At 40.3% G+C, this 72089-nt stretch overlaps 1 protein-coding gene and 1 pseudogene across 5 annotated transcripts; both read right to left on the reverse strand.

The window, feature by feature from the left end:
- Window positions 1-2116: 2116 nt before the first annotated feature.
- Window positions 2117-3710, reverse strand: LOC117191707 (annotated as a pseudogene).
- Window positions 3711-6709: 2999 nt separating this feature from the next.
- Window positions 6710-52487, reverse strand: LOC117189492 (catenin delta-2-like). 5 transcript variants are annotated; one of them, XM_033394631.1, is made up of 4 exons: window positions 52332-52487; window positions 17640-17984; window positions 7776-7987; window positions 6710-7719 (listed from the first exon to the last, which is right to left on the reverse strand). In XM_033394631.1, exons 2-4 carry the CDS (start codon window positions 17822-17824, stop codon window positions 6782-6784), a joined length of 1335 nt encoding a protein of 444 aa, XP_033250522.1. In that variant the 5' UTR covers window positions 17825-17984; window positions 52332-52487; the 3' UTR covers window positions 6710-6781. The 5 variants fall into 5 exon arrangements, with proteins under 5 accessions (XP_033250522.1, XP_033250521.1, XP_033250519.1 ...); XM_033394630.1 differs by lacking the exon at window positions 52332-52487 and adding an exon at window positions 52266-52281; XM_033394628.1 differs by lacking the exon at window positions 52332-52487 and adding an exon at window positions 22269-23102.
- Window positions 52488-72089: the final 19602 nt, after the last annotated feature.

A 72089-nucleotide genomic window follows, 5' to 3' on the forward strand; every position in this document is an offset into this window, starting at 1 on the left:
TCCGCCTCCCACGCGGCCGTCTAGCTTTGAGCCATCAGTGTAGAAGTGAACCGCATTTGCAGGTCCTGGTTCGCCCATCTCCCAGTCCTCCCTAGGGGGGATTGATACCTGGAAGGGCGTCGAGAGGTGATCACTAGGAATACAGTTATCTGTCCTATCTGGTAATTGCGGGAGTCTCATCAGGATTCCCTAGTGCCCAACCGCGGACGCCTTCCACAGTCAGCCTTCTCTCATTCTGAGGACGGAAAGTGTTGCCTTCTTTCCCATATCTACAGGGAGGAGGTCTAGCACAGTATCCAGGGCTTCCCCTGGATAGCCCTGGATAGCCCTGGATAGTGCGTAGCCCGCCAGCTATGCATAGCTCTGCGTTGAACTCTGCTGAGTTTATTGAGGCATGTCCTTCTGTCTAAGGCTGGCCACCATACCACCACTCCATAGAGCATGATCGGTCGTATGATGGCGGTGTAGAGCCACCGGACTATATAGGGGGTCATTCCCCATTTAAGTCCGATGGCTTTCCTGCAAGTATAGAGGGCCACTGTGGATTTCTTCACTCTATCCTCTATGCTCAATTTCCAGTCGAGCTCTCTATCGAGGATTAGGCCAAGATACTTGGCGTTGTTGCTGAAAACTAGCGCTTCCCCACATAGTCTAGGGGGAATCAGTACCGGAACTTTGTACTTCCTAGTGAAAAGCACCAGTTCCGTTTTAGACGGGTTGACGCCTAACCCGCATTTGTCTGCCCATTTCCACATTTTCGTGAGAGTACTTGTCATGCACTCACACAACGTCTGCGGAAATTTTCCGGATTTCGTCCGCATACGCCACCACACGGCAGCCACCCCCTCTATCTCCCGCAGCAGTGTGTTCACTGCCACGTTCCATAGGAGGGGCGAGAGGACTCCGCCCTGCGGTGTGCCTCTGCAGACAAATCTGGTGCATGTTGACGTCCCCAGTGATGCCTCAAAGTAGTTGGGTCTGTTTTCATCGCAACCAGGTAAATGAGTATTTAGGAGAAGATTAAGCGACTCATCGCTGGATGTAGTCCACGACTGGTCGGTGTTCCTCAAGTAGCCCAGGGTGGGTGTTGTCTTCGAGAGAACTTTGCGCAAACGCGAAGCTTCTGAGTTGTTCTCGATTTCGCTGCAGAACTTACGCCGGAGAATTGGCCATCCTAAGTTCTTTGTTGTAGGTTGTCAGACTGGCCTTGTATTCGGCCCATTCTGCAAGTATGTGCACCGATTTAGCATGTGTAGTCTACGCAGCTTTGCAGGTCATTAAGCTCCACCATAATAATTTGGCTATGATACTTAATAACTAAATATAGGGCTACGAAACCCGACAGTACCCTTCAAGGATATAAACATGTAGCAATAAAAATACTTGCAGGGTACATGGATATATCTTAGTGTATTTATTAAGTAATCAGATTAGCGTACCAGATGTTTAATGAATATAATCCTTTACAATATGTATGCTGTAAAAACTTATATGTAAATGTAAAAGAAACGCTGTATTTTTTAAGAATAATTTAAGATTTAAATACTTCACGTCATAGCTCGCAAACGACGGTCAACACTTTTTCCCTTTGCTGTCTCGTCACTGACAAAACCGAAAACGACCACGAAGACACGGTCTCTCACTGAGCAGAACACTTTTTGTCTCTTCGCTTGTGTTATGTGTTTCGGGTTTTCGGGTGAGCCCGACACACGATCGTGTCTCACAATAACAACTTAGAAAGACACTTTGGTCAAGCGCTCACAGCAAAAGTGTCTTTAGATGAGCAGAACCAAAAAAGTGTTTTTAGTTTTTTTTTTTCGTTTATTTATTCTTGTTTTCCGCATCTTTTGGGCTATTGTATTGTAATATGTATATTTATTTGCAAAATTCACGATTCATTGTAAGCTCCAATAGTCAAACCTTATAGAATTCACAAAAATTGATAGTTGCCATAAGCATCACACAAGCACGCATACATACGCAAAAGACACTTTGTTCGTTCACTCGCGACAAGATGCTCAGTGAAAAACAGGAACAAAAGAGAAGTGAAAAAATCGGTCTTTGCTTGAGCGAAGAGCGAGTTGAGCAAAAACAGATTTGATCGGGTCTTTTCAGTCCATTTTCTCAATGTGTCCGTCAATGAGAGGTTTTTATCAGACACGCCGAAAGTGTCAACAGTTATTTGCGAGCTATGCTTCACGTGTATCTAATACTAATTAAATAATTAACGAACAAATTCTACATTACATTCTATAATTGTTTTCTAACCATCTCCGAAAGCAAGGCTGATTCATTATTCGACATAACAGCTCCACTAGAGTCATTATTCCTATATGAAGAACTAGGTACACGCTGAATTGTTCTGTCTTCATAGCGCGTACGTCCCTGAGATGCCATTGGTCGGTTAAGGGTGTTATTGGCATTGTTTGGTGAACTTGGTGGAGTGCTGTGCGCAGTGAAATTTGTACTAATAAAATCATGCTCTTTCCAACCGTTTTTTTTGTAGACGTCTCGCCGTTCGTGATGTTGCCACATCGTATACAAAACTTGACTGGCAAACTAGCACTAAAAGTGAACGAGAAAATTCTGGATTCTTTTTTATGACCTCATTAATTGTAGCCAATACAGCTGTTATTGTATCATCCGATGTGTTTTGGTCATGCTGTATATTTCCAGATGGAAGTTTTTGAACTAAATCGCGCATAGCATACTTTCTAATTAGTTCTTTATTTCGCTGATCAATAGCTAGATTGCGTAGGGCAGTAGCAACTGCACAGACTACGCGATCCACTTCCATCCAAAGGAGCTCTACTAGAATAGGTAGACCTTTTTCTTTACGCACTGTTACACGAATATCAATGCTGGGTTGCCAATAACATGCAGATAAATTTTGAATTGCTCCTGCCGCAGCTTCAAGTGTTTCTGGATTAGAACAACTTTGTAATAATGATAAGTAATATTGAACTACTTCCGGTTGCCATAATTGTTCGTAGCCCTTATTCATCTGGCTCTTAGTTACTGAACTTTTAGAATACTCTGTGGATATGCTATAGTCCTGAAGAGCTTCAGTAGCAGACACTTCCTTCTTTTTTTTACTTGTTCCAAAGCATCCTAAATTTTCTCCTAGAAATAAAAATATAGACTTAACAATGGACATTTCATGTTTTGTTTTATTTTACCCTTTGATGAAGATGGGATAGCCCTATCTTGCGTTATGAAGGGATGCTTATCGTAGTTGGGCTCTTCCGCTTCCTGACATCTATACGAAATATTACGAAATATACACACGCAATTTTTCTACAGTTTTGTTTCCAATATTGTTTTTCTCTATTTCAGCTCGAACTACGTAGAGAAGACATTCCACTAAATGCTCGCAATTGCGAAGACACCCTCTTCCCACAACAAACGGTATCCCATCCGGAATGACGTTTTATAACGTTGCAGACTATTGCAGCTAGTGCTTCATCAATACTTGACCGCTTGATATCTTCACAAGAAGACATATTCCATAAAACTCCAGTTACCAATTCTTTTACTTCTGTCTCTTGAGAACGACAAAGAAGATGAACCAACGCTTCTATTCCGCCAGAATTTTTAATTCCACGCTTCTTTTCATCATTTTGTCTACCGTAAGATAAATTTCGAAGGGCTCCACAAGCATTTCTAAAAATAAAAACAAAATAACCTGTTAGAACATTTTTAAGATATAATAGTTTAGTTAGGTTAGGTTAAGGCGGTAGCCTGGAGGGGGGTGGGGGGTAAAAGACCTCCGCCCCCAAGGTCACTTGGACCTATAGGAGATCCATTCTGTTGCCGCATGGGCATGTAGCCCTTCTCGTTGCCTGAACCGTGAGAGCAGACTACTGCAGGTTAAGTGCAGTCCCATCCGGTGGCTTAGATGTATTTGGACAAGGTCCCTGGTTTGATTTCGGACAGGTCCGAAATGTCCGTGAGGAAAGCGGCCCCGAGAATACGAAGACGACGATTTCCAAGGGCTGGGGAGTGGCAGAAGAAGTGGGGGACCGATTCCTCCTCCTCCTCGTCGCGACAACTCCTGCAGAAGTCGTTATGAGGGATTGACAGTCTGGAGGCATGAGTGCCGATCTGCCAGTGTCCCGTAATGGCTCGAGTAACTGCAGAGCACTGTACTCTGCTGAGTCTATACAGCTCTGATGAGCGCTTCTTCGATCGATATGGCCATATCAATCTTGAGACTTTACAGGAAACAGTTTGCTGCCATCTCCTATTGGCATTTTGCTCGAACAATTCATGCGTTAGCAGCCTGCACGTAGCCAAGGGCATCGCTACCTGCTCCCTTTCCGATAGGAGAGGGATCGTAGTACCCTGCCTGGCTAGCTCGTCGGCGGCGTCGATCCCCTCGATGTCCCTGTGGCCGGGGACCCATATAAGGACGAGATATAACTGCTCTGCAATCTCGTGCAGAGACTTGCGGCAGTCATTTACAGTCGCTGATCCAGGAGCCTGAAGCAATGACTGTTGTTCAGCTCGCTGCAGTAAACTCCGCCTCCCACGCGGCCGTCTAGCTTTGAGCCATCAGTGTAGAAGTGAACCGCATTTGCAGGTCCTGGTTCGCCCATCTCCCAGTCCTCCCTAGGGGGTATTGATACCTGGAAGGGCGTCGAGCGGTGATCACTAGGAATACAGTTATCTGTCCTATCTGGTAATTGCGGGAGTCTCATCAGGATTCCCTAGTGCCCAACCGCGGACGCCTTCCACAGTCAGCCTTCTCTCATTCTGAGGACGGAAAGTGTTACCTTCTTTCCCATATCTACAGGGAGGAGGTCCAGCACAGTATCCAGGGCTTCCCCTGGATAGCCCTGGATAGCCCTGGATAGTGCGTAGCCCGCCAGTTATGCATAGCTCTGCGTTGAACTCTGCTGAGTTTATTGAGGCATGTCCTTCTGTCTAAGGCTGGCCACCATACCACCACTCCATAGAGCATGATCGGTCGTATGATGGCGGTGTAAAGCCACCGGACTATATAGGGGGTCATTCCCCATTTAAGTCCGATGGCTTTCCTGCAAGTATAGAGGGCCACTGTGGATTTCTTCACTCTATCCTCTATGCTCAATTTCCAGTCGAGCTCTCTATCGAGGATTAGGCCAAGATACTTGGCGTTGTTGCTGAAAACTAGCGCTTCCCCACATAGTCTAGGGGGAATCAGTACCGGAACTTTGTACTTCCTAGTGAAAAGCACCAGTTCCGTTTTAGACGGGTTGACGCCTAACCCGCATTTGTCTGCCCATTTCCACATTTTCGTGAGAGTACTTGTCATGCACTCACACAACGTCTGCGGAAATTTTCCGGATTTCGTCCGCATACGCCACCACACGGCAGCCACCCCCCTCTATCTCCCGCAGCAGTGTGTTCACTGCCACGTTCCATAGGAGGGGCGAGAGGACTCCGCCCTGCGGTGTGCCTCTGCAGACAAATCTGGTGCATGTTGACGTCCCCAGTGATGCCTCAAAGTAGTTGGGTCTGTTTTCATCGCAACCAGGGAAATGAGTATTTAGGAGAAGATTAAGCGACTCATCGCTGGATGTAGTCCACGACTGGTCGGTGTTCCTCAAGTAGCCCAGGGTGGGTGTTGTCTTCGAGAGAACTTTGCGCAAGCGCGAAGCTTCTGAGTTGTTCTCGATTTCGCTGCAGAACTTACGCCAGGAGAATTGACCATCCTAAGTTCTTTGTTGTAGGTTGACAGACTGGCCTTGTATTCGGCCCATTCTGCAAGTATATGCACCGATTTAGCATGTGTAGTCTACGCAGCTTTGCAGGTCATTAAGCTCCACCATAATAATTTGGCTATGATACTTAATAACTAAATATAGAGCTACGAAACCCGACAGTACCCTTCAAGGATATAAACATGTAGCAATAAAAATACTTGCAGGGTACATGGATATATCTTAGTGTATTTATTAAGTAATCAGATTAGCGTACCAGATGTTTAATGAATATAATCCTTTACAATATGTATGCTGTAAAAACTTATATGTAAATGTAAAAGAAACGCTGTATTTTTTAAGAATAATTTAAGATTTAAATACTTCACGTCATAGCTCGCAAACGACGGTCAACACTTTTTCCCTTTGCTGTCTCGTCACTGACAAAACCGAAAACGACCACGAAGACACGGTCTCTCACTGAGCAGAACACTTTTTGTCTCTTCGCTTGTGTTATGTGTTTCGGGTTTTCGGGTGAGCCCGACACACGATCGTGTCTCACAATAACAACTTAGAAAGACACTTTGGTCAAGCGCTCACAGCAAAAGTGTCTTTAGATGAGCAGAACCAAAAAAGTGTCTGAGTAAAGTGTTTTTAGTTTTTTTTTCGTTTATTTATTCTTGTTTTCCGCATCTTTTGGGCTATTGTATTGTAATATGTATATTTATTTGCAAAATTCACGCTTCATTTTAAGCTCCAATAGTCAAACCTTATAGAATTCACAAAAATTGATAGTTGCCATCACACGTACAAGCACGCATACATACGCAAAAGACACTTTGTTCGTTCACTCGCGACAAGATGCTCAGTGAAAAACAGGAACAAAAGAGAAGTGAAAAAATCGGTCTTTGCTTGAGCGAAGAGCGAGTTGAGCAAAAACAGATTTGATCGGGGCTTTTCAGTCCATTTTCTCAATGTGTCCGTCAATGAGAGGTTTTTATCAGACACGCCGAAAGTGGCAACAGTTATTTGCGAGCTATGCTTCACGTGTATCTAATACTAATTAAATAATTAACGAACAAATTCTACATTACATTCTATAATTGTTTTCTAACCATCTCCGAAAGCAAGGCTGATTCATTATTCGACATAACAGCTCCACTAGAGTCATTATTCCTATATGAAGAACTAGGTACACGCTGAATTGTTCTGTCTTCATAGCGCGTACGTCCCTGAGATGCCATTGGTCGGTTAAGGGTGTTATTGGCATTGTTTGGTGAACTTGGTGGAGTGCTGTGCGCAGTGAAATTTGTACTAATAAAATCATGCTCTTTCCAACCGTTTTTTTTGTAGACGTCTCGCAGTTCGTGATGTTGCCACATCGTATACAAAACTTGACTAGCAAACTTTATTACACAAGAAGTATATTTTTCTTTTCGTCTCGATATATTCATAAGCCGGTCTATACCACCTGCATCTAAAAGTGAACGAGAAAATTCTGGATTCTTTTTTATGACCTCATTAATTGTAGCCAATACAGCTGTTATTGTATCATCCGATGTGTTTTGGTCATGCTGTATATTTCCAGATGGAAGTTTTTGAACTAAATCGCGCATAGCATACTTTCTAATTAGTTCTTTATTTCGCTGATCAATAGCTAGATTGCGTAGGGCAGTAGCAACTGCACAGACTAAGCGATATACTTCCATCCAAAGGAGCTCTACTAGAATAGGTAGACCTTTTTCTTTACGCACTGTTACACGAATATCAATGCTGGGTTGCCAATAACATGCAGATAAATTTTGAATTGCTCCTGCCGCAGCTTCACGTGTTTCTGGATTAGAACAACTTTGTAATAATGATAAGTAATATTGAACTACTTCCGGTTGCCATAATTGTTCGTAGCCCTTATTCATCTGGCTCTTAGTTACTGAACTTTTAGAATACTCTGTGGATATGCTATAGTCCTGAAGAGCTTCAGTAGCAGACACTTCCTTCTTTTTTTTACTTGTTCCAAAGCATCCTAAATTTTCTCCTAGAAATAAAAATATAGACTTAACAATGGACATTTCATGTTTTGTTTTATTTTACCCTTTGATGAAGATGGGATAGCCCTATCTTGCGTTATGAAGGGATGCTTATCGTAGTTGGGCTCTTCCGCTTCCTGACATCTATACGAAATATTACGAAGTATACACACGCAATTTTCTACAGTTTTGTTTCCAATATTGTTTTTCTCTATTTCAGCTCGAACTACGTAGAGAAGACATTCCACTAAATGCTCGCAATTGCGAAGACACCCTCTTCCCACAACAAACGGTATCCCATCCGGAATGACGTTTTATAACGTTGCAGACTATTGCAGCTAGTGCTTCATCAATACTTGACCGCTTGATATCTTCACAAGAAGACATATTCCATAAAACTCCAGTTACCAATTCTTTTACTTCTGTCTCTTGAGAAAGACAAAGGAGATGAACCAACGCTTCTATTCCGCCAGAATTTTTAATTCCACGCTTCTTTTCATCATTTTGTCTACCGTAAGATAAATTTCGAAGGGCTCCACAAGCATTTCTAAAAATAAAAACAAAATAACCTGTTAGAACATTTTTAAGATATAATAGTTTAGTTAGGTTAGGTTAAGGCGGTAGCCTGGAGGGGGGTGGGGGGTAAAAGCCCTCCGCCCCAAGGTCACTTGGACCTATAGGAGATCCATTCTGTTGCCGCATGGGCATGTAGCCCTTCTCGTTGCCTGAACCGTGAGAGCAGACTACTGCAGGTTAAGTGCAGTCCCATCCGGTGGCTTGGATGTATTTGGACAAGGTCCCTGGTTTGATTTCGGACAGGTCCGAAATGTCCGTGAGGAAAGCGGCCCCGAGAATACGAAGACGACGATTTCCAAGGGCTGGGCAGTGGCAGAAGAAGTGGGGGACCGATTCCTCCTCCTCCTCGTCGCGACAACTCCTGCAGAAGTCGTTATGAGGGATTGACAGTCTGGAGGCATGAGTGCCGATCTGCCAGTGTCCCGTAATGGCTCGAGTAACTGCAGAGCACTGTGCTCTGCTGAGTCTATACAGCTCTGATCAGCGCTTCTTCGATCGATATGGCCATATCAATCTTGAGACTTTACAGGAAACAGTTTGCTGCCATCTCCTATTGGCATTTTGCTCGAACAATTCGTGCGTTAGCAGCCTGCACGTAGCCAAGGGCATCGCTACCTGCTCCCTTTCCGATAGGAGAGGGATCGTAGTACCCTGCCTGGCTAGCTCGTCGGCGGCGTCGATCCCCTCGATGTCCCTGTGGCCGGGGACCCATATAAGGACGAGATATAACTGCTCTGCGATCTCGTGCAGAGACCTGCGGCAGTCATTTACAGTCGCTGAGTTCGACGATATTGAGCCTAGAGCTTTAATAGCTGCTTGGCTGTCCGAGAAGACGCACACTAAGTGCGTGTCTAGACGTATTTTGGAGACGATAGAAATGGCCTCCTTGATGGCTTCAACCTCCGTTTGGAACACACTACAGTGATCTAGGAGCCTGAAGAAATGACAGTTGTTCAGCTCGCTGCAGTAAACTCCGCCTCCCACGCGGCCGTCTAGCTTTGAGCCATCAGTGTAGAAGTGAACCGCATTTGCAGGTCCTGGTCGCCCATCTCCCAGTCCTCCCTAGGGGGGATTGATACCTGGAAGGGCGTCGAGAGGTGATCACTAGGAATACAGTTATCTGTCCTATCTGGTAATTGCGGGAGTCTCATCAGGATTCCCTAGTGCCCAACCGCGGACGCCTTCCACAGTCAGCCTTCTCTCATTCTGAGGACGGAAAGTGTTGCCTTCTTTCCCATATCTACAGGGAGGAGGTCCAGCACAGTATCCAGGGCTTCCCCTGGATAGCCCTGGATAGTGCGTAGCCCGCCAGTTATGCATAGCTCTGCGTTGAACTCTGCTGAGTTTATTGAGGCATGTCCTTCTGTCTAAGGCTGGCCACCATACCACCACTCCATAGAGCATGATCGGTCGTATGATGGCGGTGTAGAGCCACCGGACTATATAGGGGGTCATTCCCCATTTAAGTCCGATGGCTTTCCTGCAAGTATAGAGGGCCACTGTGGATTTCTTCACTCTATCCTCTATGCTCAATTTCCAGTCGAGCTCTCTATCGAGGATTAGGCCAAGATACTTGGCGTTGTTGCTGAAAACTAGCGCTTCCCCACATAGTCTAGGGGGAATCAGTACCGGAACTTTGTACTTCCTAGTGAAAAGCACCAGTTCCGTTTTAGACGGGTTGACGCCTAGCCCGCATTTGTCTGCCCATTTCCACATTTTCGTGAGAGTACTTGTCATGCACTCACACAACGTCTGCGGAAATTTTCCGGATTTCGTCCGCATACGCCACCACACGGCAGCCACCCCCCTCTATCTCCCGCAGCAGTGTGTTCACTGCCACGTTCCATAGGAGGGGCGAGAGGACTCCGCCCTGCGGTGTGCCTCTGCAGACAAATCTGGTGCATGTTGACGTCCCCAGTGATGCCTCAAAGTAGTTGGGTCTGTTTTCATCGCAACCAGGGAAATGAGTATTTAGGAGAAGATTAAGCGACTCATCGCTGGATGTAGTCCACGACTGGTCGGTGTTCCTCAAGTAGCCCAGGGTGGGTGTTGTCTTCGAGAGAACTTTGCGCAAGCGCGAAGCTTCTGAGTTGTTCTCGATTTCGCTGCAGAACTTACGCCAGGAGAATTGGCCATCCTAAGTTCTTTGTTGTAGGTTGACAGACTGGCCTTGTATTCGGCCCATTCTGCAAGTATGTGCACCGATTTAGCATGTGTAGTCTACGCAGCTTTGCAGGTCATTAAGCTCCACCATAATAATTTGGCTATGATACTTAATAACTAAATATGTTGGCTCCGCATTTTTCTATTTAACCTGCTCTTACATTCCTCCCAGGTCTGATGCTGAGCTTTACTTACACCACCTTTCAGCAATTAATAATGTTGTTTCTACATTAGGGTGCAATGATCGAATTATTGACATGGGGGACATGTTTTCGCAAAACAAACTTTATTGATTTAGATCTACATCTCTCGCGTGTTGATTGGTCGTTTCTTTATTCATTACCGAACATAGATGCAACTGTTAACTCGTTTTATAGTTCTATTTACTCCGCCCTTAATACGTTTGTTCCAGATATCACTGTACCTGTATCGTCCAAGCCTCCCTGGTTCTCCAAGTATTTGTCATACTTAAAAAATAATAAATCCCGGCTCTATAAAAAGTACCAGAGGTCGGGCTCCACGTTGGCCTTAGCTCTATACTCCTCCGCTCGCTCTCTGTTCCTTGCCGTCAATAGTCAGTGTTATAATCATTACCTTTCACAATGTAGTAGTAATTTTCGTAGTGATCCTAAAAAATTCTATTCGTTCGTTAGTTCTAAGCGCAAGTCAAACGTTTTTCCTCCGTCCCTTCATTACCAGAACAAAACAGAAGCTTCTGCTGTTGGTATTGCAAATTTATTCGCTAACTTTTTCCAAACAACGTACTCGTCTCATATTTACAACGCATCCACTCCGTATCCGTACCAGCTACCTCAAGCTAACAGTATTTTTCTGCCCTTTTTCGAGGAAAGCGTTGTTCTTGAAGGTTTGTCATCTATGGACATATCGTTTTCTGCGGGTCCAGATAAGGTACCAAGTTGCATCTTAAAACACTGTGCCCAGTCCCTTTGCAAACCCTTGACCTTTCTCTTCAACCTCTCCTTGGCACAGTCTTGTCTCCCAGTAATTTGGAATGAGTCCTACATCATTCCGCTTCACAAAAAAGGTTCAAGATCAAACATTGAAAACTATCGTGGTATCGCAAAGCTTTCCGCCATCCCGAAGCTTCTTGAGTTCCTGGTCACCCGGCAACTGCAACATCTTTGTTGCAGCTTGATATCTCCGTCGCAACACGGTTTTTTCAGACATCGTTCAACATCGACTAACCTTCTTGAGTTTTCTAACCTAATCCACCGTGGTTTTCAAATTGGTTTGCAGACGGATGTAGTTTTTACGGACTTCAGCAAGGCATTCGATTCTGTGAACCATGCTCTGCTTATTCAAAAGCTCTCTTTATTAGGGTTCCCAACGAATCTTCTAGATTGGATTTTGTCCTATCTCTCTAACCGTACTCAACGTGTTTTGTTTTCTAACGTGTTGTCAAATACTGTTAATGTTACTTCAGGTGTGCCACAGGGAAGTCATCTGGGCCCGCTTCTGTTTATTTTATTTGTGAACGACCTTCCTCAAGTTATAACATACTCTACTACACTAATGTATGCTGATGATGTCAAAATCTGTCTTTCTTACTCTGATTGGTATTTGCACACATGCCTTCAACTTGATCTAAGTGAACTACTATTGTGGTGTTCAACTAATCTTCTTTTTCTGAACCTTTCCAAATGCAAACTTATGACATTTTACCGTCGCGCTCCTCATTTTGTCTCATATGTTCTAGGAAATCATGTCCTTGAGCGAATTTCGAGTTCAAATGACCTCGGAGTCCTTTTTGATCATAAGATGTGTTTCAACACCCATATAGCTGCAACTGTAAATAAAGCTAAGGGTGTTTTAGCGTTCATCAAGCGTTGGTCCAAGGAGTTTGACGACCCGTACGTTACGAAACAATTGTACATCTCGTTAGTACGTCCTATATTGGAGTATTGTTCTTGTGTGTGGAGCCCGCAGTATAAAGAGCAGCAGGCTGTTATTGAATCCGTGCAAAAGCAATTTTTAATTTTTGCCCTTCGGAACTTTAACTGGGACTCGGGTAGAATCTTGCCACCCTACCGGTCTAGGCTAAATCTTATTGACCTGCCGTCGTTGCACCATCGCAGAATATGCAATGGCGTAATGTTCGTGCACAAGCTCCTTCTTGGGACTGTTGACTCCCAAACTCTCTTGGGTCAGATTGACTTGGCCGTTCCATCCAGACCTACCCGTACTTTTAGGCCTATCCGTCTACCCATATGTAGGTCTAATTATGCTGATCATGAACCTTTTAGGGTTTTATGCCATAATTATAACTCCCTCTGTCTAACCCTATCCCCTGAACTGTCTCTTAAACTAATTGCATGCAATATTTATAATCATTTAAATTTAGCTAACTTTTAACTTATCTTTTTCCGCCTTTAGTAACTAAGGGTATCTTAAAAGGAATGACGGCACGTGGACTAACTCCAGTGAGGAGTCCCTGCAGATTCTACTAGACACACATTTTCCAGGGTGCACAACCATCGAGACGGCACATCTTCCAGGAGAGGGACCGGTAACCTCGATGGATCACATCCTCACAAAAGGTAACATAAGCTGGGCAATAAACAGCTTCAACCCGTTCAAATCGCCAGGCCCAGACCAGGTAATCCCGGCCCAACTTCAGAAGGCCGGGGATACGGCCATCAACTGGCTACAAGGTATCTTCAGGAAGATACTGGCTGTGGGTACAATCCCGCGAACATGGCTTAAGGCAAAGATAGTCTTCATTCCCAAAGCTGGGAAAGCCTCGCACTCAGCTGCCAAAGACTTTAGACCAATCAGCCTATCGTCCTTCCTTCTCAAAACCTTTGAGAGACTCGTCGGGCTGCAACTGAGGACAACTATACACCCTCAGTTGCTGTCAGGCGCACAGCATGCCTACCGGAAAGGAAAATCCACGGAAACGGCTCTTCATGAAGTGATCTCAGCGGTAGAGAAATCTCTGCATCACAAAGAGTACTCACTCATAGCCTTTCTCGATATTGAGGGAGCTTTCAACAACGTTGTACCGGGCGCCATTACAGAAGCCCTGACTGACCTGGGGGTGGACCGTCACTTGGTGATGCTCATTGATCAATTGCTCACATGCAGGACGGTGACATCATCGATGGGATCGTCCGCCCAGTCAAGGTATGTCAACAGAGGCACCCCGCAAGGTGGTGTCCTGTCTCCTCTTCTGTGGAACATAGCAGTCAACAAGATTCTATGTGACCTAGAAGGGGGGGCTGCAATGTCGTGGCCTATGCGGACGACGTTGCGATTATCTTCTCGGGGAAATACCCCCAAACACTGTGCGACTTAATGTCCACAAAGCTAGCGCAACTGTCGGATTGGACAGAATCGCGCGGTCTGGGAGTAAATCCCTCAAAAACGGAACTCGTACTATTCACAAATAAATACAAGGTCCCGCCCCTCAACCCTCCAATACTACAAGGATGCAGGCTCTCCTTTAGCGACAGTGCCAGTTACTTAGGGTTGGTAATTGACAAGAAGCTTAGCTGGAACCTGAATGTCAAAGACAGAGTGAAGAAGGCAATGACTGCACTCTACACATGCAAAAAAGCTATTGGGCTAAGATGGGGTATGATCCCAAGCATAGTCCAATGGATATATCAAGCTATAGTTAGACCAATACTACTCTACGGAGTTACGGTGTGGTGGCCGGCCCTATCAAAAAGGGCGATCACCAAGCAACTGGGCAAAGTCCAGCGGACTGCCGCCCTATGCATCAGCGGAGCTCTTCGCACCACCCCAAATGATGCGCTAAATGCCATCCTATGCCTACAGAGCCTTGACCTCGCAGGAAAGGAACGGGCAGAAGCAGCAGCAATACGTCTAAGAGACTCAGATCAATGGGTGACACAGTGCATAGGTCACTCAGCCATATTAAATAATAGCAGTACCGTCCCCTCAAAAACAGACTACCAAGTTCCAAGAGAGTACACAGACACTCCCTTCGACACAATCATCCCTCACAGAGACGAATGGCTCGAGGGACTCCCAGGCCCAGATGGGGCCATAAACATCTTCACAGATGGATCAAAGCTGGACGACAGAGTCGGAGGGGGAATCTACTCTGAACAGCTAAGCATAAGGCATTCCTTCAGACTCCCAGATCATTGCAGTGTCTTTCAAGCGGAAGTCATAGCAATCAGGGAGGCTCTGGACTGCCTACAAGCGGCTGCCGTCACGGCAACCAAGCTAAACATTTATAGCGACAGCCAGGCTGCGATCAAATCGCTGAGCGCGATTTCCTCGAACTCGGCCACCGTGGCAGACTGCCGCAAATCTCTGCACGAGATGGCTCAGCAATTTGCTATTAGCCTGATTTGGGTCCCGGGCCACCGGGACATCGAGGGCAACTGTATAGCGGACGAGCTGGCCAGATCTGGCACTACAATCCCCCTTCTCCAAGACAAGGAGGATATCTGTATGCCAATGGCCACCTGTAAGCTCATTATAAGGGAGCAATACAAGCGACTAAACAACGATATGTGGCAAACAGTGCCACGATGTCGCACAACTCGGCAAACATGGCCGACCATGGACATGAAGCGCACCTCCGAGCTCCTCAAGTTAAGCAGGAAAAGGTGCAGCGTGGTCACACGTTCCCTCACGGGACACTGGCTAATAGGCACCCACGCTAACAGGCTGGGGGCCCCACATAACGATTTTTGTCGCAGCTGTAGAGACGAGGAAGAGGAGGAGACAGTGGAACATCTGTTCTGCTCCTGCCCAGCTCTCAGCAGAAGAAGGCTACAGCACCTGGGCTCAGCCTTTCTACACGACATCTCAGAGATGTCCAAACTATGTCCCAGGAGGATAGCGAACTTTGTGAGAGCATCTGGCTGGGATATTTGCTGACAGGAAGTCTCACAACGCAGGAAGGAAATGATCCTATGCGGTATCACAACGGGCCGAAACCGGCCTAAGTGTGACGGGTTCCGAGCGAGCCCGGCAGCCGCCTCAACCTAACCTAACCTAACTAAGTACCATTATTAACAGATAATTTGTTAATTTAATAAATAAATAAAAAAAAAACCCGACAGTACCCTTCAAGGATATAAACATGTAGCAATAAAAATACTTGCAGGGTACATGGATATATCTTAGTGTATTTATTAAGTAATCAGATTAGCGTACCAGATGTTTAATGAATATAATCCTTTACAATATGTATGCTGTAAAAACTTATATGTAAATGTAAAAGAAACGCTGTATTTTTTAAGAATAATTTAAGATTTAAATACTTCACGTCATAGCTCGCAAACTACGGTCAACTCTTTTTCCCTTTGCTGTCTCGTCACTGACAAAACCGAAAACGACCACGAAGACACGGTCTCTCACTGAGCAGAACACTTTTTGTCTCTTCGCTTGTGTTATGTGTTTCGGGTTTTCGGGTGAGCCCGACACACGATCGTGTCTCACAATAACAACTTAGAAAGACACTTTGGTCAAGCGCTCACAGCAAAAGTGTCTTTAGATGAGCAGAACCAAAAAAGTGTCTGAGTAAAGTGTTTTTAGTTTTTTTTTCGTTTATTTATTCTTGTTTTCCGCATCTTTTGGGCTATTGTATTGTAATATGTATATTTATTTGCAAAATTCACGATTCATTTTAAGCTCCAATAGTCAAACCTTATAGAATTCACAAAAATTGATAGTTGCCATAAGCATCACACGTACAAGCACGCATACATACGCAAAAGACACTTTGTTCGTTCACTCGCGACAAGATGCTCAGTGAAAAACAGGAACAAAAGAGAAGTGAAAAAATCGGTCTTTGCTTGAGCGAAGAGCGAGTTGAGCAAAAACAGATTTGATAGGGTCTTTTCAGTCCATTTTCTCAATGTGTCCGTCAATGAGAGGTTTTTATCAGACACGCCGAAAGTGTCAACAGTTATTTGCGAGCTATGCTTCACGTGTATCTAATACTAATTAAATAATTAACGAACAAATTCTACATTACATTCTATAATTGTTTTCTAACCATCTCCGAAAGCAAGGCTGATTCATTATTCGACATAACAGCTCCACTAGAGTCATTATTCCTATATGAAGAACTAGGTACACGCTGAATTGTTCTGTCTTCATAGCGCGTACGTCCCTGAGATGCCATTGGTCGGTTAAGGGTGTTATTGGCATTGTTTGGTGAACTTGGTGGAGTGCTGTGCGCAGTGAAATTTGTACTAATAAAATCATGCTCTTTCCAACCGTTTTTTTTGTAGACGTCTCGCAGTTCGTGATGTTGCCACATCGTATACAAAACTTGACTAGCAAACTTTATTACACAAGAAGTATATTTTTCTTTTCGTCTCGATATATTCATAAGCCGGTCTATACCACCTGCATCTAAAAGTGAACGAGAAAATTCTGGATTCTTTTTTATGACCTCATTAATTGTAGCCAATACAGCTGTTATTGTATCATCCGATGTGTTTTGGTCATGCTGTACATTTCCAGATGGAAGTTTTTGGACTAAATCGCGCATAGCGTACTTTGCAATTAGTTCTTTATTTCGCTGATCAATAGCTAGATTGCGTAGGGCAGTAGCAACTGCCCAGACTACGCGATCCACTTCCATCCGAAGGAGCTCTACTAGAATAGGTAGACCTTTTTCTTTACGCACTGTTGCACGAATATCAATGCTGGGTTGCCAATAACATGCAGATAAATTTTGAATTGCTCCTGCCGCAGCGTCAAGTGTTTCTGGATTAGAACAACTTTGCAATAATGATAAGTAATATTGAACTACTTCCGGTTGCCATAATTGTTCGTAGCCCTTATTCATCTGGCTCTTAGTTACTGAACTTTTAGAATACTCTGTGGATATGCTATAGTCCTGAAGAGCTTCAGTAGCAGACACTTCCTTCTTTTTTTTACTTGTTCCAAAGCATCCTAAATTTTCTCCTAGAAATAAAAATATAGACTTAACAATGGACATTTCATGTTTTGTTTTATTTTACCTTTTGACGAAGATGGAATAGCCCTATCTTGCGTTATGAAGGGATGCTTATCGTAGTTGGGATCTTCCACTTCCTGACATCTATACGAAAGATTACGAAGTATACACACGCAATTTTCTACAGTTTTGTTTCCAATATTGTTTTTCTCTATTGCAGCTCGAATTACGTAGTGAAAACATTCCACTAAATGCTCGCAATTGCGAAGACACCCCCTTGCATGTTCTCCAGCTGAACTGACATTTCGCAGCACTCCCGAAGCATTTCGAAATACTGTAGAAAAATTAATGTCACCACAACAAACGGGATCCCATCCGGAATGAGGTTTTATAACGTTGCAGACTATTGCAGCTAGTGCTTCATCAATAATTGACCGCTTGATATCTTCACAAGAAGACATATTCCATAAAACTCCAGTTACCAATTCTTTTACTTCTGTCTCTTGAGAACGACAAAGAAGATGAACCAACGCTTCTAATCCGCCAGAATTTTTAATTTCACGCTTGTTTTCATCATTTTGTCTACCGTAAGATAAATTTCGAAGGGCTCCACAAGCATTTCTAAAAACAAAAACAAAATAACCTGTTAGAACATTTTTAAGATATAATAGTTTAGGTGTTTATGGAAATTAATTATTGGGAGATGTTATTGCCTACATTACGATAGTTTTTGTATTTTCTTCCCTTAATACACATATGCATACATTTCATAAATGTTTTATACTTTTATATATGTATGTAAGAACATAGATTGTGTTGGCAAGAATTATGTTTCAATAGGTGCAGTTGGTATAAATTACAAAGGATCTTTGGTGCCCAAGGGCTCTAAGCAGTCTAAACAGCCGGTATTTTAACAAAATAAACTTTTCAAGAACTCCCGAATTACACGGAAAATATTACAAATCTTTCCTTAATCGATAGTGCATAACTTTTAATAATGCAAACGTCGATTTAAGTGTGTTTTTGTGTTATTGCTGTATTTATGAGCGCTTTCGCATTTCATTTATATTTATTTTACCCGATACTCCTAGAATACAGAGTGAATGCGCTGAATTACATATTTTTGGGATTTGATATGTCTGACATGAACAAATTTTGTGTTATTTTTTAACTTAAACATAACTTAAATAAAAACCGAACTTAAATCGTTCTAAAAGCCTAACCGCACCGAGCTGCAGAATGAGCTTTAACGTCTCTACAGATCGTATTTTAAATTGAGAAACGGAAACAGTATTAATACAACTTCATTGTCGGTGGTGCTAATTGGAAGATACTACCCGAAAAAGTATTCCAGATGTCCTCGTGCGTCGACCGTCGATTGGGTTGACGAGAGGGGTTGCAACCTCTTACTGCCGGTGAGAATAGTGATCTAACGTCTCTGGTATTTTTTTCCGATTCTCTCGGGCCTAAACCTCTAACTGGATCTCGGAAGACTTAACGTCGTTGATAAGTGCTTCTATCAGCTTCTCCTTAATTGTAACTATTCTCCTATTATGATATCGGCTACAATGAAATCATGTCGTAGGTTCGTCTTCTAAGCTTCTTTGTAACTTTGCCCTTTCTCTACGCGTCTCCACCTGTAGCTATTTTTAGTCCTATCTCATTCAGAGGCTCCACATTTATCTTAACTAAACTTCTAAATATTGAATGAGAAGCACCTGTGTCCATAGTCATTACACATTCACTTACATACATTACGCCTCTGATAGTGAGATTTCCTAATCTCAAGTCCAATGTGCCTGGTTTATTGTCAATCGTTTACCATCATTCACCTCACTTCGTAAAATATGCATGTGGCCACCTCCATATCGACGCCCCAGGGCACTTTTAACAGCCTCGGAATTCAATTTATCTAATTCGGGAATCGACTGTAGCACCTCATCTGCCAGACCATTCAAGGAAAGCACCAAAGCGGTCGCGCGGTTAGCTTCCGTCCAATTATTCTTCAATGTATCATGAAAACGCCAAATGTTGTTGTGCCATCAAAACTAGGTGTAGCGAATTTCGGTTGAGATGTTGCCATGTTGTTGACCTGCTGAACTCGCCCATGTGGCGCCCTTCTCCTGAAAACACTGTCAACTTGTGGGTCGCTGGTGCGTGTATACTCGCGCCTGAGTCGTTTCCTGTATAGAAGCAGTTCTTCAAAATCACTTAAAGTGCCGTCTCTATGACTACCAGTCTGCGACGTTCGAATACCTCGAGGGCCGCAAGTGGCAGCAGCTGCAGAAGCGTCATAGGCTTTGGCCATAAGAGTGTCGATCGCAAAATCTACATCATGAGCGGTCCTTAAATATGTGTGTAAGTCTAGCGAGCTGTGTAGAATTTCCTTGAACATGGGAACGTTTGAGTTAGGCTTCAGCAGCTTCGTCATGGCTGGGATCGTCTGCAGAGTTGTCGATAATGTAGAAATGAGAGGCAGGTAGTCGGAGCTGAGGTCATGATCTTCAAGGATGTTGCGCTGGTTTCGATAGATCGATAAATAACAACAGTATACAACTGTTGCGTCAAGTTCATAAAAATAGTGCGTCTTTTGACTTTGACCAACCCTTGACCTTTCTCTTCAACCTCTCTTTGGAACAGTCTTGTCTCCCAGTAATTAAGAATGAGTCCTACATCATTCCGATTCACAAAAAAGGTTCAAGATCAAATATTGAAAACTATCGTGGTACCGCAAAGCTTTCCGCCATCCCGAATCTTCTTGAGTTCCTGGTCACCCTGCAACTGCAACATCTTTGTTGCAGCTTGATATCTCCGTCGCAACACGGTTTTTTCATGCAAACTAATGACATTTTACCATACGTTCTAGGAAATCATGTCCTGGAGCGAATTTCGATTTCAAATGACCTCGGAGTCCTATTTGATTATAAGATGTGTTCTAACAGCCATTTAGCCGGAACAGTAAATAAAGCTAAGGGTGTTTTAGCGTTCATCAAGCTTTGGTTTAAGAAGTTTGACGACCCGTACGTGACGAAACAACTGTATATCTTGTTAGTACGTCCGATATTGGAGTATTGTTCCTTTGTGTGGAGCCCGCAGTATAAAGAGCAGCAGGTTGTTATTTAATCGGTGCAAAAGCAATTTTTATCTTTTGCCCTGCGTAACTTAAACTGGGACTCGGGTAGAATCTTGACACCCTACCGATGTAGACAAAATCTTATTGACCTGCCGTCGTAATGGGGTAATGTTCGTGCACAAGCTCCATCTCGGTATTGTTGACTCCCAAACTATCTTGGGTAAGATTGACTTCGCTGTTCCATCTAGACCTACCCGTACTTTTCGGCGAATCCGCTTACCCATATGTAGGTATAATTATGCCCAAATGAACCTTTTATTGTTATATGTCACAACTATAGCTCCCTCTGTCATACCTTATCCCCTGAACTATCGCTTAAGCTTATAGCATGTAATATTTATAATCACCTAAATTTAACAAATTTGTAACTTCTCTTCTTTCCTCCTTTTGTAACTACATAAGTACCATTATTAGAAGATAATTGCTAATTAAATAAATAAATAAACTGGTAGATATGGTCATTCTTTATGATTGTGCGTTTTTAGTTTTCTCGTTTCTTCAAAATTGTTGAGGACACAGATTTTTGTCCTTGTGGGGGCGGAAGGGGGTGGGTCGAAATTTTGAAATACACTTGTAACAGTAACATATCACAGAAGGCTGGATACGAAATTTCACTGCTCTAGCTCTTAAAGACTTTGAGCACTAGGCACTCATAGGGACGGACAGATGAACAGACAGATATGGCGCAATCGACTCGTCTATTGAAAGTGATTATAATAGGTCCATTTTAACTTTTTTATGTACAATTTTCTAGTCAACATTTAAAAATTCAAAAATGTCCCGTTAAAAATAATAGAAGTGCATAGAAGTGGCAACTTTGTGAGTGTCCTTCGAATTGTTATCCTCCTGGGCCCTCCAAAACAGATTTATGTCCTTCGACCCATAAGGTTCCTACATATTAGCCAATATCCCAACATATAAATGACGATCCATAATGTTTTTAACACATATACCAGCTAAATTCCCTAGTAGGAAAAACTCGTCCAAGCCAATATTGAAGACCCACCGTATATAACAGTTTTGCAAGTATATCTTGTCGAAAATTCATCTTGCTGTGGTTGTCTTATATACGGCACAGGATCTACGGATCTAAAACAATTTTGGACTCGTCCGACAAAAAAATATTTCTTTACTTTTCCAATGGTCAATTTAAGTTCCTTAAATCTTCAACCTTGTGATTTCATGTTTTTTTGCCAGTAACAATTTTGTTCTTTGTACTATTCAATTATAATCTCACAGGCTTCTTCCAATGCTTTCAACACTAGTTTCCAAATTAAAATTTTTTTAAGACTGCAACTGTCGTAGTATTTGATCTACTGATAATTTGGTAAATATCTTTGTCGTTCACGGGTTTTACTTTATGGTTTTTATTGATTAGCATTTCGGATCATAGTAGCAAGACAACCAATGATATTTTGCACCTCGACCAAAAATAAACTATACAAGCTTACGACTGTTAAATAAACCATTCAACTATTATTTAACACTATTTAGCACTATTATTATTTCGACCGCATCGAAATAGTAATGCTTTGAAAAAAAGCTTAATATAGGACGCAAACATAACTGTATTTTCAATTACATAAATTCTGCGATAGTTGCCGAGATAAAGAAATCAATTCGATTGTTGAAGCTATTTTGGAGAATATTAACAATTGTAGGCACTACAATTATTTTGACCAAAACTGTACATGCGACTGAAAAAACCTATTTTACACGATTTTAAATTTTATATTTAGGATTCATAATTCAGGCTGAAGTTCTTTACTTACTTATGTATTTCTGGAGAATCATACGACAACAATCGAATTAATGGTGGTATTCCTCCCAATGATCGTGTAAGTTGCTTGTTTGGGTCGTCCATGTAACATAAATGTTGCAAATATGCTGCTGCATTTGCTTTTATAGCATTGTTCGGGTTGCTAAGAAAACTTATCACTTCTGAAAGATTTGGATCGCGCCACCTCATGGTTGAACAAAGGTCGTTGTCAGATCCGCCGATGTAATCTTCTTTCTCCCCTACTCCTCTGGGGGGGGCAGCATTTATTGAACTCATGGCGAACTGAGGTAATTTAAAATCAGCTGCACCGTCAAAAGGTCGACATTGAGACTCGCCAACAGTTTCAGACCCATTGAGGTTATCATCAAAAGGACTTGCAGTGAATTGTTTGAGATTAGAGTTTGTGCCTTGCATTCCATAACCAGGTTCTGTTGTGCAGCCGTAAGGTACCACGGATTCATCTGTATATAGGGACTCTACACCACATGGTATACCTGAGATCCCATATTCTGGTGTCTCATCAAATTGGGCGGCTTGTATATATCTAACAGTTCGACCTAAAGAATGATTCTCCATACCTGCAAGGGCAACTTCTGGAGAACCTGTCTCGATCTTATTCTGATGACCAAGTACTGAACAATGAGGCGTAATATGTGATATGGCACCAATTCCTGGCGGCTTTGTGATGTATATTGGTGAATTTGTATATCCAGCTGCCGAAAATTGTTCAAAATTTTGAAATGATGCATACTGGTTTTGCATACTGTTTGCCTCCTGCACCAACGATGGATCCATATTCAAACTATGTGCTGGATTCATGATTTAACTATATCAATTTAAAAACGATAATATTGAATGATACCATTTAAATACATATTTCGCTAACCCATACAAATTAAAAAAAAAAAAAACACGTAAAAAATAAAAAAGCCTCTCCGACCCTGAGTCGATATATCCAAGTCTGTCTGTCCATCTGTCTTTGTCGCCTAGTTTTTAAGAGACTATAATAACTAGATTAACCGTGCAGACTTTTATCACAGTTAATTTCAAGTGTAAATAAAGTTTACTTTACATTTCTGTCACGCCTCTTAAATTTAGAAGTTGCATGGCAAACGGTCATATGAACTAGATTGCGGAAACTCGTCGCTATTGGATCTTTAATGTAGCCGAAATGAACAAAGCAAGATAAGAAGTGATCTGTCGTTTCTATCATTAAACATAGTATGTATTTACATATATATAAACTGAATACCAAGTATCCGTTACGAAGGCTTTACTGTTTGTGGCGATTTCAAACATTTCCGGTTGTGCTTTTCGTTGTTGTCAATTCATAATCATATAAGAAATTTTACATGTCTTAGGACATTTTCTTGTTTTAATATCAATAAAAACGTTAAATTTAAAAAACTAATGTGCTTTTTCTGGAAGCTTAACCATGGAACATTGAGTACAGTTTCCTGTGAAGAGTGTTTTTAGGAGAATATCGTCGTTTTGAAACTGAAATTTGTCAGCTTTAAGTTTTCTAGCACATGTGGAAAACATTGTACATTTCCAAAACTAACGCAGACCAAAACGCCGTTTCCTTTTCAAAATATCTCGATTTTTAAAGCATTTTCTGGACATACATACATATGTACATATAAAAAACATTTTATTTCTCAAAAGCATACATGTATTTAAAAGTTTGGAGCAATAGGAATATTAAAAAAATAAAACAAAAAATGTCTTTCCTTTAAGCAAAAAAAACAAACAACTTTAAAAACAATCTGTTATGCTTTTTGGTATTTTTTTCTCGATTGCATAAAAAAGTACCGAAAAAAGGATAATCTTACAAAACTAGGATAAGGAAGGAGATATTAAAAGATTCGTTTTCGATTACTTCTTTGAATCGCAATACGTATTTGTATGTAAATACATGCGGTACATACATGCAAGTTAACGTACCCAATTCTATTGAGCTCTTATACGAGTTGTAAACAATCTTTGGCTTTCCAAAACGAAAACAATTTTAATCTTGGGCCTCCGCCTAATTGATTTCTAAGATGTACAATCGCAAGGGCTCCCGCCGCAATCCCAATCTTTGACACTCGCCTAAATGGAAAACCAATGTTTGCCCACACCCGGCTTCTCATAAACAATCTCACTCCCGGCTTTCTGCAGATCCTGCACTTTAGGCATTTTACAGTTCTCTCTTTGGATGACGAAATCCAATACTCGGGATGGCGAAATCAATTGAAATGTTTATAGAAAAACTATTCCCGAAAGGGATCAACGATGCAAAGATCAGAAAGTTCAAGTCAGTCTTGATCCAGAAGCGACACCGCAAAGTCGAGCTAAAAATTAAGATCGCGCAAACCCTTTGCCCGGAATGCTTTGTGACCCTCTACTTAAATCTATATCAGTGAAGTTAGAAGTAAAATAAAAACTTTTTAAAAACACAATCCGCTACCGCAGTTATTTAATTGGCGCCCAACGTGGGGCGACGTTGTATAAAAAGCACCGAATAATAAAAGTGTTGCGTCGTGCCGAAACCCGAAGGACAATTAATTAATGGAATAAATCCTTCAGATATAAAAACGCGGAGTGACTGTGAGATATAAGATAAGAAAAAGTGAGATAAAAAGGAAACAAACCGAAGCTTAGGGTGTGCAAAAATAAATACAATATACAATACAAATACAAATACAAATACAATACAAAATACAAATAAATACAAAAGCTAATCAAGACAATTCAAAAATACAAAAAAGCCAAAAAAACCAAAGTTTTTAAACAAAACCAACCAAACCAAAACACAAAGAAAGTGAAACTATCAGCTAAACCAAAGAGGGAAGACCCCCAGAAGACCCAGTTAAACAAAGAAATTTAAGAAGGAAGACCCGTTCGAAGACCTGTCAGCCAAATCAAGAAGGAAGACCCGTTCGAAGATCTGTCAGCCAAACTAAGAAGGACGACCCCTACCGGATAGTTCGTGAGCAAAAGTTGTATTAATAAATATAGTGACATATCCATAATTCCCCACATCCCATACACATTATGTTTATGTACAATTCATCCACCCCATCCACACAAGTAACAGGACCCCACTCAAGAATCAATAACTGTTTCTTCCCATACTCCAAGCAAGGGCCCCCCATAATATAAACAATGGACCACATTGTTTCATCAACATTAGAATCACGCCACTCTCGAGAAATCGATTCTTTAGAATCACGCCACTCATGAGGACCAATCAAAGCTAGACATAAAACCAAGGAGTATCACATTCCTAGCTCCGTCATGTAATGCAACACCGATCGCCAGCAGTGGATGCCTTTCATCAAAGCCGACGCATCCCCAAATATCGATCCAGGCACGTACGCCACCGACACGAAGATGCAGCCGAGGAAAGCAACGCCCGAAGCCAGAGTCGGGAGTTCCAAGAGAAGGGCTCATGGAAACTAGCCAGCAGCAGAGAGATCAGTTCCGTTTGAGACAAGCAGACCCAAAGTCAAGTCGGGGAATTCATTTAAATCTTGTGACATAAAGATATTTAAGTTGTAAAATAAAAGTCTTTTTTAAAAAACTTAAAATCGAGTTGCGGATATTTAACTGGCGCAGTCGGTAGGATTTCGTTTAAAATTAACTCCCATATTTCGGTAATGGTCAGCTTGTGTAATTTCTAATTACTGTGATCACGTAATCCCGGAATCGTTAATAAAATTGTGAAATCCGCCAAAGAACCTATGTGTTACGAGCACATACGATTTGCAAAACTAAAATTAAGTGAACTGAAGTAAGCGGAGATAGTGATCCACCAAGAACAGTGAAACACTAATTACAAAATCAAAAAACTTACAAGTGAACCAAAATAAAGTTAAAAACTACTGAAAACAAAACAAAACCCAATCAACACCAACAACATGGCGTTACCACCACTATCATTGAGCGAAATCCACTTGAACCAGGCACTGCTGTCGATCAGACAAATACCTGCCTATGACGGTTCATCTGGACAGCTAAGCTCATTTATCAAACGAATCGAATATGTATGCGGATTATATCCAACTGAAGATCTTCGCCAACAAAGGATCCTATTTGGAGCGACCGAGATCCAACTGTCAGGAGAGGCACAACGCATATCGCAAATGATACAACCCAACACGTGGCTCGAACTGAAGACGGCGCTGATCAACGAGTTCAAAAATCACACACCATATGAATAACTCTTACGACAACTATACACCACCAGATTCAACGGCAGTCTTCGTAAGTTTATAGAAGAATTAGAGATAAAAGCATTATTAATAAACAATAAGCTAAACTTAGAAAACATACCAGAAAATAATGTCATTTATAAAAACGCTTTGAACAACACAATTAAAGATGTCATTACTCGAAAACTTCCTGACAGAATGTTCATGACCTTAGCAAGAAAAGATATTACCACATTGTCTATTCTTAAGAAGGCAGCACAAGAAGAAGGATTGTACGAAGCTAGTACAACAGATTCAGGTACAAATAAAGATCAATCGAAATCGTCTCAATCAAATCGAAAGAATGTTGGAAACTATTATCCAAATTATAATACTACTAACTATCACAATCAAACTCAGAGTTCATCTGGAACAGGTCAGACTAATCGAACAAATCAAAATCAAAATTCCCAAAATCCTGGATTATACAATGAGTTCAAAAATTCCTTGAATCAAGGTAGGGCTCAGAATCCATTCAATCAGCAAATATCTCAAAACCAAGCTAGTGGGAGTGGACCCAACCAACCTACTAAAAGAGGGAGGGAGAGCCAGAGTGGCCAAACGAAGATGGACGTAAATTTTCATCAAGCCGCCTCGGAAGAAACCGAGGAGGACCCTATATAAACATTACCATTAATAAAAGAATATTAAGGTGTATCGCTGACTCGGGATCATCGATCAACATCATGAAAGAAAATTATACAGATTCCGAGATAAAAGACGATAACCTTACTGTCCATACCATCAATGGACCTGTCCGTTTAACTAAGAGTATAATGAGGAATGCGAACAAAACATGTCCGTCCGTACAAAAGTTCTACATACATAACTTTTCCGAAAATTATGATATTTTATTAGGAAGAGAATACTTGATGGCAAGTAAAGCCGTCATCGATTACAGAAATGACACTGTAACACTAGGAGCTAGGTCGTACCCAATCATTCAGAGTGGAGAAGCTATTGAAGCCGGCAAGACCGCACAGAAGTGCACTGATCCCTCTACAAAAGAAGAGAAGATCGCACCTAAGTGCCTTGACCCATCTCCAGAGGGAGATCAATACTTCGCTTCCGCTCTAGACAGTGAATTAAGGGAATGTAATCAATTAAGATTGGAACACTTAAACGACGAAGAGAGGGAAGAGTTAAAGAAGGTCTTATATGAGTTTAAGGATGTGCAGTACAGAGAAGGTGACAATTTGACTTTCACAAGTACAATCAAGCACGAGATCAAAACTCTACATGAAGACCCGGTCTACAGACGACCATACAAATATGCCCAGATACATGATCAGGAGGTAAACCAGCAAATCAAAGATATGATCAGGCAGGGAATAATTCGAAAGTCGAATTCTCCTTACTGCTCGCCCATATCTATGATTCCGAAGAAGATAGATGCTTCAGGAAAGAAAAAATATCGAATGGTAGTAGACTATAGAAGTCTAAATGAAATAACAGTTAAGGACAAATTCCCAACTCCACGAATGGATGAAATCCTAGACAAACTAGGTAAATGTCAGTATTTTACGACAATCGATTCAGCAAAAGGTTTCCATCAAATACCCCTGGAACCTAGCTCAATCCCCAAAACTGCGTTCTCCACTAAGCATGGACATTACGAGTTCACTCGTATGCCCTTTGGGCTAACCACTGCCCCAGCTACCTTCCAAAGATGTATGAACAATCTGATAGAAGTTAATCTTCAAAGATTGCTTTGTATACTTAGATGACATCATTATATTTTCCACTTCATTGGAAGAACACTTGTTGTCACTAAGGAGAGTATTTGGAAAGTTGAGAGACGCCAACTTGAAGCTACAAATGGATAAATGTGAATTCATGAAAAAGGAAACTGAATTCCTAGGTCATGTAGTCACTACTGAAGGAATAGTACCAAGTCCAGGCAAAATCTCTGCCATTGTCAAATTTCCAATACCAGAAACGACTAAACAAATAAAGTCATTCTTAGGTCTGTGCGGGTTCTACAGGAAATTCATTCCTAATTTTGCAAACATAGCAAAACCCATGACACTCAAACTAAAGAAAGGAGCTGTCATAGACCCCAAGGAAGAAAAGTACGTCGAGGCATTTGAGAGACTAAAAGTACTCATCACCTCAGACCCTATCCTTGCGTTCCCAGACTTTGACAAAATGTTCACGGTAACAACCGACGCTAGTAACATAGCATTGGGAGCGGTTTTGTCACAAGAACACAAACCGATCTGCTACGCTAGCAGAACCCTAAATGAACATGAAATAAACTATTCAGCCATCGAAAAGTAATTATTAGCGATCGTATGGGCAACCAAGTATTTCCGTTCATACCTGTTCGGTAGAACATTCGAGATACAAAGCGATCATAATCCCTTGATTTGGTTGAACAACCTCAAGGAGCCAAATATGAAATTACAAAGGTGGAAAATAAAACTGAATGAACTACATGAAAATCATGTAGCTGATGCCTTATCAAGGGTAAAGATTAATGAAAATCTCCTTGGAGAAGCTTCCAATAGCGTTGGTGCAACTGTACATAGCGCACAGGAAGACAATCTAAATCACATTGCTATCACGGAAAGACCAATTAACTATTACAATAGGCAAATAATAAATATATAAATAATAATAAAGGAATATCTATGCACCAAAAAGAGCGCATTATATTTCCATAACGAAATAGATTTTCCTCTATTCCAAAAATCCTATTTAGAAGTCATTAATTCTAACAATATAACCAAAGCTATTAAATCAAGCACGAAACTCCTAGATATTCAGAATTACGCTGAATTTAAAGAAACCATATTAAAGAATCATAAAGGCTTACTCCATCCAGGGATAGAGAAAACCGTCAATTGGTTTAGGGGAAAATACTATTACCCGGATTATCAAAAACTAATCCAAAACATCATAAACGAATGTCCTACTTGTAATATTGCCAAAACAGAGCATAGAAATACGAAGTTGGCATTCGAAACTACACCGGAAATACTGAACATCAGAGAGAAATACGTCATAGATTTCTATATGGTTGGTAACCAACAGTTCCTATCATGTATTGACGTATACTCGAAGTTTGCCACTCTTGTAGAAGTAAAAAGTCGTGACTGGTTAGAAGCAAAAAGAGCCATCATGAAAGTTTTTAACGAGATGGGCAAACCAATTGAAATCAAAGCCGATAAAGATTCAGCTTTTATGTGCACAGCATTGCAAGCATGGCTGAATGCGGAAAACGTCAAAATAGAGATCACTTCCAGCAAAAATGGAATATCTGACGTAGAAAGATTTCATAAAACAGTAAATAAAAAATTAAGAATAGATAGATTCACGAAGTTTGAATTAATTCTTTATACTTATAATCATAAAACCAAACATACTACCACAAATAGGACACCAGCTGATATATTCATTTATGCAGGCTCACCTGATTATGACACCCAACTAAATAAAGTGAATAAAATCACTCAATTAAATAAAAACCGCATAGAGTATGAAGTAGATACCCGCTATAAACTATCACCTCTAGTTAAGTCTAAGGTAACAAATCCTTTCAAAAGGACTGGCGAAATTAGACAGGTAGACGAAAAACATTATGAAGAAAAGAATAGGGGTAGGAAAATAACTCATTATAAATCAAAATTCAAGAAAAAGAAGAAATCTAATAGAAGCAGATATAATAATTCCAGAGAAACCGAGGAAGTTAATGGAATCGGCGAACTTCAACACAATTAAAATCCTCATCTTCCTCATAATTACCATCGTAATGGCACAGGGCCAAAACATAGAAATAAATCCTATAAAATCCCAAAACGGATATATGATATTCAAAACTGGATCGATTAACATACCTATCAATTACGAATACCATTATCTAACTGTTAATGTAACTAAAACCGAAGAACTATACCAAAATTTATTAATGCAAGCCACTTAATTCCAGGACATAATCCAAATAAAATATCTAGTAGACAAATTGCAAAGAGAAATGAACGGGCTAATAATAACCAAAAGAAATAAAAGAGGCCTAATCAATATAGTAGGAACAGCCTACAAATATCTCTTTGGAACACTAGATCAGGAAGATAAAGTCGATTTGGAACAAAAAATAGAAAATTTAGCCTGCCATAGCATTCAAATGAATGAACTAAATTTGGTAATAGATGCAGTTAATAGCGGAATAAACGTTATAAACAAACTAAATGAAGAAAAAGACAGGAATCAACAAATAGAAATTTTGATATTCAATCTACAACATTTCACAGAATATATCGAAGATATAGAACTAGGTATGAAATTAACTAGGCTCGGTATATTTAATCCAAAATTATTAAAACAAGACTACCTGGAACAAATAAATTCTGAGAAAATACTAAATATAAAAACCTCCACATGGCTAAAATCCGATACCAACGAAATTCTAATAATTTCCAACATTTCCAAAGACATTACAAAAGTACCAATCTATAAAATCGTTCCGTATCCAGACGAATTAAATAACATGTTAACAGATATGACATACGACAAGTACTACATAAAAAATGAAGAAGTATTTGTTAAAGAAACTAGATTGAAAACCAATGACAATTGTATAAAAGGAATTTTAATGCAAATTCCCACTAAATGTCCATATTCCAATACTTTTCAAAACTTTCAAATAAACTTTATTGAACCCAATATACTAATCACATGGAATCTTCCAAAAACAACGCTAAACCAGAATTGTGTAAGCCAAGAAATCATAGCGGAAGGAAATACCATTATAAAAATCTACAACTGTTCAATCCAATTAAATGAATTTACAATATCAAACACAATGTTAGATTTGGCCCAGAATGTTTATGTCAACAACAACATAACTAAAATAAAACCACTGTCGTATGTCCAAACTAATGAAATAATTATGCAATACACCAAATATAGTAACCTATTACAAATAAGTCTACTAATTTCATTTGTCATAATTATATTAGTACTACTAAGTTATGTAGCTGTTAAATTTAAGAAAACTTCTAAAATAGTCACGGTTAAATGTATTAACCCTATAATAGAAGCAGAAGAGGAACCAACCTCAGCCACCGCACTTGACACCCCGTCACTATACCCGAGGGTAATCGCCTAGGGACAGGCTAATAACAAACGTTGGGGGAGTGACATATCCATAATTCCCCACATCCCATACACATTATGTTTATGTACAATTCATCCACCCCATCCACACAAGTAACAGGACCCCACTCAAGAATCAATAACTGTTTCTTCCCATACTCCAAGCAAGGGCCCCCCATAATATAAACAATGGACCTTGTTTCATCAACATTAGAATCACGCCACTCTCGAGAAATCGATTCTTTAGAATCACGCCACTCATGAGGACCAATCAAAGCTAGACATAAAACCAAGGAATATCACATTCCTAGCTCCGTCATGTAATGCAACACCGATCGCCAGCAGTGGATGCCTTTCATCAAAGCCGACGCATCCCGAAATATCGATCCAGGCACGTACGCCACCGACACGAAGATGCAGCCGAGGAAAGCAACGCCCGAAGCCAGATTCGGGAGTTCCAAGAGAAGGGCTCATGGAAACTAGCCAGCAGCAGAGAGATCAGTTCCGTTTGAGACAAGCAGACGTAAAGTTAAGTCGGGGAATTCAACCAATCTTGTGACATAAAGAAATTAAGTACTAAAAATAAAATCTTTTTTAAAAACTAAATTTCGAGTTGCGGATATTTAACTGGCGCAGTCGGTAGGATTTCGTTTAAAATTAACTCCTATATTTTGGTAATGGTCAGATTGTGTAATTTCTAATTACTGTGATCACGTAATCCCGGAATCGTTAATAAAATTGTGAAATCCGCCAAAGAACCTATCTGTTACGAGCACATACGATTTGCAAAACTAAAATTAAGTGAACTGAAGTAAGTAAGTGATCCACCAAGAACAGTGAAACACTAAATACAAAATCAAAAAACGTACAAGTGAACCAAAATAAAGTTAAAAACTACTGAAAACAAAACAAAACCCAATCAACACCAACAACATGGCGTTACCACCACTATCATTGAGCGAAATCCACTTGAACCAGGCACTGCTGTCGATCAGACAAATACCTGCCTATGACGGTTCATCTGGACAGCTAAGCTCATTTATCAAACGAATCGAATATGTATGCGGATTATATCCAACTGAAGATCTTCGCCAACAAAGGATCCTATTTGGAGCGACCGAGATCCAACTGTCAGGAGAGGCACAACGCATATCGCAAATGATACAACCCAACACGTGGCTCGAACTGAAGACGGCGCTGATCAACGAGTTCAAAAATCACACACCATATGAAGAACTCTTGCGACAACTATACACCACCAGATTCAACGGCAGTCTTCGTAAGTTTATAGAAGAATTAGAGATAAAAGCATTATTAATAAACAATAAGCTAAACTTAGAAAACATACCAGAAAATAATGTCATTTATAGAAACGCTTTGAACAACACAATTAAAGTCGTCATTACTCGAAAACTTCCTGACAGAATGTTCATGACCTTAGCAAGAAAAGATATTACCACATTGTCTAATCTTAAGAAGGCAGCACAAGAAGAAGGATTGTACGAAGCTAGTATAACAGATTCAGGTACAAATAAAGATCAATCGAAATCGTCTCAATCAAATCGAAAGAATGTTGGAAACTATTATGCAAATTATAATACTACTAACTATCACAATCAAACTCAGAGTTCATCTGGTACAGGTCAGACTAATCGAACAAATCAAAATCAAAATTCCCAAAATCCTGGATTATACAATGAGTTCAAAAATTCCTTGAATCAAGGTAGGGCTCAGAATCCATTCAATCAGCAAATATCTCAAAACCAAGCTAGTGGGAGTGGACCCAACCAACCTACTAAAAGAGGGAGGGAGAGCCAGAGTGGCCAAACGAAGATGGACGTAAATTTTCATCAAGCCGCCTCGGAAGAAACCGAGGAGGACCCTATATAAACATTACCATTAATAAAAGAATATTAAGGTGTATCGCTGACTCGGGATCATCGATCAACATCATGAAAGAAAATTATACAGATTCCGAGATAAAAGACGATAACCTTACGGTCCATACCATCAATGGACCTGTCCGTTTAACTAAGAGTATAATGAGGAATGCGAACAAAACATGTCCGTCCGTACAAAAGTTCTACATACATAACTTTTCCGAAAATTATGATATTTTATTAGGAAGAGAATACTTGATGGCAAGTAAAGCCGTCATCGATTACAGAAATGACACTGTAACACTAGGAGCTAGGTCGTACCCAATCATTCAGAGTGGAGAAGCTATTGAAGCCGGCAAGACCGCACAGAAGTGCACTGATCCCTCTACAAAAGAAGAGAAGATCGCACCTAAGTGCCTTGACCCATCTCCAGAGGGAGATCAATACTTCGCTTCCGCTCTAGACAGTGAATTAAGGGAATGTAATCAATTAAGATTGGAACACTTAAACGACGAAGAGAGGGAAGAGTTAAAGAAGGTCTTATATGAGTTTAAGGATGTGCAGTACAGAGAAGGTGACAATTTGACTTTCACAAGTACAATCAAGCACGAGATCAAAACTCTACATGAAGACCCGGTCTACAGACGACCATACAAATATGCCCAGATACATGATCAGGAGGTAAACCAGCAAATCAAAGATATGATCAGGCAGGGAATAATTCGAAAGTCGAATTCTCCTTACTGCTCGCCCATATCTATGATTCCGAAGAAGATAGATGCTTCAGGAAAGAAAAAATATCGAATGGTAGTAGACTATAGAAGTCTAAATGAAATAACAGTTAAGGACAAATTCCCAACTCCACGAATGGATGAAATCCTAGACAAACTAGGTAAATGTCAGTATTTTACGACAATCGATTCAGCAAAAGGTTTCCATTAAATACCCCTGGAACCTAGCTCAATCCCCAAAACTGCGTTCTCCACTAAGCATGGACATTACGAGTTCACTCGTATGCCCTTTGGGCTAACCACTGCCCCAGCTACCTTCCAAAGATGTATGAACAATCTGATAGAAGAGTTAATCTTCAAAGATTGCTTTGTATACTTAGATGACATCATTATATTTTCCACTTCATTGGAAGAACACTTGTTGTCACTAAGGAGAGTATTTGGAAAGTTGAGAGACGCCAACTTGAAGCTACAAATGGATAAATGTGAATTCATGAAAAAGGAAACTGAATTCCTAGGTCATGTAGTCACTACTGAAGGAATAGTACCAAGTCCAGGCAAAATCTCTGCCATTGTCAAATTTCCAATACCAGAAACGACTAAACAAATAAAGTCATTCTTAGGTCTGTGCGGGTTCTACAGGAAATTCATTCCTAATTTTGCAAACATAGCAAAACCCATGACACTCAAACTAAAGAAAGGAGCTGTCATAGACCCCAAGGAAGAAAAGTACGTCGAGGCATTTGAGAGACTAAAAGTACTCATCACCTCAGACCCTATCCTTGCGTTCCCAGACTTTGACAAAATGTTCACGGTAACAACCGACGCTAGTAACATAGCATTGGGAGCGGTTTTGTCACAAGAACACAAACCGATCTGCTACGCTAGCAGAACCCTAAATGAACATGAAATAAACTATTCAGCCATCGAAAAGTAATTATTAGCGATCGTATGGGCAACCAAGTATTTCCGTTCATACCTGTTCGGTAGAACATTCGAGATACAAAGCGATCATAATCCCTTGATTTGGTTGAACAACCTCAAGGAGCCAAATATGAAATTACAAAGGTGGAAAATAAAACTGAATGAACTACATGAAAATCATGTAGCTGATGCCTTATCAAGGGTAAAGATTAATGAAAATCTCCTTGGAGAAGCTTCCAATAGCGTTGGTGCAACTGTACATAGCGCACAGGAAGACAATCTAAATCACATTGCTATCACGGAAAGACCAATTAACTATTACAATAGGCAAATAATAAATATATAAATAATAATAAAGGAATATCTATGCACCAAAAAGAGCGCATTATATTTCCATAACGAAATAGATTTTCCTCTATTCCAAAAATCCTATTTAGAAGTCATTAATTCTAACAATATAACCAAAGCTATTAAATCAAGCACGAAACTCCTAGATATTCAGAATTACGCTGAATTTAAAGAAACCATATTAAAGAATCATAAAGGCTTACTCCATCCAGGGATAGAGAAAACCGTCAATTGGTTTAGGGGAAAATACTATTACCCGGATTATCAAAAACTAATCCAAAACATCATAAACGAATGTCCTACTTGTAATATTGCCAAAACAGAGCATAGAAATACGAAGTTGGCATTCGAAACTACACCGGAAATACTGAACATCAGAGAGAAATACGTCATAGATTTCTATATGGTTGGTAACCAACAGTTCCTATCATGTATTGACGTATACTCGAAGTTTGCCACTCTTGTAGAAGTAAAAAGTCGTGACTGGTTAGAAGCAAAAAGAGCCATCATGAAAGTTTTTAACGAGATGGGCAAACCAATTGAAATCAAAGCCGATAAAGATTCAGCTTTTATGTGCACAGCATTGCAAGCATGGCTGAATGCGGAAAACGTCAAAATAGAGATCACTTCCAGCAAAAATGGAATATCTGACGTAGAAAGATTTCATAAAACAGTAAATAAAAAATTAAGAATAGATAGATTCACGAAGTTTGAATTAATTCTTTATACTTATAATCATAAAACCAAACATACTACCACAAATAGGACACCAGCTGATATATTCATTTATGCAGGCTCACCTGATTATGACACCCAACTAAATAAAGTGAATAAAATCACTCAATTAAATAAAAACCGCATAGAGTATGAAGTAGATACCCGCTATAAACTATCACCTCTAGTTAAGTCTAAGGTAACAAATCCTTTCAAAAGGACTGGCGAAATTAGACAGGTAGACGAAAAACATTATGAAGAAAAGAATAGGGGTAGGAAAATAACTCATTATAAATCAAAATTCAAGAAAAAGAAGAAATCTAATAGAAGCAGATATAATAATTCCAGAGAAACCGAGGAAGTTAATGGAATCGGCGAACTTCAACACAATTAAAATCCTCATCTTCCTCATAATTACCATCGTAATGGCACAGGGCCAAAACATAGAAATAAATCCTATAAAATCCCAAAACGGATATATGATATTCAAAACTGGATCGATTAACATACCTATCAATTACGAATACCATTATCTAACTGTTAATGTAACTAAAACCGAAGAACTATACCAAAATTTATTAATGCAAGCCACTTAATTCCAGGACATAATCCAAATAAAATATCTAGTAGACAAATTGCAAAGAGAAATGAACGGGCTAATAATAACCAAAAGAAATAAAAGAGGCCTAATCAATATAGTAGGAACAGCCTACAAATATCTCTTTGGAACACTAGATCAGGAAGATAAAGTCGATTTGGAACAAAAAATAGAAAATTTAGCCTGCCATAGCATTCAAATGAATGAACTAAATTTGGTAATAGATGCAGTTAATAGCGGAATAAACGTTATAAACAAACTAAATGAAGAAAAAGACAGGAATCAACAAATAGAAATTTTGATATTCAATCTACAACATTTCACAGAATATATCGAAGATATAGAACTAGGTATGAAATTAACTAGGCTCGGTATATTTAATCCAAAATTATTAAAACAAGACTACCTGGAACAAATAAATTCTGAGAAAATACTAAATATAAAAACCTCCACATGGCTAAAATCCGATACCAACGAAATTCTAATAATTTCCAACATTTCCAAAGACATTACAAAAGTACCAATCTATAAAATCGTTCCGTATCCAGACGAATTAAATAACATGTTAACAGATATGACATACGACAAGTACTACATAAAAAATGAAGAAGTATTTGTTAAAGAAACTAGATTGAAAACCAATGACAATTGTATAAAAGGAATTTTAATGCAAATTCCCACTAAATGTCCATATTCCAATACTTTTCAAAACTTTCAAATAAACTTTATTGAACCCAATATACTAATCACATGGAATCTTCCAAAAACAACGCTAAACCAGAATTGTGTAAGCCAAGAAATCATAGCGGAAGGAAATACCATTATAAAAATCTACAACTGTTCAATCCAATTAAATGAATTTACAATATCAAACACAATGTTAGATTTGGCCCAGAATGTTTATGTCAACAACAACATAACTAAAATAAAACCACTGTCGTATGTCCAAACTAATGAAATAATTATGCAATACACCAAATATATTAACCTATTACAAATAAGTCTACTAATTTCATTTGTCATAATTATATTAGTACTACTAAGTTATGTAGCTGTTAAATTTAAGAAAACTTCTAAAATAGTCACGGTTAAATGTATTAACCCTATAATAGAAGCAGAAGAGGAACCAACCTCAGCCACCGCACTTGACACCCCGTCACTATACCGAGGGTAATCGCCTAGGGACAGGCTAATAACAAACGTTGGGGGAGTGACATATCCATAATTCCCCACATCCCATACACATTATGTTTATGTACAATTCATCCACCCCATCCACACAAGTAACAGGACCCCACTCAAGAATCAATAACTGTTTCTTCCCATACTCCAAGCAAGGGCCCCCATAATATAAACAATGGACCTTGTTTCATCAACATTAGAATCACGCCACTCTCGAGAAATCGATTCTTTAGAATCACGCCACTCATGAGGACCAATCAAAGCTAGACATAAAACCAAGGAATATCACATTCCTAGCTCCGTCATGTAATGCAACACCGATCGCCAGCAGTGGATGCCTTTCATCAAAGCCGACGCATCCCGAAATATCGATCCAGGCACGTACGCCACCGACACGAAGATGCAGCCGAGGAAAGCAACGCCCGAAGCCAGATTCGGGAGTTCCAAGAGAAGGGCTCATGGAAACTAGCCAGCAGCAGAGAGATCAGTTCCGTTTGAGACAAGCAGACGTAAAGTTAAGTCGGGGAATTCAACCAATCTTGTGACATAAAGAAATTAAGTACTAAAAATAAAATCTTTTTTAAAAACTAAATTTCGAGTTGCGGATATTTAACTGGCGCAGTCGGTAGGATTTCGTTTAAAATTAACTCCTATATTTTGGTAATGGTCAGATTGTGTAATTTCTAATTACTGTGATCACGTAATCCCGGAATCGTTAATAAAATTGTGAAATCCGCCAAAGAACCTATCTGTTACGAGCACATACGATTTGCAAAACTAAAATTAAGTGAACTGAAGTAAGTAAGTGATCCACCAAGAACAGTGAAACACTAAATACAAAATCAAAAAACTTACAAGTGAACCAAAATAAAGTTAAAAACTACTGAAAACAAAACAAAACCCAATCAACACCAACAACATGGCGTTACCACCACTATCATTGAGCGAAATCCACTTGAACCAGGCACTGCTGTCGATCAGACAAATACCTGCCTATGACGGTTCATCTGGACAGCTAAGCTCATTTATCAAACGAATCGAATATGTATGCGGATTATATCCAACTGAAGATCTTCGCCAACAAAGGATCCTATTTGGAGCGACCGAGATCCAACTGTCAGGAGAGGCACAACGCATATCGCAAATGATACAACCCAACACGTGGCTCGAACTGAAGACGGCGCTGATCAACGAGTTCAAAAATCACACACCATATGAAGAACTCTTGCGACAACTATACACCACCAGATTCAACGGCAGTCTTCGTAAGTTTATAGAAGAATTAGAGATAAAAGCATTATTAATAAACAATAAGCTAAACTTAGAAAACATACCAGAAAATAATGTCATTTATAGAAACGCTTTGAACAACACAATTAAAGTCGTCATTACTCGAAAACTTCCTGACAGAATGTTCATGACCTTAGCAAGAAAAGATATTACCACATTGTCTAATCTTAAGAAGGCAGCACAAGAAGAAGGATTGTACGAAGCTAGTATAACAGATTCAGGTACAAATAAAGATCAATCGAAATCGTCTCAATCAAATCGAAAGAATGTTGGAAACTATTATGCAAATTATAATACTACTAACTATCACAATCAAACTCAGAGTTCATCTGGTACAGGTCAGACTAATCGAACAAATCAAAATCAAAATTCCCAAAATCCTGGATTATACAATGAGTTCAAAAATTCCTTGAATCAAGGTAGGGCTCAGAATCCATTCAATCAGCAAATATCTCAAAACCAAGCTAGTGGGAGTGGACCCAACCAACCTACTAAAAGAGGGAGGGAGAGCCAGAGTGGCCAAACGAAGATGGACGTAAATTTTCATCAAGCCGCCTCGGAAGAAACCGAGGAGGACCCTATATAAACATTACCATTAATAAAAGAATATTAAGGTGTATCGCTGACTCGGGATCATCGATCAACATCATGAAAGAAAATTATACAGATTCCGAGATAAAAGACGATAACCTTACGGTCCATACCATCAATGGACCTGTCCGTTTAACTAAGAGTATAATGAGGAATGCGAACAAAACATGTCCGTCCGTACAAAAGTTCTACATACATAACTTTTCCGAAAATTATGATATTTTATTAGGAAGAGAATACTTGATGGCAAGTAAAGCCGTCATCGATTACAGAAATGACACTGTAACACTAGGAGCTAGGTCGTACCCAATCATTCAGAGTGGAGAAGCTATTGAAGCCGGCAAGACCGCACAGAAGTGCACTGATCCCTCTACAAAAGAAGAGAAGATCGCACCTAAGTGCCTTGACCCATCTCCAGAGGGAGATCAATACTTCGCTTCCGCTCTAGACAGTGAATTAAGGGAATGTAATCAATTAAGATTGGAACACTTAAACGACGAAGAGAGGGAAGAGTTAAAGAAGGTCTTATATGAGTTTAAGGATGTGCAGTACAGAGAAGGTGACAATTTGACTTTCACAAGTACAATCAAGCACGAGATCAAAACTCTACATGAAGACCCGGTCTACAGACGACCATACAAATATGCCCAGATACATGATCAGGAGGTAAACCAGCAAATCAAAGATATGATCAGGCAGGGAATAATTCGAAAGTCGAATTCTCCTTACTGCTCGCCCATATCTATGATTCCGAAGAAGATAGATGCTTCAGGAAAGAAAAAATATCGAATGGTAGTAGACTATAGAAGTCTAAATGAAATAACAGTTAAGGACAAATTCCCAACTCCACGAATGGATGAAATCCTAGACAAACTAGGTAAATGTCAGTATTTTACGACAATCGATTCAGCAAAAGGTTTCCATTAAATACCCCTGGAACCTAGCTCAATCCCCAAAACTGCGTTCTCCACTAAGCATGGACATTACGAGTTCACTCGTATGCCCTTTGGGCTAACCACTGCCCCAGCTACCTTCCAAAGATGTATGAACAATCTGATAGAAGAGTTAATCTTCAAAGATTGCTTTGTATACTTAGATGACATCATTATATTTTCCACTTCATTGGAAGAACACTTGTTGTCACTAAGGAGAGTATTTGGAAAGTTGAGAGACGCCAACTTGAAGCTACAAATGGATAAATGTGAATTCATGAAAAAGGAAACTGAATTCCTAGGTCATGTAGTCACTACTGAAGGAATAGTACCAAGTCCAGGCAAAATCTCTGCCATTGTCAAATTTCCAATACCAGAAACGACTAAACAAATAAAGTCATTCTTAGGTCTGTGCGGGTTCTACAGGAAATTCATTCCTAATTTTGCAAACATAGCAAAACCCATGACACTCAAACTAAAGAAAGGAGCTGTCATAGACCCCAAGGAAGAAAAGTACGTCGAGGCATTTGAGAGACTAAAAGTACTCATCACCTCAGACCCTATCCTTGCGTTCCCAGACTTTGACAAAATGTTCACGGTAACAACCGACGCTAGTAACATAGCATTGGGAGCGGTTTTGTCACAAGAACACAAACCGATCTGCTACGCTAGCAGAACCCTAAATGAACATGAAATAAACTATTCAGCCATCGAAAAGTAATTATTAGCGATCGTATGGGCAACCAAGTATTTCCGTTCATACCTGTTCGGTAGAACATTCGAGATACAAAGCGATCATAATCCCTTGATTTGGTTGAACAACCTCAAGGAGCCAAATATGAAATTACAAAGGTGGAAAATAAAACTGAATGAACTACATGAAAATCATGTAGCTGATGCCTTATCAAGGGTAAAGATTAATGAAAATCTCCTTGGAGAAGCTTCCAATAGCGTTGGTGCAACTGTACATAGCGCACAGGAAGACAATCTAAATCACATTGCTATCACGGAAAGACCAATTAACTATTACAATAGGCAAATAATAAATATATAAATAATAATAAAGGAATATCTATGCACCAAAAAGAGCGCATTATATTTCCATAACGAAATAGATTTTCCTCTATTCCAAAAATCCTATTTAGAAGTCATTAATTCTAACAATATAACCAAAGCTATTAAATCAAGCACGAAACTCCTAGATATTCAGAATTACGCTGAATTTAAAGAAACCATATTAAAGAATCATAAAGGCTTACTCCATCCAGGGATAGAGAAAACCGTCAATTGGTTTAGGGGAAAATACTATTACCCGGATTATCAAAAACTAATCCAAAACATCATAAACGAATGTCCTACTTGTAATATTGCCAAAACAGAGCATAGAAATACGAAGTTGGCATTCGAAACTACACCGGAAATACTGAACATCAGAGAGAAATACGTCATAGATTTCTATATGGTTGGTAACCAACAGTTCCTATCATGTATTGACGTATACTCGAAGTTTGCCACTCTTGTAGAAGTAAAAAGTCGTGACTGGTTAGAAGCAAAAAGAGCCATCATGAAAGTTTTTAACGAGATGGGCAAACCAATTGAAATCAAAGCCGATAAAGATTCAGCTTTTATGTGCACAGCATTGCAAGCATGGCTGAATGCGGAAAACGTCAAAATAGAGATCACTTCCAGCAAAAATGGAATATCTGACGTAGAAAGATTTCATAAAACAGTAAATAAAAAATTAAGAATAGATAGATTCACGAAGTTTGAATTAATTCTTTATACTTATAATCATAAAACCAAACATACTACCACAAATAGGACACCAGCTGATATATTCATTTATGCAGGCTCACCTGATTATGACACCCAACTAAATAAAGTGAATAAAATCACTCAATTAAATAAAAACCGCATAGAGTATGAAGTAGATACCCGCTATAAACTATCACCTCTAGTTAAGTCTAAGGTAACAAATCCTTTCAAAAGGACTGGCGAAATTAGACAGGTAGACGAAAAACATTATGAAGAAAAGAATAGGGGTAGGAAAATAACTCATTATAAATCAAAATTCAAGAAAAAGAAGAAATCTAATAGAAGCAGATATAATAATTCCAGAGAAACCGAGGAAGTTAATGGAATCGGCGAACTTCAACACAATTAAAATCCTCATCTTCCTCATAATTACCATCGTAATGGCACAGGGCCAAAACATAGAAATAAATCCTATAAAATCCCAAAACGGATATATGATATTCAAAACTGGATCGATTAACATACCTATCAATTACGAATACCATTATCTAACTGTTAATGTAACTAAAACCGAAGAACTATACCAAAATTTATTAATGCAAGCCACTTAATTCCAGGACATAATCCAAATAAAATATCTAGTAGACAAATTGCAAAGAGAAATGAACGGGCTAATAATAACCAAAAGAAATAAAAGAGGCCTAATCAATATAGTAGGAACAGCCTACAAATATCTCTTTGGAACACTAGATCAGGAAGATAAAGTCGATTTGGAACAAAAAATAGAAAATTTAGCCTGCCATAGCATTCAAATGAATGAACTAAATTTGGTAATAGATGCAGTTAATAGCGGAATAAACGTTATAAACAAACTAAATGAAGAAAAAGACAGGAATCAACAAATAGAAATTTTGATATTCAATCTACAACATTTCACAGAATATATCGAAGATATAGAACTAGGTATGAAATTAACTAGGCTCGGTATATTTAATCCAAAATTATTAAAACAAGACTACCTGGAACAAATAAATTCTGAGAAAATACTAAATATAAAAACCTCCACATGGCTAAAATCCGATACCAACGAAATTCTAATAATTTCCAACATTTCCAAAGACATTACAAAAGTACCAATCTATAAAATCGTTCCGTATCCAGACGAATTAAATAACATGTTAACAGATATGACATACGACAAGTACTACATAAAAAATGAAGAAGTATTTGTTAAAGAAACTAGATTGAAAACCAATGACAATTGTATAAAAGGAATTTTAATGCAAATTCCCACTAAATGTCCATATTCCAATACTTTTCAAAACTTTCAAATAAACTTTATTGAACCCAATATACTAATCACATGGAATCTTCCAAAAACAACGCTAAACCAGAATTGTGTAAGCCAAGAAATCATAGCGGAAGGAAATACCATTATAAAAATCTACAACTGTTCAATCCAATTAAATGAATTTACAATATCAAACACAATGTTAGATTTGGCCCAGAATGTTTATGTCAACAACAACATAACTAAAATAAAACCACTGTCGTATGTCCAAACTAATGAAATAATTATGCAATACACCAAATATAGTAACCTATTACAAATAAGTCTACTAATTTCATTTGTCATAATTATATTAGTACTACTAAGTTATGTAGCTGTTAAATTTAAGAAAACTTCTAAAATAGTCACGGTTAAATGTATTAACCCTATAATAGAAGCAGAAGAGGAACCAACCTCAGCCACCGCACTTGACACCCCGTCACTATACCCGAGGGTAATCGCCTAGGGACAGGCTAATAACAAACGTTGGGGGAGTGACATATCCATAATTCCCCACATCCCATACACATTATGTTTATGTACAATTCATCCACCCCATCCACACAAGTAACAGGACCCCACTCAAGAATCAATAACTGTTTCTTCCCATACTCCAAGCAAGGGCCCCCCATAATATAAACAATGGACCACATTGTTTCATCAACATTAGAATCACGCCACTCTCGAGAAATCGATTCTTTAGAATCACGCCACTCATGAGGACCAATCAAAGCTAGACATAAAACCAAGGAGTATCACATTCCTAGCTCCGTCATGTAATGCAACACCGATCGCCAGCAGTGGATGCCTTTCATCAAAGCCGACGCATCCCCAAATATCGATCCAGGCACGTACGCCACCGACACGAAGATGCAGCCGAGGAAAGCAAACGCCCGAAGCCAGAGTCGGGAGTTCCAAGAGAAGGGCTCATGGAAACTAGCCAGCAGCAGAGAGATCAGTTCCGTTTGAGACAAGCAGACCCAAAGTAAAGTCGGGGAATTCATTTAAATCTTGTGACATAAAGATATTTAAGTTGTAAAATAAAAGTCTTTTTTAAAAAACTTAAAATCGAGTTGCGGATATTTAACTATATATAAGTTCAATTAGGTTATATTAGATTATAAAAACAAACATATAAGAAAAATTTAAGGTGGATCAACTAACTTTAGATTTTGAAAAACTAAAAATGATTAACTCACAAACAAGGACCGATCTTACTGCAGATCTGGTCAAACAATTGATAGCACTTCAAATTTCACAAGTACAGGAGCAAATTGTAAATTTAAAACAACAAATAGAAACTAAATCCGATCAGGTATCATATTATCAGGCAGAAGCAATAGACGAGACAATAAAAGATGACACCACATCAAAGGTAATAGAATCCCTACCAATTTTCAATGGTGGATTAAACCAATACGTAGGATGGAGGGAAGCTGCAGAAACTGCAGTGAAGTTATATAAGAAAGGAAGTAAGCAATATTATATTGCCTTAACAATTTTGAGAAACAAAATAACAGGACCAGCACATGACGCACTGACCAACCACGGGACAGTTTTAAATTTTGATGCCATACTTTCACGACTTGACTTTGTTTACAGTGACAAGAGACCAATTTACATAATAGAACAGGAGTTAAGCGTTCTCCGACAAGGGAACCTTTCAATAATAGATTTCTATAACGAGGTTAAAAAGAAAATGACCTTGTTAATAAATAAGACAATAATGACTCACGGAAAGGACAGTGAAATCACGAAAGAATCAAATAAGAAAATTAGAGACAATGCCTTACGCATTTTTGTCACTGGTCTAAACGGCGGCATTGCAGAAATCCTATTTTCATTGAATCCCCCAGATTTACCGAATGCCTTGGCAAAGGTACAGGAATTGCAATCAAATAACATTCGGGCCCAATTTGCCTACCAATTCAGTGGCCCCAGAAATTCAGGGAATAATAACTACAATACATTAAGATTCAACCAACGACAACCAAGGACTAATAGTTCACCATTCGACCAAAAAAGGGATCTTCAGAGGAATAACATGTCATGGGGACAACCCTATTTCTTGGGTAATAGACAACAAAATCAGGCCCCAGAACCAATGGATGTAGACGAATCGATACAAATCAAGAACCGACAGAACAGCAATCAATTCAGGGGAAATAATAATAATAGAAATTATCGGGAGAATACTAACGGTTATTATAGGAGAAATAATAACAATTATAACCAAGCTCAGCATTTTAGGGCAAACGTAGTACCGAATAATCAGTCTAACGAAAATCAGGCGCAGAAACGAAAGCCAAACGAAATGTCGGAACAACCGGCTAATAAAGCAATGCGGATAAATAACATTGAGGAGGACCATTTTTTAGATCAGCCCCCGAAGTAGGTCTGACCTACTTAAAAAGAGTGGATAAAAAAATAAACAGAGAATTAAAAGTTTTGATAGATACGGGAGCAACTTCCTGTTATATAAAAAAGGGAATTTACGAAAATAAAAAGAGTTATCAATTTATAAGAAAGTTGCTACAGTGAATGGGTTTTCAATAATTAAATATTTCCATAATATAACTATTCTCAACACAAAACAAGTGTTTTATGAAATAGATGGAATGGAGGCAGATTTACTAATAGGATTTAACCTATTAAAGAAAATCGGAGCTGTTATTGATACAGGAAAGGGGACTTTAAGTTATAAAGACAATGAGGAGAAACTAATATATGACGAGGTCCTTTCTTTAAACAAATTAACCTTTATAGAAGGAAAAACCATCCTTCCGTTGAAGGAATATATAATAAAAAAATATTTTGAAGAAGAAAAAGAAATGAAAAGTGAGTCAGTAAACGCAGAAGGAAGTTTATATAGCTTGGGATCAAAAAATCCTGAGCACGCCGACGAAGAATTATCCGTCAATAGTTTGGGATTCAAATATCCTGAACCCGCCGTCGTTGAATTATCCGACATCCAAAGTTTTAATAGTTTGGGATTAAATTATCCTGAACCCGCCGTCGTTGAATTATCCGACATCCAAAGTTTTAATAGTTTGGGATTAAAATATCCTGAGCACGCCGTCGTTGAATTATCCGACACTAAAAGTTCGAATAGTTTGGGATTAAAGAATCCTGAACACGCCGTCGTTGAATTATCCGACAATGAACAATTTATAAGTTTGGGATGCAAAAATCCTGAACGCGCCGTCGTAGAAATATCCGACATTCAAAATTATGCAAATTCTGAATTGAAAAAAATGAAATTGTATAACACAATAACCTACAAAGAGGACAATTTAGAAAATCTCAGAGAGAAAATGGTATCTATCATCGAAGAAGACCATGCCAATATAAATTTACAGTTACCGTTCAGAACGGATATAAAAGGAGAGATTAACCATGAACATGATAGACCGGTATATGGCAAGCAGTATCCATACGCTTATTCGGTTAACGATTTCGTTAATAACGAAATAAGTAAAATGTTAGATGAAGGTATAATCAGACCTAGTAAAAGCCCATATAATTCACCGGTAATAGTAGTACCAAAGAAGGGAGTAAATGAGGACGGAACTCCTAAACATAGATTAGTAATAGACTTTAAGAAACTTAATGAAAACACCATACCGGATAGATACCCTATGCAAGATCCTTCAGTAATCCTTGCCAATTTAGGTAAGGCAAAGTATTTCTCGGCCATTGACTTAGAGTCAGGTTTCTATCAGATTTTAATGAGGGAATCAGATATTGAAAAAACATCTTTTTCCATAAATAACGGCAAATATGAATTTCTAAGAATGCCTATGGGATTGACGAACGCTCCCAGAATTTTCCAAAGGGCAATGGACGATATACTTAGAGAACAAGTTGGGAAAACTTGTCACGTCTATATGGACGATATAATAATATTTTCAAAAACTATAGAACAACATTATAAAGATCTAATTCATATAATACAGATATTGCAAAACGCTAACATGAAAATTTCCCTAGAAAAGTCTAAATTCTTTCAATTGGAAACCAAATTTCTGGGATACATTGTTTTCCAAAATATCATTAAAACAGATCCAGACAAAATATCCACAATACAAAACTATCCAATTCCTAAAAATATCAGAGAGCTACGTAGCTTCTTAGGACTAACAGGGTATTACAGAAAATTTGTCCGAAATTATGCTACAATTGCCAAACCATTAACAAAATATCTGAGTGGAGTAAATGGGAAAGTTTCACGAAGGGCATCCAAGAAAACATTAATACAGCTGGATGAACCAGCAATGGGAGCATTTAATAATTTAAAGGACAGTTTAATAGCACATATTGAATTAGTACAACCAGATTACAATAAAAAATTCACATTAACCACAGATGCATCGGACATAGCAATAGGTGCAGTTTTGTCGCAAGATGGGAATCCCATAACATTTATTTCTAAAACTTTAAGTAAAACCGAGCAATTATATGCTACTAATAAAAAGGAATTATTAGCTATTGTATGGGCATTAAAAAATTTGCGAAATTATTTATACGGAGTGAGTGGAATTGAAATACATACAGATCACCAACCTTTGTCCTTTGCAATGTCGCAAAAAAATCCAAATGTTGAAATGAAACGTTGGTATTACTTCATAGAAAGTTTCACACCAAAAATCATTTATAAGCCAGGCTCAACTAACGTAGTAGCGGACGCTTTATCTCGGATTAAAATAAATCATATGACAGATAGTGATGTCGACCAGACAGAATCAGAATCAGACATAAATACTCAGCATTCAGCAGAGAGTAGTTTTGAAAACGTCATTCAAGAGACTAGCAAGCCTCTAAACCAATTTAAACAGCAGCTACTATTAGCGCAAGGGAGATTCACAGTTCATGAGTTAGTAAGAGTTTATGAAAATACCCGACATATTATTGAATTTGATACGGTAGACAATCTGCTAATCATTATAAAAGAATTTATTCAGCCTCACTTAACCACAGGAATACACTGCACTTTAGAAGATTTATACCTTATCCAAAATAAGCTAAAGGAAAACTTCATAAATAAATTTCTCTTCACGAGAAAGTTCCTCCAAGATGTAGTAAATTCAGAAGATAAAGCTATAATTATAGAAGAAACACATTGCAGAGCCCATAGAGGACTAGACGAAAATTACAAACAAATAACTAAGCTGTATTATTGGCCAAACCTGCACAAAAAATTAAAAGAATATATAAAAAATTGTGAGATCTGTAACAAAACCAAATATCACAGACACCCTGTAAAAATTCCAATTGGGGAAGCTCCCATTCCAGCAAAAGAAGGAGATCAATTACACTTAGACATATACTATGCCCAAAACCTAACATTCATAACTTGTATAGATTCTTATTCCAAATACTTGGTGGTCAAGGAAATTCAAAGTAAATTAAACATTGAAAATAAGGTAATGGAAATTTTGCAACACTTTCCGTTAGCAACATCTTTAATGACTGACAACGAACCAAGCTTTACTTCAGCACAATTTAGATCATTCATACAAAGAAGTAACTTAACTATTTATTATGCTGATCCCAGACACAGCACCTCAAATGGTCAGGTAGAAAGGGTACATTCCACACTAACAGAAATAGCGCGGTGCATCAAGGATGAACTAAATCTAACAGATTATTCAGAAATAATAATAAGGGCGGCACTGAAATATAACCTGACGATACATTCAACGACCAATCAAATGCCATATGACATATTGTATAACAAAATAGACCACAAGCATAATCCAATATTACTTAAGGAAGCTCAGACCAAAAGGCTTAAGCTACATAACAAAGATAGAAGAGAAAAAGATTATAAAATAGGAGAAGTAGTTTATGAAAAGAAATTCGGGGAAAGAAATAAACTTCAATCCCGATACAAAAAGCAGGCAGTCAAGGAAAATCGACCGAATAAAATTATAATCAACAATAGAAACAGAATTATACATAAAGATAACATCAAATATTAAATATTTTTTTTCCAGAAAATGTATGCGAATATACTAATACTGACTTTTGTTATATTGACGACTTCGGAAGTAATTGACTATACGCATAGTGACTATCTATTGCTCAAAGACGACAGAGACGTTTACACTTATGAAACATACGCTGATCTTTTCCATATTACTAATTTGAGTTTTTATAGAGAGATAATTGATAAAGAATCCAAATATGTCAACAAATCAATTAATTCAGACGATGAGTGGGAAATATCAATGGACTTAAGTCTATTAAAATTAATGATTTCAGAATTAGTTCCAAAACGGAATGAAAGGGGAATAAATGAATTAGGTACCATTTGGAAATGGATAGCAGGCAGCCCTGATCATGACGACTTTTTGAAAATACAAAATAAAGTAAATGAATTAACTGAAAATAATAATAAACAATTTGTAATAAATTCCAAATTTTTCAAAGAAATTGAATTGCTATCAAATTCATTAAAAAATGTCATCTTCAATGAAGAAACGATACTGAGAAAGCATCGTTTAAAATTAATAACTTTTGACCTACTAAATTTAGTTGATACCATAACCCTCTTAAAAGTAAACATTTTCAATACAAAAATTTTAAATAAAAACGAAATAGAGGACATTTATAAGCATGAAAAACATCCTGTTGAACTGTCTGATCTGCTGGACATTGCAACGGTTAAAATAATTCGAAATGCTGATTTAATAATCATTTACATAAAACATCCTCAAATTAAAGATATTTGCAAGTTTTACCATGCAAGAGCCATCTCACAAAATGATGGAATGTTAGTTATAAGTGAAAAAGTTTGTGAATGTAAGGAGAAATACTATTTAATGAATAATTTTAAAAGTGAAACTTTTAACAATTACGCACAAATAAATTTAAAGAAGACCTGTTTCACCAATTTACTTAATGGCTTTAAAGCCAACTGCACTAAAAAAAGGGAAAAAAACAAAGAAATAGACATCATTCAGGATGGTGCCATATTAGTTTCAGGCAAAAATATCGTAGACAATACTACTTTGTTAGGATCGTATCTCCTTATATTCAACAACACAATTGTAATAAATAATATAACCCACATAAATGATAAGGGTAAAATTCTAAGATATATATCGCATCATAGATATAGCGATTTTGAATTAGTTGATTATATGAAATCGAATGATAAGCAATTTTCTTTTGATAATGTTAATATTTTAAATCCCCTTATAACAGGTAATACGGCCTTACCATTAACAACATTATTCTTAATCATTTTGATATTGATAATGTTATTTTACTTCGGCTAAAAATTAACCAAATTTGTACTTATTAAATCAATAAGAATACCGTCAGAAGAAATAGTGGAAAGGAACATTCAAATACTGTCAGAAGAAATTAGAGCTCTATCAGAACTTCAAAATGTATCGGGACGAAACATTTAAGAATGGGGGGAGTTAACGTACCCAATTCTATTGAGCTCTTATACGAGTTGTAAACAATCTTTGGCTTTCCAAAACGAAAACAATTTCAATAAGATGTACAATCGCAAGGGCTCCCGCCGCAATCCCAATCTTTGACACTCGCCTAAATGGAAAACCAATGTTTGCCCACACCCGGCTTCTCATAAACAATCTCACTCCCGGCTTTCTGCAGATCCTGCACTTTAGGCATTTTACAGTTCTCTCTTTGGATGACGAAATCCAATACTCGGGATGGCGAAATCAATTGAAATGTTTATAGAAAAACTATTCCCGAAAGGGATCAACGATGCAAAGATCAGAAAGTTCAAGTCAGTCTTGATCCAGAAGCGACACCGCAAAGTCGAGCTAAAAATTAAGATCGCGCAAACCCTTTGCCCGGAATCCTTTGTGACCCTCTACTTAAATCTATATCAGTTAAGTTAGAAGTAAAATAAAAACTTTTTAAAAACACAATCCGCTACCGCAGTTATTAAATTTGCACACATACGTCTTGTAAATACTATTCCTATTTTACTGTACACTGTAAAAAAACATATGTACAAATGTATGTGTATGTAAAAGACGTCTAAGATGCCACGGCCCCTTATGTGTCTGCATATGTACATATTTACATATGTAGCTATGCTTTTAAAATATGGAGGTAGTTACATGATACACGTTTGATTACCAGCATCCATAAACATATTGAATACAATTAATATCTCTTCAGCTCAGCACCACATATTAAAAGCGATGAATTGGGTAAAATTTATTATTGATTTTTCAAACTTCCTGTAATGGTACCTATAAGATCTGAGAAACCTTCGTTATGGTCCTTTTTTTTACTGATATAAAGTAACATAGATATAATACAAGATAGACAATTTACATTTTTTTTAAGACAAGTACGTGTGTACATACTATGTTTATGGAGTCGTATACATACATATGTAGTCTTCCATAAATTATCGACATGCATACCAAAATTGTATGTATACATTTTTGTGCTCACCAAGTATCTTTTAATTTACATTTTCGATACCACTAAATTATAAATTATGCATTTTCTGCGAAACTAACAAGTTATACATTTATCACTGAGCAGATGAAAAACTATTTTGCAATGTTATTCTTTTTGTTTAATAACCACGGATTCAATAGCTATTGCAAGTAGTCTGACCGAGTCATCATCAGCTAAAATATACCATTTTAATTTCAAAATTATACTAAAATATACCATTTCCGGCCTAAAATATACGGCTTTAAACATAGTATTCTTAAAAGATACATTTTTTACTATCGAAATAAACATGTATTTCGCTGGTGGTAGAGTGTGCACTACGGATCAGTTCTACAGATTACGCTTTTTCCCCGTTATTTTTTAACGATATTTGCCAGTTTACCAGACAATATACAAATTCTACAACAGGTTGACCTTTTCCGACAACCAAATCTTGAGCGTTAAGAAAAATGGATGTTAAGCTATTAAGCGTTTTTAATAACTGTTGCAATTTTGAATTTAATGAAAGTCGAGAAGTTGTATATAATTCACAATTTATTTGCATATGTAAACCAACTTATCGCGTATGTACATATGGGGGTAATTGGGCGAACGATTGATGCGAGGATGTTAATCTAATAGCTGCGACGATTAGCTTAAGACTGAAAATGCAAGGGCTGACGGGACAAATGGCCGGGCCCTATGCAGCCAGCTTAGACGCGAGCGAGAGAGTAGGATAGCCCGAGATCGTTAGAGCTGCTCGGGGCCGCTGCTAAGCCGAGTACGAGAGATTGAGATATAAGGAAACGAAAGAATTCTGCTGCATATGCATGTGCGGTAACAAATGATCTTTACAGTGGGCATTGAAAATGACAACAACAACAAAATGCATTTCCTTTGGGCCGCACCACTGGCAATAATTTACAGTATTTAAGCTGCTTGATCCGACAAGGGAACTAGCTAAGTTTTGGATTACCTTAAAGTTTAAAATATTCAGAACTTTAATGCATACATAGCAATATTAATTTAATAAAGAGAGAAAATATCAGCGACAGCATTAGATTTTGGAGGCATACTTCTATAAAGATCCTGGTGAATATATCTGATTTCTTGAGCTGGCAGCTGTTGCACTGCAAATGATATTGCAATGAGTACAAAAGAAGGAACGAAAAAACTGAACATTGGAATGGCGTCATGTACTCATTTTTGCGCTCTTTGCTTCTCTCTCCTTTAGCTGAGTTAACTTTTCCTAAGAGACGAGTGCGGGCAGATGAAAAAATAAAATAAAAAACTTTATTAATCTATAAATTAACAAAGCCTTATTATTTGGAACAGTAGTGTGTCTACTGCAATAATCTAATTCCTGCCGTGGTCAAACGCGGAAATTGAGCGGGTTTTAAGCCAGTTAATCTGGTTAAGACAAAAGGAATTCCATGATACTAAGCAGAACCAATAGCATTCATGCGCATAAGGTAAAGTTTTATTTTAAGTGAACAGATATTACTAGTTTTTATTTAAATATACAGGTATGGCTTGCGCTGACTTGGAAAATGCTGTTTTGACTACGAAGTACCACGACCAGGTCGTACGAATGCGAATCAGAAGTAAGCCCCACAGAAATGGATAAGTTTACGAAAATTATATAAAATACATATTAAATATCACTTTGAATATCACAAACATTATTTACGCTTTTTTTTAAATTATTTTTTGTTCGATTACTTCAAGTTAGAAACAGCTTTTTTCCTTAATTTACCTTTTTTATAATTTGGTTAAAATTTCAACTTTTTTATATGAAAGCAAATGGCGATTTTTTAAATACTCATTGAAAATCCATACCTGAGAAAAATGGGTTGAACGTGTTTTTTATCTTAAGAAAATAATTCAATTTTAACTTCAAAATAATTGTCTTTCGCTTTGACCATTAAGAACTGAAAGATTTGACCGAGCTATTACAAAGTGAGAGACGAAAAATTAGAAGAGTTTTTCTAAATAAAAATCACCGAAAACTTAGGTTGGCTGTGTATTTGGCGGGGCGAAAATTATTGCGCTCGATCTCTTTCAATATTAACGATAGACTCTGTCGGGTCAAGCAGCTTAAATATTTTAAATTATTGCCAGTGGTGCGGCCCAAAGGAAGTGCATTTTGGTGTTGTCGTTTCCAATGCCCCCACTGCAAAGATCATTTGCTACCGCATATGCGCATGCAGCGGAATTCTTTCGTCTCCTTATGTCGCAATCTCTCGGACTCGGCTTAACAGCGTCCCCGAGCAGCTCTAACGCTCTCGGGCTATCATACGCTCTCGCTCGCGTCTAAGCTTGCTGCATAGGGCCCGGCAATTTGGCCTTTCAGCCCTTGCATGGGCAGTCTTGAGCTAATCGTCGCAGCTATTAGACTAACATCCTCGCATCAATCGTTCGCCCCAATCATCCCCATATGTACATACGCGATAAGTTGGTTTACATATGCAAACAAATTGTGAATTATAAACAGCCTCTCGACTTTCATTAACTTCAAATTGCAACAGTTGTTAAAAACGCTTAATAGCTTAACATTTGGTGACCCCGACGTGATTGTGCAATAAATAACCCATCAGTGCAATCACAAACTAATATAGCATTCAAAGATCTTAACTAATTGCCATCTCAACCAGTGTCATCGACCACATAAGGTATCCATACATATATACACCGGCCTCCCCTGCATATTCGGTACTGCACGGAGCTGTTGGCTTGCGCTTCTCTTTTCGGTCATCTTCCCGCAAGAAACGTTTCTTACACCGGTCGCCTTTGTATATACAGTTCGTACATAGCTGTTCGCTTGCTGGGCTCGGTTCTTGTCGTCTATTGCGTCTTTTTGTGTGTCTTTTTGAAGCTTAAGTCAACGGAATTATGCGAGAAAATGAAAAGGTTAGCTACCGCTTGGCAGAATGAGTCGTCAGACTGTGACTACTACATGCTCGTGGTAAAGCAAGAGCAAGTCGAGAAGTTGATCAGCAAATTTGAGATGTTTCACGGCGAGCTTGAGGAATTGGATCGAAGCGAAATTCACAGGGGTTTGTGTGACATTTTTGAGTCACTTGCAAGCTCGCTGAAGGCGGCGATTATGAGGGAAATGGCTAAGAGTAGCGGCCGCATGCCGTTTCATTCTACCTTGGCTGGAGGAAATACTACGGTTGAGTTTGCCAGCTCGCAATTTCTACCTCACCGTAGACAAGTACCATCCCTGCCTCCTATACAATTTGCGTCCGTGTCCGTGGTGTCCGCAAGTTCGCTAGTTGTCCCGTCTATCCCGATCCCACTAGTAAATAGACGTTCCGGACCTCCGGATATTGCCACCACAGGTACTAGGCCTGTGGTGACTAAACCACTGGTGGGAGTCCCACCAAAACGACAAGTTTTTGTTTCACGGCTGGCCCCTGACCTCACATCTAATGATGTAATTGCTTTTATTCAAAGCAAAATAAAAGCCGTGGGTTTAAAGGTGGAGAAATTTAACTTCTCTTATGCCAGGGAGATAGCCTCGTTTAAGATAAGCATCTCCCCAACTCAATTTGACACCATTTGCTCCGCCACATTTTGGCCGGAGCATTTGGTGGTGAAGGAGTTTAAGGCTAAGAAGAAGAATAGGCCCCCATATCCCTTCCAAACCTTTCCAGTGTGCCACCCTCAACCTCAACCTCAACTTCCTCTTCCTCAACTTCCCGTCTTGCTTCAACCTTTCCAAAAAACTAACTTCTCTTTTAGTAACCTATCAGAATGTAAGAGGCTTGCGTAGTAAGCTCAACATTCTTTTCCGGGATAGTGTTGCATTTGCTTCCCACGTTATTGTGTTTACTGAAACCTGGTTAAAGCCGGACATTCTTAGTTCCGAGGTTTTGGCAGGTCGGTACACAACTTTTAGAAAGGACCGTTCGTCTCGACGGGCAGGGGGGGTTCTAATTGCAGTGGACTCTTACTTCACGTCGGAACACTTCACAGTCCAAGTTCAACAGGAACTGGAATTCCTGTGTGTAAAACTGATTCTTCCCGCTTTCGCTATATTCATTACTTGCTCGTATATCCCACCTTCTTCGGATATTTCAATTTATGAGCAGCACTTGTCCGCTTTAACCGCTGTTTCTTCCTCGCTATCTGATAAAGATCGTATGATAGTTCTTGGTGACTTCAACTTGCCAGGAACTGTTTGGTCTTCGGTAAACGAGTCTAGTATCCTAGTGCCCATGTCACGACATGACTTTGTGGACGGCTTGCTTGACCTATCCCTGTCTCAAGTCAACCATGTGAAAAATTCCTTGGGTCGATTGCTTGATCTGTGCTTTGTATCGGATCCGACCATAGTGTTGTTAACCCGAGCCCTTCCGCTCACTATACCTGAAGACGCCTACCACCCTACTTTCGAGGTGTCGCTAGATATAGGACCAACTGTATTGGATCGGTCGAGTAGGCTGCCCGAACGTGTCCGCTGCTTTCGTAAAGCTTTCGTTGCGAAGCTTAATAACCTCATTAGGGATTTTGATTGGTTCGCTTTGTCCTTGTGCACTGATGTCATAAAAGGCATAAACATTTTTTACAATGCTCTTGGCACATTTTTCGATTCTTGTGTCCCGCTTTCTTGTCCGACTAGATCTGGAAAACCCCCTTGGTTTACCAAAGAGTTATCCAGTCTAAAAACTTAAAATCAAGACTTTATAAAAAATTTCAAGAAGTGGGTTCTCCTACTTCTCACTCTCGCTATGTATTAGCTCGGTCAAACTTTTCAGTTCTTAATGCTCAATGCTATAAGAACTACCTATCTCGATGCAGGATACGTTTTTCTCAGGACCCTAAGCAGTTTTACAGCTTCGTAAACAGTAAGCGTAGAACGTCCGCACACCCATCCTCGCTATCATTTTGTAATACGTCGGCAAATAATGATCAGGCAATTGCCGATCTTTTTGCCCAATTCTTCCAAACCACCTATTCTAAGGAAAGCTACTCCGGTCATCCGTACCCATACGGTTTACCGAGGTCGAACGGCATTTTCAGTCCCTTGTTAAATGAATGTTCCCTACTTCATGATCTTCGACTAGTTAAGCCGGTGTTTTCACCGGGTCCAGACGGGGTTCCAGGTTGTGTACTCAGGTACTGCGCCGAGGCTCTGTGTGGACCTTTGCTTAAACTATTCACCCTATCCATTGATTCTTCTTGCTTCCCCCCGATCTGGAAGGAATCGTTTATAATTCCTCTCCATAAAAAAGGTAGCAAGTCTGATGCAAAAAATTATAGAGGTATAGCAAAGTTATCCGCTATTCCTAAAATGTTTGAGAAGGTTTTAACTCCGCACTTGCAACATCTCTGCAAGTCACTTATATCTCCAACTCAGCATGGATTTATAAGGCGGCGATCAACCACCACGAACTTGTTAGAGTTTACCTCTTTCATTATTAAAGGCTTTCAAGGTAACTTACAGACGGATGTTATTTACACCGACTTTAGTAAAGCATTCGACTCTGTAAACCATTCCCTTTTAGCGCATAAACTTGACCTTTTAGGGTTTCCGCCCAACCTCCTGAGATGGATTTCTAGCTATCTTTGTTCTAGGTCTCAAAGAGTCCTCTTCAAAAACTCCCTCTCTTTCCCAGTAAAGGTTTCTTCGGGAGTACCACAAGGCAGCCATCTAGGCCCCTTACTCTTCACACTCTTTATTAATGACTTACCTTCAGTATTAACATACTCTCGAGTACTTATGTATGCGGATGATGTTAAACTCTGTGTCCAGTACAAGGACATTTCATTTCATTCTCGCTTGCAATCCGATCTCAATAACTTTCAGTCATGGTGTTGTGCAAACTTGTTACACCTTAATGCCTCGAAATGCAAAGTTATGACATTTCATCGTTCTAGCCCTTTGTTGGCTCCCTACACCCTATTTGGTGGTTCTCTTGAGAGAATTACCCTGGTGGATGATCTGGGTGTTATGTTAGACCCCAAGTTAAAGTTTTCCGAACACATTTCTACCATGGTAAATAAGGCCATGGGCGTGCTTGGGTTTATAAAGAGGTGGTCAAAGGAATTTGACGACCCCTATATAACAAAGACTCGCTATACCTCGCTTGTTCGTCCGATCTTAGAATACGGCTCCTGTGTATGGTGCCCTCAGTACAAAGTACACCAGGACCGTATAGAATCAGTACAGAAAAACTTTTTACTCTTTGCTCTGCGGTACCTTAACTGGGATGCGGGTGTAAGACTCCCATCTTACTCTAGTAGACTACTATTAGTAAACCTCCCATCCTTAGTTAACCGTAGAAAAATGCTTGGTGTGATATTTATGCACAACTTGATCAGGGGTGACATAGACACGATTCCTATTAGACTGACTAGAAATTTTATACCGTTGTTCCTTCCACTTTGTAGATCGAATTATTCCTTGCATGAACCGTTTAGGGTCTTATGCTCGGATTATAATTCCCTCTACCATATTATATCCACCACTAATTCTCTTCCTCTTATTAAATTATTAATCCTTACACACCTTTCTATTAATTAGTAACTGTAGTGGTATTTGTACTTTGATTGCATGCTTAGTTTCTTAGTAAGTTTAGTACTAATTTTCCTCGAATGTTAGTCTAATAGCTATCTTTCTTGCATGTTCGCGTTTGGTTCGGCTACGCACCGCGCGTCATGCGGCAGCGCCCCTCGGTCGGTTGGGCGGGAGGAGGGCTGCGTTTTGCCTCGGATCCGCGCGTAACAGCCTTCTGCTGGTGTCACACGGGCCACTTGACGGTGCAGTAACTGCATCGCCTCTTGAAAGATGCAGTCATTGCATGTCAACGTCCACACTACAAAAATCGTTCCGGAGTTTTAGTTCCCTGCCGAGCGTTGCTGGATTCCGGCTCCCAGTTGCATCTAATAACTTCTCGTTTCGCGAATCAGCTTCAGCTTCGAAAAATGAAATCATCGACTGCAGTCTCGGGAATAGCCGACTCTAGCTTCGTCACGGATGGATTTTCGGTCAACGTTAGCCTGCACTCTCGCTCATCGGATTACTCAACTCTCATCACTGCCATTGTAGCCTCTAGCATAACCGATCGACAGCCAAGCTTTGGAATTGACACTCAAAACTGGAACATCTAACATACCACTAGCTGATCCGGAGTTTTATAAGCCGCAGCGCGTCGATCTGCTAATTGGCGCAAGTCTGTTTTTCGAGCTCCTGTGTGTTGGTCAGGTCAAGATACTGCCAGGATTGCCTTCAATTCAGAAAACGCGCTTGGGATGGGTCGTGTCTGGAAGTTGTTCGCGTTTAAAAGGTTCCTCGTTGATGGTCTCTCGCGCTCGGGCCGTAGCTGCTGAGGATAATAGTCCAGAGGATCGGCTTGAGGTGCTTCTTCGGAGGTTTTGGGAGGTAGAAAATTGCATCGAACCAATAATAAAGTCTACCAAAGAAGAGCTAGATTGTGAAGCACACTTTGTGCAGCACTTCCGTCGACTACATAAAGGCGATTATTGTGTTCGGCTGCCAGCAAAATATAATTTGGATCTCCTTGGAGAATCTTACAATCAAGCGCTTCGTAGATTCCTGACCCCTGAGAGAAAGTTAGATCGTCGCCCTGATGTTAAATCTCAGTATGCAGCATTTATAAAGGAGTACCTTGATTTAGGCCATATGTCTCAGGTTCCTACCCAGTCAATCAGCAACTGCCGATATTTTTTGCCTCACCATTGCGTCATGAAGGAAGATAGTTCTACGACCAAGCTTCGCGTCGTTTTTGATGGATCCGCTTCAACCTCATCTGGATATTCCCTGAACGACGTTTTAATGGCTGGACCCGTAATCCAACACAAACTGTTTCATATTCTTGCTCGATTTCGGTCATACGCCGTTGCGATTACGGGAGATATCTGTAAGATGTATCGTTGTGTAAGAGTCTCGACCGAGGATAGCAACTTGCAGTGTATTCTGTGGAGAAACTCCAGGGAAGAAGACTTGCGTGTGTTTCAATTGGACACCGTTACTTATGGGACGAAGCCTGCCTCCTATCTATCTGTGCGAGCGATGCATCAGTTGGCAATAGACGAGCAGATGGCGTTTCCAGTTGGAGCTGAAATCCTTCGCCGTGACTTCTACGTGGATGACTTGATATCTGGAGCCAGCTCGCAGGAGGAGGCTATCCGGATTCGGGAGCAAACTACTGGAATTTTGTCTAGAGGTCAGTTCAGATTGAGGAAATGGTGTTCGAACGTCCCTGCTGTGCTGGATGGAGTTCCGGAAGAGGACAAGGAAACGACGTTCGACGATGGCAGCCATGTGACTAAAACTTAAGGACTTGCGGGGGATCCGGTTTCTGATCTACGATTATTTTCGTTCTCGGCCCTTCAATCTTCTTTGAATTCCTGCAGGCGCTCTGTTTTGTCATCCATAGCGCGATTCTACGATCCTCTCGGACTAGCTGGTCCCGTAATTACTAAATCCAAAATCTTTCTCCAGCGTTTGTGCCAAGAGAAGTTGTCCTGGGATGAAAGCCTTCCAGTCGCACTGAACACCGAGTGGCAGGAAATATGCACCAGTTTTGGTCAGATTCGTCGACTTGAATTTCCTCGGCTTGTGCTCCTTCCAGACTCTACGCTGGAAATTCACGGATTTTGCGATGCCAGCATCGAGGCTTATGGTGCATGCATTTATGTCGTGTCCAAGGGTCAGCATTTCAGCAGTCACTTACTTTGTGCCAAATCTCGTGTGGCTCCTTTGAAGACACTTACAGTACCAAAGTTGGAGCTTTGTGGAGCGGAGTTGCTGGCTAGGCTCATATCTGAGATAGCTGGAATGAATGTATTCAAGGGAAGGTGTTACTGTTGGTGTGATTCTGCCGTTGCGCTCTCTTGGATTCGGGACGAGCCGTCAAGATTTAATATTTTTGTTGCAAATAGAGTGTCAACGATTCAGGAAATGACCGAAAAAATGGAATGGCGCTATGTTCCCACAGCTTTAAACCCAGCCGACATTCTGTCTCGAGGGGCTCATCCGACTGAGCTGAATGAGTCACCTCTTTGGGCTCATGGTCCTCCATTTCTTTGCGGCTCCTCAGATGACTGGCCACCCACTGTGCTACCTGATAAGCCAGCCCTTGAACTTCGTCGGAAGGCTCTTCTGGTCAAATCGCCCTACATGGACATTATTGCTGATTCCAAGTATGCGAATTCATTTGCTTCTTTGCAACCCGTTTTCGGATACATTCACAAGTTTTGCAACCGAATTCGGCGCCCCGGACTCACTGTCTCAGATATTGAACATGGAACCCAGGTATTGCTACGACTAGTCCAGCGTACTCAGCTATGGGAGGACATAAAGTCACTGCGGGCAAGGGGAGCAGTCTCCTCATCGAGCTCAATCGCATCGCTATCGCCATTCATGGATCAGTTTGGACTTCTCAGGGTAGATGGTCGACTGAAAAACTCTTCGTTGGATTTTGATGGCCGTCATTCCATCATCTTGCCCAGCAGCCATCCACTGACTCTTGCAATAATCTCCCATTTTCATGAGCGGAATCTGCACGCTGGTCCTCGAGCTTTGCTTGGACTAATTCGATCCCAATATTGGCCTATTGGGGGGAGGCAGACGGTAAAGAGGGCAGCAAACAAGTGCGTAAGATGCTTTCGACTGAAGCCCAGGGTATTGGAGCATATTATGGCGGATCTTCCAAAGGAGCGGCTCGATGGTTCTCATGCCTTTGAGATCACAGGCGTGGACTTCTGTGAGCCGTTTTTCTACAAACCGGAGGCACGCAACAATGCTCCAATCAAGTGCTACGTCTGCGTCTTCATTTGTTTCGCTACCAAGGCTGTTCATCTGGAGCTTATAAAGGACTTATCCACAGTTGCTTTTCTACATGGACTAAAGCGCTTCATATGTACCAGATGGAAGCCGCGGCAAATTTGGTCAGACAACGCAACCAATTTTGTCGGCGCTAAGAATGAGCTGATGGAATTAAAGCGCCTGGTCCTCAGCGATGACCATCAGAAGGCGCTGCTGGATTTTTGCTTAGTCGGGGCTATAGACTGGCATTTCATTACTCCGCGCTCCCCTCATTTTGGTGGTCTATGGGAGGCTGCAGTGTAGACGGCCAAGTACCACTTCTACCGTGCGATAGGCAACTCGGTTCTTGGATTTGACGAGCTGCGGACGCTTGTGTGCCACATCACGGCAGTGATTAATTCAAGACCTTTAGTTTCAATTTCAGAGAGCCCTGCCGATCTAGATGTTCTAACTCCAGCGCATTTCTTGAATGGTGGCCCTCCTGCTTCTTTCGCTGAGCCTGACGTCACGCAGCTAAACTTCGATCGCCTGGACGGCTGGCAGCGCGTTTCGTACCTGCAGCAGCTCTTTTGGTCCCGGTGGAAGGAGGAGTACATAACGTCACTGCAGCTCAAAGTGGCGCACTGCGAAGCCTAGTTTAGCAGTCGCAGATTTGGTTCTTGTCAAGGATGAGAATCTTCCTCCCATGAAGTGGCCACTGGCGAGAGTGGTCGAGCATTTGCCTGGACGAGATGGCGTTGCCCGAGTTGCTGTGCGCGCCGTCAACAAGCTGTGCCTGCTGCCCCTTAAAGATGCTGTTGAAAGTCAGGCTTCCAACGGGGGAGTATGTCGGGTCAAGCCGCTTAAATATTTTAAATTATTGCCAGTGGTGCGGCCCAAAGGAAATGCATTTTGGTGTTGTCGTTTCCAATGCCCCCACTGCAAAGATCATTTTCTACCGCATATGCGCATGTAGCGGAATTCTTTCGTATCCTTATGTCGCAATCTCTCGGACTCGGCTTAACAGCGTCCCCGAGCAGCTCTAACGCTCTCGGGCTATTATACGCTCTCGCTCGCGTCTAAGCTTGCTGCATAGGGCCCGGCAATTTGGCCCGTCAGCCCTTGCATGGGCAGTCTTGAGCTAATCGTCGCAGCTATTAGACTAACATCCTCGCATCAATCGTTCGCCCCAATCATCCCCATATGTACATACGCGATAAGTTGGTTTACATATGCAAATAAATTGTGAATTATAAACAGCCTCTCGACTTTCATTAACTTCGAATTGCAACATTTGTTAAAAACGCTTAATAGCTTAACAGACTCTACTTCCTTCACAATTCAATCTCGTATTCTAGCTAACCTGCGGTGGCAAAGCAGGGCGAATTCGCCAAGAGCGAGAGAGCGAGCTTTTATTACGCCCCCTCTTTGCCCTAGCCTTACACTTACACTAAACTTCATAAGCTTACACTAGACTTCATAATTACGATAAAATTAAGCAATTCAAATTAAGCAAATTCACGGCCTGCACGGCTTCAACACATTGGGAGCGGCATCAACTCGTGTATGGCCCGCCGAAAAACCGCTCCAGTACTAGTCCTTATTTCGACGACCCTGACCATGGCGTCCTCTCCTTCGTCCGTGGCGATGACCCTCCCCACGAGCCACTCCTGAGGTGGCAGATTGTCCTCGGCCACGAGGACGAGGTCTCCTTCCTCGAGGCTCAGTTGCCGCTGGTGCCATTTGCCCCGAATTACCAAACCCCAGGACATACTAACGGGACCGTCGCTGCCAAAACGCTTGCCTGACTGATGAGACAAGTCGCCATCGCCGCTTCGAGCGGCCTCGAGTTCATTATTGCCTCGATGCCGAAGAGGACTGTGGCGAGCTTTTCGGCGGTTAGGAGCGCGCTGCCTACCGCCCGTAGGAGTAGGCTCTTGACAGTTTTTACACCTGTCTCCCAAAGCCCTCCCATGTGAGGAGCCCGCGGCGGTCTGAACGCAAACTTGACGCGAAGTCGCGAATTGCGTCCCCTTGCTGCTTGAGCCTGATCCGCAGACCTCTGAGGTGGCGGCTCGCTCCGACGAAGTTCGTCCCGACTTGGGGATTCCTCGGCGCCCGACGAACCTTTGGAAAGCCAATAAAAAACCGTCAGTGGTTAGATCGGAAACTATATCTAGGTGAACCGCCTTGGACGTAAAACAAACAAAAAGCGCAATGTATGACTTCCGCGAATTTTCAATGTTGTATGCACTGGTCCACAAAAATCAACTCCGCGAATTGAAAATGGGTGGAGAGCACTGAGTCGATCTACGGGTAAATTCCCCATGAGTTGCGTCAGCAATCGAGGCTTGCATTTTAAACAGCGCATTCACAATCGAACTGTCTGACGGCAGACCTCCTGAGCGTCGAAGGATGCTCACAAGTGCTCGTGAGCTTCGCACGAATTGCGAGCGCTTAGTCAATGGCAGAGGAAACTTGGCATCGTATGATATAGGAGCAACTCACAACAACGAAAAGTTACACTGTGTTGTCATGGATGAATGGGCTCAACCGCTGAAGGACCAATTGTAGATCCTTTCCTAACCTTATCGATTTCTCTTTGAGACTCGTGACGCTGGACGATTTCGACAATTTTATAAAAGGCTTCATTATATTCGGTTGATGAGACAGTTTTTTCGAAATATAGAATTTGGTCTATACATTTTCTTATAAAGCGGAACACATACACGAACACTCTAAACAGTTTGAGGTGTGACGAAAATCGTTCGATGACATCTAACAGCTCCGAACTTGGCAGAAAGATTTCGTCGACGTGACAACCTCTTGAGACAATTGGTGATGAGATGGATGAGACCGGATCCAATGAAGAGTTACCTCTGAATCCGACCAATAAACGACTCGTTCAATGGGCACATTTAATAAGGGTTTTATTCTGTGACTGAGATCTGCGCGAAGGTGAGCGGCACATAACTCAAGCCTTGGGAGCGTTTTGGTCTTGAGCGGCGCTACTTTGGACTTAGAATTCAACAATGATAATTTTAAACCTTCTGCAGTTCTGCTATTTGAACCGGTGACATCGCATCTTAATATACAAATCAAAATATGGATATGTCTTCCAATTGAGACAGTGTACTTTTCAACCAATTCCATGCTGTTTCCAAATTCAGCGGAATCGACTCATCCCAATCTAGGTTGTTAAGCCAAAGCTCCTACAATAGGATCTTACCTTTTATGACGATAGGACTCAACAAACCAAGGGGAGTGAGTTTAAAAACCACTTAGTCAATTCAAACGCTGCAGTCTGAAGAGCCTGAGACAATTCGGACTTAATTGCCCTTAGCTCCTATACGCATGCAAGAAGTCATCGACGTAAAAGTCGGAGAAACTGCCGATCCGCTTCATTCACATATGACCTAAGGAGAGGTACTCTTTCATGATTTTCAAGTACATTTTCTTCAACTCAGTCCTGATACAATCTTCTTTCAAGTGAAAAAACCGCCGTTTAGCAACCTCAAAGAAATTGCCTAAACAACTCGGATCTGATTTACACGGGAGCCTTATTTTGAACCGACCTGATTACAGTAGATGGCATTTCTTCCGATGACCAAATGTTTTTTAAAGCCCTATCGATGGATACTTAAACTATTTGGTGACTTTTAGAAATAAGGGTCTGCCAGTGGTAGGTTCTCTGAGATTCTGTAAGCGATGAGCGAGGTCCTCGGTAATGAATTTAGTTTGTGATCCAGAGTCGAGCAGATCTGGGCAAAATGTGCTCACCCCTCTTAGTTCGGAATCTTAGAATCGACGGAGCCAGAACTACCCTGTTCAATGATGTCGGATGCAGAGCATGTGACGTGGAAGTTTGATCCTGATTTGGCGGAGGAGAAGAGAACTCTCTTCGGATGGTGGCATCGCAAGAGTATTAGCAGTCACTGTGTATGGATGCAATTATATATGGTGTGAATGGTTGCACAATTGACATTTATTGGTTTTGCAGTTTACAACAGCGTGGCCTTTTCGCAGACATAAGGATAAGGATGCATAAGGATGCCGACTTGGCGATCTGAAACCTTTGCATAGCCGAGAGACGCGAAAATGCAGGGCAAGTTGACCCTACATGGTCTCCTGAATTGCAATAGCTACAAGTTTGCTGAGTTCTGGACGTGGAAGAAAGAAAATGAACTGCGATTATGTTGCTTGCTTTGCATAACTTTGTCTTGCCTTGGCTTTGTCGATTCTTCAGCAGACAGATGCTGGTATCGGCGATTCAAGACTTTCTCAAAGTCGGACCAAAGCGGTAACTTCTCATAAGTTAGCTGTTCATCCCACTTTTGTGTCGTCATTGGGTCGACTCCGTTAAAAACGAGATGAACGAGCATTGCATTCGAAATTTTTTTATCGTCTCCGATCGACAGTAACGATCCGCAAATCGACGAAACACTATCGATTAGATATCTTAGGGACGGTGCGGACTGATGCGAAACTGTGAAAATTAAATACTCGATAAATTATCATTTTAGGCCGGCCATGGCCTTTTCATAATTTGCCCCGGTGACTTGGAACGCCTTTATTGTTCCTAATGCTTCATCAGAGAGGCACGAAATTAAATGATTAAATTTTTTGATCTCTGGTATACTAGCGTCGTTATGAACTAACTAGTCTCGCGAAATGGGTAATGAAATTTTTTAACTGCGTATGTTTACCCACTTAATTGGGTAATGCCAATTTTGGAAGTCTAGAACGTGTTGGGGCTAAAGAAGGCACTGGCTTCGTATCGCTTGCTGCATCAATGGCGGTGATAAGCGACATTATCTTTCCCTTGGTTACAATCGTCAGCTCTTACAACTCGGCTGCATATGCATCATCACCTGTTATCTCCTCGATTTTCTCTTGCAAATGGTACGCCTTTTCAATTGAAGCATTCAATCTATCTAATCACATTGTAATTCCGGTAATTGTAACGGAATCGACCCTTGGTCTAATCGATCATCTAAGCGGCGAATGCTTTTTACTCGACCTTTGAGCTTAATCTTTATGCCTTAAAGAAGGGATTTACTGTTTTCTGCCATAATACTAATGTAGAATGTACGCAACAAACCACTATATTTATTTTTATTTATTTATTTATTATTGTTCAGGCCAGCCGTAAACAATTTCCGCACACTGTGCCAACTACGTGCGCCCCGGTCCCAACTCGCTCTCGCGCGCTCGGAGAGGCGCTCGGATCCACAATCCACGATCCACACGGCGCTCCCTGACAGAAGATAAGTTTAACTTCTCCAGTACATGACGTGTGTACATCACTTTGGCTTTGTTGAAGAGTTTCCTCGATTCCTTCCTGATTTCGCTTAGCTCTCGGGTCCACCACGAAATGCGATCGGACTTTGGGGGTTGATTGATCGGCCAGGATTTGAGAAATGCTTTCTCCCATGCATTACTCCCATGTGAAGGAGGTCTTCTTAGGGTCAGGCAGTCAGGTATCATCTACTTTACGTTTGTAGAGTAGCGGATCCAGTCTGTCCGCTTGGGATTATGGTAGGCCATGACCTCTCCGTTTCGTTTTGATATCCTGTAGTGTTCCGAAAATGAGCACTTACGGGACACATGCTAATAATCGATGGCGAGGGAGCCGCTGTTCAATGTCAGGGTTATGTTTATATGTTTTTGCAAAAGTGGGTTAGTTTCCACAACAATATTTGTGGACAGGATGTTCCCAAGCAGTGACTTTACCCAGATTCCCCAGAGGAAGTGATGGGCGTTCGCATCGCAAACCAGAACTATGTCGCGCATTCCTTGCTTGACGAACAAGGGCCCTGATATCCTCCAAGGATGGGTCCTCTACTTCGTATTGGAAATATGTGGTGGCCAGGTATATGTTTTCCCGTCCTTCCTCTCGCATAGTGCCACTGTCAGCTCCGGACTTCTGCATCTAAAGGAAGACAGAGGAAAAAAGTTCGTTCCTAACCACGATACAGAGTTTTGGCTTACCTGCGTGTTGTGAGAAGACGGTAACCGCGGCCACTCAAACACCGAACTCTTTCTCATACGATCAAAAGCACTTGGATGAGATCCAAATCTACCGTCTTTCCGTCCATATTCCGCAGCACGTGCTATTCAGTGCCCATACCAAAGGATATTCGTCAGTTCACTGCAAGGAGCTTGGAGATTGTTCCCTCACCAATGCGCTCCGCTGGCCAACGCGGAGTTCCATACCGCTCCCATTGTCTCTCGCTATCGTTATCGCTCTCGTGAAAGTCCAGTCAACTGTGTTCAGGGTCTGGTTCTGAGCCTTCATCATAATCGTTTTAGTTGAAGCCTTATCCGTGGGGACTACGCAGATTTCCGCTTCTGGCAAAAGATCACCAACATCTCCAGAGTCTCCACGGTACCAAAGGCCACTGCCTTGGTTCCCTTGTACCACTTAATGCATGATTGCGGGTTGTGTGCGCGAACCATAGCGCTCAGGATTTTCAGGTCAGAATGTCCTCTGGTTTTAAACTCGAAAGCTTTTGTGGATTTATCCGCTATCTGCCGCTTAAGCTTTGGCTCCCGGCCAGTGAGTTCTACCTCTACCTTCTGAGGCCTTAGAGGTCTCCGAATTCCTCGTCTGAGGTTTGGTCTTCTGATGGTTTGCCCACCTTCGCCTTTCGAGCCAGATTTCGTTCGTTGTAATATTGAATGTCGAAGCTCAAGGTATCAAGGGAAAGAGTAGTTGCAAGTAACGTTCAAAAACAATATACCCTTAGAATGTAGGGTACCGCGTCACTTGGCAAGTAAGAGCCGAAAAGAATAGAGTAGATATAGAGTAGCGCGTCACTTGGCGCACCGTTAAGCTTAAGAGTGGCAACGAAAATTCTCCCAACGAATACAACGCAAGCGGCGGTGGAGAAGCAAAAACGAAAACGGGCGACACTGCAGTAAACGATGGATGTATGTACATATAACTGTTGCGTCCAAATAGCGGTTCACATATGTCTGTATGTGTCGATATGTATGCATTTATGTGTATTTAGTTATATTTATATGCAATTATTAATAAAATGCATGCAATCAAGCTCTACTATGTATCATACGTCTGTGCCTAAAATTGAAAGCAATTTGTAATATTTTCAGCACAAGACACTTCACAGAAAGATCTGAATGTCTTTAGCTCTGCCTTCAATTTTTTGCACAAATACTTCTGATTCCTCTTTTGGATCTTTGAATCCAACTGCTACTTTCCTGGCTTTATCGCAGGGCATCCCTCGGCGGTAGCAGAAATTTTGCACAAAAATTGTTATTGGCGCGACCGACGCGATGATATTATGTAAAACGAGGGGAACGTTGTGAGTTGCTGCGGAGACCGCAACTCTACATTTATACCCGATACTTAGTCAGTATGGCTCTCCTCCGGCAGACGCCGCGAATATTAAAAGACACGACAAAGAGTGCGTGCGAGAGAGACAGAAAATCAGTCTGACCGTGACGTCGGGCGCAGCCACTGCAAATTGATTTGTTCCTTTTGGCTATAAAAATGATCTGATCTGATCCAGATTCAGCAATCTGATGGATATGGTCGTTGTCTATGATTCTGCGTTTTTAGTTTTCTCGAATGTGCAATATTGTGGATGCAACAGATTTTCGTCCTTTGTGTGGGCGGAAGGGGGTGGGGCGAAATTTTGAGATACACGTTTTATAGTAAGATCTAACAGGAGTGCGGATACCAAATTTGGTTACTCTAGCCTTAATAGTCTTTGAGATTTTTTAATATCCCCAGATTTTCGTCCTTTGCGGGGGCGGAAGGGGGTGTGGCGAAATTTTGAAACAAACTCGTCTCGGTCCGATATATTAGGAGTGTGGATACCAAATTTGGTTGCTCTAGCTTTTGTAGTCTCTGAGATCTAGGCGCTAATGTTTTACTCTAAGCAAAGCCGCCTATGCTACGTGTGTGTTAGAGAGAGACAGGGCGAGAAAAAATGAAATTGTTTTCTTGATGCTGGCTATAATAATAATACGATCCAATTCAGATTCCGCAGTCTTAAAGATATGGTCATTCTCTACAATTCTACGTTTTTGGTTTTCTCATATCTTTAAAATTGTGGATGCCACAGATTTTCGTCCTTTGTGGGGGCGGAAGTAGGCGGGGCGAAGTTTTGAAATATTTTTGTAGCAGTGACATATCACAGAAGTCTGGATCCAAAACATCGTTGCTCTAGCTCTTATAGTCTTTGAGCACTAGGCGCTGAAGGGGACGGACAGACGGACGGACGGACAGACAGACAGGGCTCAATCGACTCGGCTATTGATGCTGATAAAGAATATATATACTTTATGGGGTCGGAAACGATTCCTTCTGGACGTTACACACATCCACTTTTACCACAAATCTAATATACCCCAATACTCATTTTGAGTATCGGGTATAATAAGTAATCGGACACACACAGAACACGACGCGGGCAACGATTATGTTTGCATATGCTGCAATATCTTGTGTCACTGTCACTTATTGTTGTTGCCTATAATCAAATTTACAGTCCACCCGGGGGCGCCATGAAAAATTAGAGGAGTTTTTCTAAACAAAAATCAAAGAAAACGTTGGGTGACTGTAATTCAATTATTGCGCTCGATCCCTTTCAATATTAACGATAGACTATGTTTCCTTCACAATTCAATCTCTTATTCTAGCTAACCTTCGGTGGCAAAGCAGGGCGAATTCGCCAAGAGCGAGAGAGCGAGCTTTTATTGCGCTCTCCTTTCCCATAGCCTAACTTACACTAGACATCATTACAGTAAAAATAAAAAATTCAAATATTATCACGATTAGATGAAGGTCACGCAACAAGAGAAGTAGAAAAACCAACTTCTTGAAAGTTTGTATAAAGTCTTGATTTAAGTTCCTTCAAAAGTAGGATGGTAGGCGTCTTCAGGTATAGTGAGCAGAAGGGCTCGGGTTAACAATTTTATGGTCGAATAAAATACAAAGCACAGTTCAAGCAATCGACCCAAGGAATTTTTCACATGATTGACTTGAGACAACCGTTAACAAAGTCATGTAGCATGTTCACTAGGTTGGTAGACTCGTTTATCGAACACCAAACAGTACCTAGCAAAGTTGAAGTCACCAAGAACTATCATATGATCTTTATATGATAGCAAAGAAAAAAAGTGTTCAAAGTTGCACATATTTTGAGATATCCGAAGCAGGTGGAATATACGAGCACGTAATGAAGATAGCGAAGGTGGAAAGAATCAGCTTCACACAGGAACTCCACTTCATTTTGAGCCTGGACTCTGAAATATTTCGCGCTAATGTTTGAGAAAACCACCTGCACGTCGAGACGAACGGTCCTTTCTAAAAGTTGTGTACCGACCTGACAAAACCTCGAATCTAAGAATGTCCGGTTTTAACCAGGTCTCGGTAAACACAATAACATGGGATTCAAATGTGGCACTATCCCGAAAAGAGAGCTGAGCTTACTGCGTAAGCCTCTAACATTCTGATAGATTACTACAGCAGAAGAAGATAGTTTTTTACACTGGCGGAAGTATGGAAGATGAAGATGGCACGTTGTGCTGATTTTGACTAGGGAGAGCTATAGAGGCAATGAGTGGGGAGTTGCTTATCTTAAGCGAGGCTTTCTCCCTGGCAGAAGATAAGTTTAACTTCTCCAGTACATGACGTGTGTACATCACTTTGGCTTTGTTGAAGAGTTTCCTCGATTCCTTCCTGATTTCGCTTAGCTCTCGGGTCCACCACGAAATGCGATCGGACTTTGGGGGTTGATTGATCGGCCAGGATTTGAGAAATGCTTTCTCCCATGCATTACTCCCATGTGAAGGAGGTCTTCTTAGGGTCAGGCAGTCAGGTATCATCTACTTTACGTTTGTAGAGTAGCGGATCCAGTCTGTCCGCTTGGGATTATGGTAGGCCATGACCTCTCCGTTTCGTGTTGATATCCTGTAGTGTTCCGAAATGGAGCACTTACGGGATCGATGGCGAGGGAGCC

The sequence above is a fragment of the Drosophila miranda genome (assembly GCF_003369915.1).
Source record: "Drosophila miranda strain MSH22 chromosome Y unlocalized genomic scaffold, D.miranda_PacBio2.1 Contig_Y1_pilon, whole genome shotgun sequence".
Classification (NCBI taxonomy): Eukaryota; Metazoa; Arthropoda; class Insecta; order Diptera; family Drosophilidae; genus Drosophila; species Drosophila miranda.

Bases quoted from the DNA above. Each gene is read 5' to 3' on its own strand.
- LOC117189492 (XM_033394628.1), bottom strand. From the start codon at position 23,095: ATGAATCCAGCACATAGTTTGAATATGGATCCATCGTTGGTGCAGGAG. The intron at 17,985-22,268 runs GTAAGTAAAGAA...TTTTGTTTTTAG, and splicing joins GATTCTCCAGAAATACATAA to AAATGCTTGTGGAGCCCTTC. The intron at 7,720-7,775 runs GTAAAATAAAAC...TTTTATTTCTAG, and splicing joins TATCCCATCTTCATCAAAGG to GAGAAAATTTAGGATGCTTT.